Source organism: Etheostoma cragini, chromosome 13 (assembly GCF_013103735.1).
Source record: "Etheostoma cragini isolate CJK2018 chromosome 13, CSU_Ecrag_1.0, whole genome shotgun sequence".
NCBI lineage: Eukaryota > Metazoa > Chordata > Actinopteri > Perciformes > Percidae > Etheostoma > Etheostoma cragini.
Genome location: NC_048419.1, coordinates 19525462 through 19597550, shown reverse-complemented (window position 1 = coordinate 19597550; position 72089 = coordinate 19525462). Strand labels below are relative to the sequence as shown.

Here is a 72089-nt window from a genome sequence, read left to right as displayed (position 1 = left end):
TAATAAAGTGGCCGGTGAGTGTATATAAGAAGTGGCGCACAGAGGTGGAAGCTTACTACCAAGAATAAGGTTTGCATTGAGACCAAGGAGCTGATCAGAGTGAAGGTGAAAAAGAAGACAGGCAGAAAAAAGTGTGGTCCTGTTCTGCCAGCAGTTCCCATTAAGATGTCCTTGAGCAAGGCACTCAACCTGCGCCTTCCACTTGAAACCACTCACTGGCCAAGACCTCTATAAAATAAATGTAATATGTTGTGCCACTTAATGAGGGTTCTTCAAGTTCTGTTTTGCTGAGTGTTTGCTGATTTAAATGTGTCTGTCTCCTCTCAAACAGCAAATTGCCGTCCCTTTACCTCTTCGTTAACTCCTTATCAAACATTTATGAGCTGATATCATAGATCTGCTGAGGGCTTTGGGGGGGAAATCAACAAACATAAACAGAGCATAAAAGAGCTTTGAAAACACATTGCTGGTCTTCAGTAGAGGATCAGTGATGAAGTGATGAGAAAGATGCAAACACTTTATTTGTGACAGTGCAAAATCTAAATTGTATTTCATGTAGATTGTGAGCAATTTAAAGCAACCACATCAGATCACATAACAAAAATAAAAGCCATGGATCAATTTCAAGCACAATTATAATGATGAAATGCCAATGTGCAGTGCTCATCTAAATTAATGGCAGATTTAGCCAAAAATATAAGCACTTATTGAAACAAAGAAATAAAACAGTTATTTTCTTTGGCTACTGAGGACTTGTTTTTAATGGATCTGCTCCAAGGATCGTCTTCTAAAGTGCCATTTTTTTCATTCTGTGCTATCCATCAAGTGTGTAAGAGGAGATACCCCATTTTTATGTTTTGAACCGTCTATATCTCTGTTTGGAACCAAACACTTCAAATGCCTGCACGCAGCCTGCTCTCTTGTCCCTGTGTGCTCAGAGGAAAGAACAAGCGAGCTGTGGTTGGAACAGCTCCACCTTCACTCAGGCCCCCGCTTCGGTTCACAAACTTTTTAAAGACGTACATTAACAAATCATGCCCCAGCTTATGAAAAACAGGGCTGATAGTGACTGGAAATAGCATGAAGAGAGTTTTTTTGCGTCACGCCTTGTCACCATGAACAGACACACAAACACACCACAAGGTTATTTTTCAGTGTGTCGCTGAGCTGATTGAGGTGATTTGCTTGTTGAAGCATCAGGTTTGAAGGCAGCTCTCAGGCTGGGTGGCGGTAGCTCAGTCAGTGAGTGTAAATTGCAATTGTAATTTCCTCACTGGGGATTCATAAAAAGTGTAAATGATAAATTAAAAGGTTGGAAGATTGTTTTTGGAATTTATTCCACATGTTTGTGATCCCTTTCTTTGGTGTTCATATGGCTCAGATCACAAATTCACTGCGGACAAAGTTCATATTCAAAAGCCATTGATTGTACTGATATACTTGCTTTATTTAATACCTACTGTTTACATATACTTATAATAATTATGTATACTTTAATTATATATATAAAATGTATATTTTATTCTCATGTTGTTTATACCTATACTTGTACTGCTTAATATTCCATGTAGAGAATGTGTGACGTGCACCAACAACACCAAGGCAAATCCTTGTATGTGTTGAAAAATGTTCTTGGTAATAAAACCCTTTCTGATTCTGATTCTGAAGATATTTGTGTGACTCAGGAACTATTAAAGAGAAGCTCGGGTTCAGAAATATGTTTTTTTAGTCATTAAGAAAAGGCATGCAGGATGACTTGTAGCCTCTTTCCAACATGTTTCTGAGTAACCCGGAAAACATAACATAACAAATCCTGTTTTTCAAAAATATCTATAAACAGATTGCATTTATTGTTCAGTTACTGAATCGCTCAATTAAAATCCCCATATCCCCTTTTTCCGTCCAACGTCCAAGTCAGGATTCAGCAGGCTTGTTTTAAATAAGGAACATTTGCATCAGATGCTAGACATTTATCACTTACAAATGTATAATCACTGTTTGCTTTCTGCTGTTTTTATTTCATACATCTACTATTATGAAGATACTTTTTTATGTACTAATAGTATAGTATAGTTTACTTTGCATGTGTTACTTAAATGCCAGAGTACCCACCAGAGATTTTTTTTGCATTGCAAGAGTTTTTGTACAATGGCCACCTCACTTTATTTTACTTTACAATCCTTTTTATGTAATGCCACTTTACATTCATTTAGTACTTTTTGTACATTGTCTGTTATTTGTCTATTGTTTGTTTGTTTGCTTGTTTGTTGGTTTGTTTTTATTGTGGAAAACTACTGCTGTAACAAGTGAATTTCCCCATTTTGGGATGAATAACATATTATCTAATCAAATTTTCTGTGATAGGGAAGCAAAAAGACAAGAAATAATTGGCATGAAGAATTTGGGGGGAATTACATAATATAGGGTATTATATATTAAAATATGACAAATAAACAGTAACAATAAAAGTGTGTATTACCATGAATAAATGAATGTATCAACTTGAATGAGAAACTTTAGTTTCTTTGGATCTGCTTTCTTTTTGGTTACATTAGATAAGAAAGATGATGTTGAGGAGGAGGATCAGACCTTGGCCTCTGGTCTGCAGGTCACTGCGCCCTGCAAACACACACACACACACACACACACACACACACACACACACTGCTCACTAGCAGCACTGGGAGAGACGTGCTGTAATCTGGGAGGCAGGGAACAAAGGGCCTCGTTAATGCAGAGACTCGCAGGGGCCTTTGATGTGAAGCCAAGCCATTCACTCCTCGCTCCCCACACACACACACACACACACACACACACACACACACACAGAGACAAGCACATGTGTACAGAGACGTACACAAGGACACACACACATACAGCCTCTTACCACAGAACACCTCAAACACACACTTTTGCAAAGAAGAAAATGCTGAAAAGTGTGTTATCTCCCTGAGTTGAGGCAACGTGCTTGCTATTTAAAGCTTGATACATTAGATTTGATTCAGCAGACACTACGCACTCTCATACACTGATGAACCACAAACCTGCAGCTTGGCTCAATGGAAAGAAACTTTTTTTTGCCATTGCACATTTTCCCACACTGTGTGATGATGGCAATTCCCACCATTTTATTTGAGTGAAGAATGGTTGTTTTTAGCCTGTAAAATGAAGAAAAATTGGGTTTATGGGCTAGAAAACTGTAATGCTGATAAGTAGTAGAAACAGTAACAGTAGGTGTAAAAGTACTAGTAGTACTGGTGCTATGTCAACATCAGATTGTTTATGATGTGCAGCACATGAAATATTTGCCCATGCACTCTTTTCCAGCCTTCTTTTCCAGACTTTTGAGACATCAGCCAACTTAAACATATCACAATTAAACATCCAGTTCAATCTTTTAACATCTGTACACAAGAATATGTCAGAGTTTAGTTTTGTGGAAAACTATCACTCGTGAATTAATATATGTACAATACAAAAGTAAATGGAAAAAAGAAACAATTTGGTTTTGACAACACACATTGTTCCTGTAGATGATATACAGCGTATAAACCTCCAGCGCTATATGATTAACCATGCATAAAAACTTTTTCATTCTATCCTGAGATCCTGAAGTCAAAGTAGAAATACTATAGTTGAAAAACACTGCATTACAAGTCAAAGTTCTGAATTCAGAATGTTATGTAATTAGTACAGACGTTTTATCAGCAAAATGCGCTTAAAATATCAAAAGTATAAATAGTCATTGTGCAGAATGCCCTTTTACTGCATCATATAATATGAGTAATCACTAGCAACTAAGTGTTAAATTATTGTAGTGGAGTAAAAAGTACAATACTTCCCTCGGAAATGTAGTGGAGTAGAAGTATAAAGTAGCATAAAATAAAACACGCGATTAAAGTACAAGTAGGCTACCTCAAAACTGTACTTAAGTACAAAAGAGTGCGTACATGGTTACATTCCACTACTGGTGATTCCACAGTCAGATTGACAGTTGCAGCAGTTTGAAGGCATATTGCTCGTAGTAGTAGATGCATGTAGTATATGACTTAAATGACAAGTAATTTCATGGCTGATTTAATGCTTAATTTCATTAAGCATCTTATGTCCAACATAATCAAGGGAACCCATGAGGCACTACATTAGCCACAGTGGGATCCTTCCACAAAGTTTAAAGCACACAAAAGAAAATCCTCAAGAAAATGCTGTATATATCCTTAAAAATGTTCTACTAACTTCAAGTGGTCTCCTCTAAAGTGGTTTGTTTCATAATTTTAAATTTCATCTGCGTAAACTAACAACCAGATAGGACATCTGTTAACGAGATCACACAAGTTGCATGCAGGCCTGTCCTGGTTCCATTTTCTTTTTGATGTGATGTAATACTATAGGCCACAGTTTCAGTCTTTCTCTATCCACTTCATAGAAACAAAATGATGACGTTTATGTCACTTTGGTGTGTCCCTTGTGGTGAGTGATGTGCAATCATACCATCAAAACCCATGCATGTGCACAAACAGGGCTTTTGAACAGTTGTCCACTGTAGTGACCACTATGAGTGAAATGGTTAAGATGGTAAACATGGTAAACATGATGTGTAAAGCATATTAACAGGGTCAGTAAAGCGTGTGAGCAGTCAGCTCAAAGCACAGCTGGGCCCCAGTAAAATCGTCCTCATGAATTGTTCTGTTTTGTTTATTGTATCTCAGCTTTTTTAATCTCTGTAAAACACCATGAAAACGTTTTAAAAATCGAAACAAAAAAGAAAGAAAATGTATCGTGGTTAACTATAACTCTTATCCCGACTACTCTATACAATATACTGTATATCTCCATGGTAGCAGATGTGGCTGTAGCTGTATAGTGGCCTCAGTGTAATTACGCAAATTATTTGTACTAGTGTCATTGGTATTGTTGTTGTTGTTATTATGCCAACTGAGTGGCTAATCCCTCTTTGAGCATATTGTGATGCAGGAAGCTGCAGCTGTCTGGTAAGTGTGGCAGTGCTGTTGTTCTCCTCTGCAGAACCAACCTGATATTAGTGGTTGGTGTGTTCACCACAGCCAGAGACTCTGACTCTGTCTGAGATGTTTTGCCCAGAGCTTTGTCTAACGGAACACAACACACTGCATAAAACAGGATGTTAATAATCAAATTCTGATTCTTCTCTGCTTTGGTCTCCTTTATTTATGGTTTGATCTCAGAGATCTGCTCAGTTTTTTTATATTTTTGTTTTGTTTGTATCTTGCATTACTTCGGCATAATTTGCCTTGTTGGTTTGGGTCTCTAATGGATTTAGGAAAAAAGAAGCACAGCACACACTCATCTGCTTTCAATGGCGGGACCACATTGAAATTTCCAAAATGGTTGATGGCGCTGGCACAGTTTAAAATATGATGGATCTTTTTTGACACACCCATCCTCTTAAGCTGTGATATAAAGCAACTGTTTGCTTCTGTTGTCTTTAGTAAAATATTTTTCTTCACTACTTTGCAGATTAAAAAAAAGTATTTAAAGGCTATGGTAAAAAAAAATAGCACCGTTTAGCTGAAATAGCCTTCACAAACGATTGATTGTATTTCATACATTTTGTTCTTTTTCTTGTAATTCACCCCCCTTGGAAGAGCTGTAAAGTTACAACAAATGTATAATACTTTGACAATAAACTCACTGGCAGGCTCCACACTCCCTTGCTCCTAGCTTCCCATGAAAACCATGATGTTTAAAAATATTCACTGAACCAAATCTTAACATTTATCTTAGCCGCATCCACCTTTACATATTGGCTGACTCGGCTACCAAGAGGCGGGAAAATAACGAAAAAGAAAAAGAAATTACTTAGTAACTGGCACAAAGAGGAACTTGTGGTGATGGTAATGAGTTAGCCATTCAGAATCCCCAGATGGTTCATTATGTGTGGAGTTTGATATAAATGGTAGATCAGGGCGGAGAGAGTGGGTGGCCACATCCATACTGAAGCAATGCACAGCTGTGGTGGTGGCTGATGATGACCAAACACACACACACACACACACACACACACACACACACACACACACACACACACACACACACAAACACACACACACACACACACACACCCCTCTACATTCACCTTGGTGTCTTGAGCTGTTCCTCATCACTTAAACTGAACATTAATTTGTTTAATTAAATGGGAAAGCAGGTGGCGTGTTTTTTTTCAAATGGTGGCATCTCAATTTGGATCAAAAGTCACTTGTCACTTACTTGTACTTGTTCAGAGGAAAGAGCAGAGATCTACATGTATGCAAGCAAACACAAAGTGAAGCACACACACCACACACAAACAGCGCTGACAGCAGCGACATGCCAGACAATTCACCTACAATGACAAGAAACAAAACTAAAACTAAAATCACAATTACAGCCTCGACAAATCCACCATTGTGTTCGCTCTTCTTGGGGTTTTTCAAAAAGAGGAGCGTCACAAATCCAGAGAGAGATCAGAGCACTCTCAAAGAAAAGCCTCCATTTACTCTGATGGCAAGCCTATTAAATGCGTGCGTCCACAGTGGTCTCTTTCTAGTGGTGAGTGGGCGGCTTAGAGTCCTGCAGTTGACAGTTAGCAGCCGATTCTGGGATCAGTTTTTCCGCAGCAGAAGGACTGATGTGGCCCAGAGGAGGATGTGGATTCATATGATGGATCATTGTTTAGGTTTGGGGGGTGGGTGTGTGAGCCTGTGTGTTTGAATGTGCGCGTATGTGTGTGAGTGTTTCCATGCCAGTTCATGCAGTTGAAGATCAAGGACTCAGGATCGGCCCCACAGTACGTGCATACATGTGTGCAGAAAACATCTGCATGAAAGCAGCAAACACATGTACCATTGTGCACACCACACATATGCATGTGGCTGTGTACACACACACACAAACGCTTCAATAATACTTATTATTATTATGTAATTGGTGTATACTTATGACGCCAGGATGAAGAAGTAATCAGGGGTAAAAGGTTAAGAAAATCTTAATTTCTCATCCTCAACCAGTACCAGTATTCTCACACAAAGCGTTAATTCAATCAGAACTGACAGTCCTATCCAATGAAAACCATGTAGCTCCATATTTATTGTATTGTTTTGTTTTACGTTTTCAGATAAATTGGAAGAAGTACCTTAATTCTGTAATACTGTATATACTTAGTTTCAGTGTTTGAACTTTACCGTGGCATTTGGGGGAAGCCCACTTTTTTTTCACCGGGGGTGTATGCTGTGTACCGGATTTTCCCTATTATACTTTATCAACAGAAATTGATAGGTCAAACAGCAAACAGCCACCCACAAATAGTCCATAAACAAAGCATCAGGCTGTCTTTGAGATTTTACATGAACAACGGTTAAAGTTACTCAGGCTACCGAAGAATACCATAATTCCTCCATTCAATTAGGCCTAAGCGATACATCCCAAACTTCTATCTTTAACAAACAGCCAGTCTCTCCACTTCTGGATCGTGACCGGCCTCTGAGGAGCTGTTACCACCACCATCTTTAGCCAAAGAGGACATTATTTCTTCAGCATCTTCTTGTGATGTCCCCCCCATGGGAGGTGTCCTAACAGGGCTTTCAGCCGGCGTATCAGTCGTGCTATTAATGAACCTCCAACATTTGAAAATAAAACCTGGCTCACCAAAAACTTCCTCAAATTAAACTGTTGTTATCCTACTATTATTTTTTATTTTTTGCTGTTTTTAAAATGTATTATGTCTGTACAGTATACCCTGTATGGTATCCTTGAGTGCCAAGAAAGAAGCCTTCACATAAAATGTATCATTATTATTATTATTATCAATATTATTATTATTATACATTTTCTACGAATCATTGAGTTAACATGTACTACACATGAGGTTATTACATGTTAACTACGCCATGCCTTGATGACACACAAGATGACACATTGTCAATATTTTTATTGGCCCCTCAAAATTACACAAATCAAGTTTTCAGGGGGCCCATGTCTTATTTAGGCAAGCCGAGCTCTCCCTAGCTCCCCCGTGGTTCACACTATGCTTAGCGTATAATGACAAAGCTACTATCTTTATCTGTATATAAACTTTTTTTTAACAATATTTCACACCTAAAGTGTGTGTGAAACAAAGCTTTGTCCTGTTGATGCCAACCAGTTGTGATATTCATCTTAGACACATCCAAAAAGATAACTGTAAAGAACAAAGTGGAGAGGAGTTACAGTACTGAAAGTCATAATACACTACTCATAGAAACAAAACAAATTATCCTCCGTTTTCGGTGATGTTGTTAAATCTCCGTTGCATCACAGTGAGCTAAAACAGTGTCATCAGCCAAGGTCAAATGTAGGGAGCGTCACCTAGGAAAAAGAAAAAAACATCCTGGTATTTCTTTTTCTCTTCAGCAAACTGGCAGCAGGCATGGAAACCGGCGGGAAAGACTGAAAGAGAGGACTTCTGCTTACTGTGTTGCCTTGTGAAAAGCATTGAAAGCTTGCAGAGACCATCTTTTCAGTCTCTTTTTATTCACGGTTCAATTTGGAAATAACTTTTCATATGTTTTTTTCTGCCATTTTGCATCCCTGAGCAACACTTCTTAGAAACAGAACTCTACAAAGTAAAGAGAGAACCTCTCAAATAAGAACTGCAAAGACTTTCCATCAAGGGTGGTGAATCACATTTAATTATTTCATTTCATTTTTTTTACCACATAACCTGGTTTCATGGAGGTGGTGGTATTGCAGAAGGTCACAAACGCTGAGGTCGCTAAATGATAGGAATATTCTGCCCTCAGATCATCTTAAAATCATGGTTTCCTACATTTCCCAGTATGCATGCATAGAATGGGCCTGAAGATAATAATTGGAGCAAAAGAACAGCAGATGTTTAGGCAAAAGCTGTTCATTCTGTCACGTGCCTTTTCACTGCATTTGTCTTGCAGGTCTTTTAAAGATGCTGTGGGTGGAAGCTTGTTTGTCTCTGCATCTTCTTTGATGGATTTCTCCCTGTGTATTCAGTGGACATCAGAGGAAACATTGATGTATTAGATTGTTAAAAAATGTGTTATCAAACTTAAAGGAAGTTGCTTTGTAAATGTATAAAGAAAAATGTCAACATAAAATACATTCACTTTGCGGGTCAAGGGTTTGTGTACCCCAGGAACAGTTTTGGGTTAGGATGTCCAACTGTTGTCAAAGGACAATGATTAAGGCCCCCGTTAGTCCCCTGCTGTAATGACAGTAAAGCAAGGAAAGAGATCTATAAGTATCATCAAATTATACTGTACATTACATTACATGTTAAGCTGACGCTTTTATCCAACCAACTTCCAATTAATTAAGTGCTTTCATCCTTGAAGGTAAAAACTCTGGACAGCAAGAAGTAAGTGCAAGTATGTTAGCTTTAAATAAGCCAAACTACAAAGAACCATATGAAAGTGCAACTGTACGTTTTATTTTATTTAATTTCTTTAAAAATGTTTAGTTATCCAAGGTGCAGTTGGAAGAGATGTGTTTTTAGCCTGCGGCAGAAGATGTGTTGGCTTTTGGCTGTCCTGATGTAAATGGGGAGCTCACTTCACCATTTACGAGCCAAGACAGCATGTATTAGACTTCTTGGGAGACTTAGTGCTATACTGCTACAAACTAATGGCCCTTACCCACAGCTAGTACCAGCCATAGATAGTTAAAGAAGACAAAGCCATGTCATAGACTTGCAACGGATACCAGTGAAGTTTATTAGAAGCACTTTTCCAGTGATGGCTGAGTTGCTGCTCACCCTCCACCTGAGCTTGACGACATAGTTGTGACCTGGGCATCCTGTCTGAAAGTTGTAAGTGTTCTAGAAGCTGTGCCAAGAAAAATTGTAATCCCCCTAAATCATGCTGAGACGGACAGCGTAGGTAAATGTAAAGAGATAACATAGGCACAGACTAATTGCTGCTAACTAAAATGCTAGTTAACATTAGTAATTAAACTAAAACAGCTAATGTAAGTCGAAAATGCCTGCAAGGTTCTCAGGTACTATACGGTAATTTGTTAGCTATGTGACAGCAAATCACTTGGTCATGACACAAACGTTAGCCTATTTTTACAAAAATGTTTTTATTATTACAAATTGTAAATTTATACATTGTTGTGTTTCTTTAGAAATGAACAACTTAAGTTTTTAAACTCTTTAGATGTAAAGTTATTTGCTGTCAAAGTGGCGCCAAAATGAATGGTAATGGCAGGTGATGGCTCATTAGCAACAAATGGCTCCATAGGAAGTACGCTTCCTTACGCTGGCTTATCCCGTTGATACCAGCTCTACGCTGCTCGGCTCCACTCGGCCGCAGTGCCCCATCCTCCATTTTCCATTGCAGATTTACTATAGCCTCATGCGTGAGCCAAGCGTGGCTGGCTGCCATAACCTACTAACGCAGCACACGCACAGAAGGTCTACGGTGTGTTGTTTTTGATTCTGTTGCCACAGCCGGCAGACTAATTTAGTTTCAAAAGAAGTTGGAGGCTGAGAAAAACACAGCTGACTAAACTATTTAAAACTAGCAGGATTGCTCAGGACACCCCCCTCTGTTGATAGCAATGATGACGCAGTGATTAGTGACAATTCTCTCGTATCAATCAGTGGTCTGCTACCCTGGATAGCAGCAGAATTTAGCCCCGCCCACAACATTTGAGGTTTGGCAAGAAGAAGTATGACCACGTAGTCTCCAGGTTTTCACGTCACATTTTGGTATCGCCTCAGCTCGCTTGGAACCATGACAGAGGTGACACTAAAAAAAGTACCTGTTAGGCAGTACCAGGTACTTTTTTTTTCATAATGGAAAAACAAAAAAGGCGAGTAGAGTCAAGGCGAGTCAAGCAGGTACCATGTAATTGAAAAACGCCATAAGACAAGCACTTTGTTTAACAGGCTTGTCTGCTCACTGTCATTGGATCTGCTGCCATAGGTGAAGTTGACTGTACAGCAACTTAATGAAGCAGGTACAGTATTTGGATGAAATGCAGTTTCAAAGATAAGCATGTTTCTGTTTCCTCGCTTTCACACATCACTATCATTGCAGCAAAGTTCTCTTTTGAGAACAGCCTCTGCTGGTCATTAGTGTAGTTGGTCAGCTGCTGCTGGCACAGGGAGTAAGACTGACCTCTTGAGGTATAAAATGGAAGTTAATCTGAATGAAGGCCCTCAGTAGAAGGTTTGAGCTCCACCACAACAGAGACAATACAGAAAGAAGGGTGCAGGTTTATGTTGTTTTGTCTAAGAAAAAGCAGCAGTAGCTCTTATCAAGATTAGATTTCCTCTCGTCTTCGGTGTACAATATGTCACTGAAAAATAAAATACTTTATTTGTCTTCAGTGTTGGCAAAACTCTTAAAAAGTATTTATTTTAATCAAAAGATACTTGTTTAGATACATAATGATTTCTAAAAAGATCTATCTAAAATCTAAAAAGATTTCTAGAAAGCACTGAATAAATCTACTGTCTGAGTTCTACCATTGGAATTGTTGTTGAAATGGTCGGACTATAACTCTCTCAGCCTGAAGAAAAACCTCACATTACTCTAACTTATGCAAAATCAGAAAGCACATTATTCATCTATACCAGACTCCGGCTCAGAAAAATGATTTAGTCCCATCTGGGTTTGATCGCCAAATCTTCACAAAACATTTTTTGCTTCGTATGCTCATGAAGGCACATGTATCGTATGAAACAGAAAACCCTTAGGATTTAAGGGACATTTTACTATGGCTGGAACACTAATGTATTACATACTCACACATCGTTTTTACTGATTTTTGTCACATGAAAAAATATCGACGCCAGAAGAGTTATGCTCTCGGCTGCTTGAAGAACGTGATGAGTTGGTGTGTGAAAACCTGGTTTATACTTGAATTGAAGTTTTATGCAGACTATTATTGACTATGTTTTATGATCCGAGTCAAGGGCCTTTAAAACCCACTCAAAAACCACTGCGTGATTTCAGAACTTGCATTTTATGGTTGATGACAAAAAGGTAAAAAAGAAAAAAAGAAAGATGTAATACTTTCTTGGGACTCAGCACTGCATGATGATCTGGTTCGTGGGGAAACATTGGACTGGAAATGTTATTTTTCTATGCGAGGAACAACGTTAAATGTACATTTCACATACGAGGCTAGAGGGACTAAAAAGCAGATCATGTGCAGAATATTCTTTATTCCTCTGCTGCAATTGATTCTTTCACTGCATGGAATGCAAAGCGTTTGCCGATGTGCTTGTGAGAACTGTCAGAGGGCGATTTACACATCAAGCTAAAGCAAAATATAATCCACTGATATGAAATCTCCGGGCCACTGTGCCGGGGTTGGCTGGGCTGGATGGATGAGAAGCGCAGGCCTTGTAATCTATTCCCTGTGACTAGCTTCTTGTGTGCGACACTGGGAATGTGGTGGGGGTGGGGGGGGGGGGGGGCAAACGTTTATTTGCCAAAACAAATAAACGTTTGGCAGCCCTTGAAAGGCTGTGGGAAATGGTTGGAGATTGAACTGACTCTTGAGTCCCCAAACCTCAAGCTTTGATGGTTTTTTACTTGACTCAGAGACTGAGAACACAGATTGGATATCCAACTGGATCTGAGCTGCTCCTCTCTGGCCCTCTCTCCTTCTCTGTCTTCCTCTCAGTATTTTCCCTTCCTCTCTTCCTCGACCTTTTTCTCTTTTTGCAATTCACTACTTCCTTTTGTCTTTTTCTCTTTCACTTTTATTCTCCCTCTCTCTGGTCTTACTCCTTTCTCTTTTAAAGTTCACAATTTTACTTTACAAAATGTAACAACAAATGACTCAAGCATCAGCTGAATTTAATGTAATTGTTTTGTTGCTTTCAACTCCATAATAAAATAAATTAAATTGGACCTGGCACTAATGTTTCTGGTCTAAAATGATCCACTCTCCTAAACCTTGCCTCATAGCAGTGGTACATATTAATACAGCTTTGTTCTAAATTACCTAGAAAATGTTTTTCTACCTCATTGGTTTCCACATTCTTTTTGTGTTTTTAAAACAACTTTAAACCAACTGTTGATAACATTACTTCACAATGACAATGAAAGTTGCTCAATAAGAACAGATCTGCATCATTTTTAGCCATGTTACTTGCATCAACAGAATCTGGTTTTATGAATGGCAATGTGTGTCGGTCCACCAGTTTGGCTCGGACTGAAATATCTCAGCAATTATTGGATGGATTGCCCTGAACAGACATTAGTTGGTGTTTGTTCATTTGATGAATCCTTCCTACTTTGGTGATACGGTTTCGTCATCAGCAGGTGTGCATTTTTGGTTTATAGAAGTGTCACAACAAACACATATTGGGTGGATCACTGTGATAATTTGCACAGATATCCAGTTTGTATTCCCCAGAGGCTGAATACTAATCAACTGGGTGATCCTGTAACATTTCCCACAGCACCACCCTGAGGTTGACATTTATGGGAATTGTAAATTGTCTCGACCACTATCGGATAGAATGCCATGAAACTTGGTTCACACATACACAAGGATGATTTGTTAATAACTTTGGTGATGCTACAACTTTACCTCTAGTGCTACCATCAGTTCATCATTTCAATTCATCCATTACTGTAGTTTGACAAAATACCTGTAAAACTAATAAGGTTTCCTGCCCCAGCTTAACTTGTAAGCACTTAACAGAGCACCGGCGCCTCTGCAAAATAGCCTCGAGAAGGAACTTGTTTTGGTGAAACATGTGGCACATTCAAAAGTTGTTTTAGTCGTGGAACAGAAACCTCAGATTGGGCAGATAGTCTCAATGGGGTTTTAAGCCCACAACATTGACTTCCAGGCAGCGCTGCAACCGTGGATTTCTAGGCACCTAACCCTAACCTTAACCGCAACCCTAAGGGCCGTGACACACCAACCTAATAATTGGCCGACGGACAGTCCGGCGAGGTTGCTGACTCGAGTCTGTTTGGTGTGTTTTGGTAGACTTGACGTGCTTGGTCGTAAGGGGGGCACTGCTGACAGTCAGACTCAAATGACCAATCTGATTGGTGGAGTACAAACCTGGAAACGAGGAGCGGCGTGAGCGTGACTAGAGTCTCTCAAAACCTGACCAAAATCTTTTAAACTGACCTTTGTCGATCTTAAATGAAGACAGATTAAGCAATTGCATAGCCTAGTTCTTGCTTAATTTTTTTTTTAGAAACACGTTTTGGCCGACAATACAGACTAGTGCCGCTTGCTGTTATGGAGACGTATTACGTCTTGTTGCTTTGGAGTCTTCCGAGGCACTTTTTTTTACCAACTCGGGGAGACTGATCAGTCCAACTGCCTTGTGTACTGTAGATCGGCCATCTGGTTGGTGTATCAGGGGCTTAGCCCTAACCATTGCCTAATCCAGGCAGCCTTAGAAGGCGATGCGTTGGGCTTAAAACACCAAACACCTGGATTTACCCTGCAGAGATCTGAGGAGCAGTTAACCGTAATCCTCATTAATCAACTGGAGTTTAAAATTTCAACACAATGAAAGCGGAAGGTACAGGATATCCAGCCCGAAATCCTGGGAGTATAACGTTGTGCATATAGACTGCTGAAGTACTAATTATTAAATGTTAGCAGGCTTACACACTAGACTAAAACGGGGAACATGGTTAACTTACTTGTGCTAAAAATAAGCATGTTAGCATTGTCATTGGGAGTATGTTGCCATGTAGGCATTACTACTACTACTAAGTACAGGCTCACAATCCCCAAGCATGGCTGTAGACTCTTAGTCTTGTTTCGCCTCTGAGAAAGTTTCAAAGTTAATATCATTTTGCGTCTATACGTTATTCTTTCATTGTCAGGCCTGTGTTTTAGTGTTTTTTTTTTTTTCGCAGCTCCATGCTCTCACTGTGACAATAAACAATCACACTGACTTGCCTACTGCTTGTTCACAGCTATCAAACCCTGTAATGAAAAAGGACGAGAGCCAAACCCAAACCGGGAAGATCCTGTAACCTATGTTTGTGACATACTTTCCCTCCACCATACAATAAACGTGTGAGAAATAGATGTGAATGGGGCTCTTCTCACAGTATATCATCCAATCCTTGTGGGCCAATCTTGGGAACAAACATTATTCTCCCATGCCCTGTTGTTATAGACTGTACTTGTACATGTTCGGGGCTCATGATGATGATTTATAGTGATGGCACACTGGAAGCGCTGCACAACCTAATTTGTTTGGGTTTTCCTGATTGGAAAGATTACAGGGCCCTTGTTGCGATGGCGACAAATGTGTCACCACACATATCTCCACATCGGCTCTGTCTCCTGGTCGGTGTAAACACACAGAGAAAACAATTGAAAACATTGAGATTTGGGCGGATATTGCACTAATTCAAATGTCGTGGTGACGTATGGCTAGCTGTTGAGGTTTTTTAACATTTCTGCGTTAAACCTTTACTTGGGGGTTTTGGTCTGTAGCTTTCCTGTTTGGTGATTAGCAAAATGTATTTTTTCTGGGAAGAGTTACTGAGGTTTGAGGCTGCATTATTTGACATAAAGTCAGTGGGATGAAGGAAAAGAAGTTGGCTCTTTTCTCATTGACTGAGCTGAAAGATAATAATGTCCTTCATCGCAGCTAACTAAGACTGACTGAATGGGGATGTGACTTTGACTGTACAAATTACATCTGCCGTAACATGCAATTAAAGTTTTGCTGTGATAGATAAAACCATATTGATTAAAAAAGAAGCAGATAAATAACTGGTTTGTACCAGGGCAATTTTGTCTCTGTTTCTCTTTGTTCATAAACTGTACATTCTGTCTCTGCCCGATGTGAGTCGAGTGCAGATTTGAGTTGAGAAACGGTTTACAGCATAACGTGTCAGACTGACATTTTTGAAATCCATAAAATAATAAACTTTTCTCAATACAAACAGTAACAGAAGATGGAAATCATTTCAAAACGTTTTGGCTATCTATGATTGTTTTATTGCTAACATTTGCTCAAAATGCCATTCAACTGACAACCTTTGTTGTGTTTGATTGCTAACTTGTAGCCAGCAGTGAACAAACTTTGTTAAGTATTTCTATTTATACTGTATTGACATTAAAGAAGTCTCTTGTTAGCATCTTGTAGGCTACTTGTTGCGAGGTGACGCATGCGCAACTCAAATCTGCACTCGACTTACATTAGGGAGGGACACATTCTATAAAGCTACTCTGAGATGGCTCATTCATTTTTGTATTGAATTTCTGCGGCAAAACAAACAAAATGCATGCATTTACTGAAGCCGACAAATAAAAAATGTAGAGAGGCTTCAAGAGAAACTGCAGTGTAAAACACAATCTATGGTCAATACAATATACTATTATCTATTGTATAAAGGCAGACCTGACACAGATAAATATTGCAGTTTCTGTAATTCCACCTGATATTAGTGGTTTTATGACGTTGGGCTAATGTTCCTGTTGGGAGAGAACATGGGATTTTGAGACATGTTAGCAGTGTTTTGGTAGACATAGTGTATTGTGTTAGAGAACTATTGTATTTTGAAAATTGGTGTTGGAGTTAGTTTACAATGTGTGATTTTGAGCATAAAGTTAACCGTTTTGCCAGTGTGTTGTAGATGTTTTTGGTGCGTTGAGTTTATGTTGTTTAAGTTTATGTTTATGTTAAGTATTTAAAAAATTGTCAAAGCAATCATAACAAACTTTAATGTTAAAAAACCTCATAAAGGGAAATTTTCATGCCATTGGAAATTTAAATATAGTAAACCTTCAAGCAACACTAGAGAACTTTTTTAGACTTAAAATAATGCTTCCAACATTGTTTCAGTGGTTCATCAACTCGTAACAGGGTGAACGGAACTTCTGCATTTGCTTTGCAGCTCCCTACTGGCTATAACCTCACTATGCAAGTTTACCAGATTGGGTAGCGGATCTTTAGTTTCTTTCATTTAAAGATTTTAATTGTAGTCTTGTTTTCAAATAGATTTATGTTTTTTTTTTTTGCATCCAGCTTTCTCTGTAATCACTCACTTTGAATGGCATTGTAGTTACTAATCATCAAGGTTTCCAAGCCTTGAATGAAGTAATATGATTGACTTGTTGAACAGAATGTTTGATGAAATGATATCAAGAAATGGACGTGACCACACATGAATGGTTTTTGATTTCATGTCGATATAACGAGATATTTGAAGAAAAAAAGTTAGTGTATTGTTTTATGGAGAACCTTCTAGTATCGAAAGATATAGACATAGAGAGGTCAATATGTTGTATCTGTCTTTTTTTGTGCAAGTGTTTGTAAGCATGTGTGTATGTTTATATTGTATGTGTGTGAGGGGTTTGTTCTTTCTTGTGTGTTTGTGTGAATGTGTGTGTGTTTGTGTGTGTGTGTTTGTTTAAGTGTGTATGTGTGGTTATAAGAACGTTAGTTTGAGGTGAGCCTGGCATTTAGATTTAACCGTCAGTATCTCAACAAACACCATTGTTTACGCCCAGACAACAGTTCTGTCTGATCTCTTTCAATTGAAAGCGCTCTTAACATCTAGATGCCTTGTGAAGACACTGAGACATCTTTTCTTAAGGACACACAGAATTACACAATCAGAGAAAGATCCAACCCCCCCTCCTCCTCCTATGGAAAATGTTTTTTACCACTTGAGTATCGCAAACTGTAACCTACTCTCGGCTGTGGCCTGTCAATGGAACTAATTTTTAGGTTTGAGGTAAAAAATTGCACAAATGATTTAACAAAACTAGTTTAAATAGGCCTAGTAAAAAATCATACTAGTTAATCCAACTTATTTGTTTAAAAGTTGTATTCTTTCTTTTTTTTAACATGTCTACTGTCGGATCAACTCAGACTTAGAAGTCTTTTGACTTGCAATGATGAGTTGAAAATATTAACAGCTGAGAGTTCACTAAACTCAACATTTTTGTTTTAACCAGTTTTAATGACTATAAGGTTTGACCCAGTTATCAATACATTCAGTTTAATCCAATTGTTTCATTTAATATAGATTTCTTTTGTACAGAGGCAAAAACAAAAACAACAAAATCTTAATCCGTTCAATTATTTCACGTTTGCTACCAAATCTAGACTAACATACTAACATACTATACTTGTTGACTGGCAAAATTCTACAGTTCTGACTGTCAAAAAAAGCTTTCAACATGGTTTCAACACAATCAGGCCAAATCAAGCATGCATCTTTGTGCTGGATTGCGCAAGAAAATTATTTTTATAAATTACTAAAAGATCAATGGAGACATAACAAAATAAAGAGATAATAGTAGAACAAATTAGATTAAGGGCATTGACTAGAATGCTTAAAATAGAAATCCGATAAAACTGTGGCAAAAATTGATTGATTGAAAACCAATCACAGATTCTTGAAATCTAAATGTACAAGCTACCAAGGAAACATCTGCGCCTGCACTTCCAGTTGATCTAGAGTTTTTCAGAAGAGAAGAATTACAGTAGTCAGATGGTGATACAAGCATTCATCTGCCTTTCAGTATCTGGCTGTACTTCGGAGAAGATAAAAGGCAGTTTTGGTGAATTTTCTGATGTGAAATTCAAGTCAGGATCAAAAGGCACACCAAGGTTACTGGCTTGGGGCTCAACGTTCAGTGCCAGGGATTTTCATTTGGGTGCACAGCTTCTCTCACTGGGCCTTTGCTCCAGTGATCTATCCCATAACATCAATGTTTGATTAAAGTTTCAAAGAGCAACAGCAACCATTCAGTAATCCACACTGTTGAAAAACAATATAAATGACTGAAAAACTAATTTTACATTTGTATTCAGTTATTTCATGTTAAAGAGTGCGTTTCAAGTCATTAAACCTATACTCCGATCTACTTACAGTCAACTGCTGAGAGATTTCAAACACAGTTTTTTTGGAAGGAGTTAATGAAAATAAGGATATGAAAATAATAATGTGAAAACACATGCAACACTCCTATTTAGCAGAAGTAAAATGTAGTTATACACTAAAAAATGAAACGTTTTTGTGCACTTGAACAGCCGACGGAAGTATTTTTTGTTTTCATTACATTTCCCTTAAGTATTTTGACCTAAGTAAAAGAATTCTAGATTTTGAATGGCATCAATTCCAATGTAGAGTACATCTTTTCATAAGAACTGAAATGTTAAGGTTGTGGCGTCAATTTCAGTGAACTGTCAGACATCTGAGATGTGAAAAACTAATATCCATTAACAATTCACTATATCTTGTAAATTGTTTGGATTAGGCTTTGTGTTGTTGTGATGTATATGCATGTTTCGTTTCATGGGTAATCTTTACATTTTACTACTAGTAAATTTAATTTGAGGTAAACAAGTTTTAAACGGTTAATGCCCCGTTATTTCATTGAAGTAGCACTCTAAGTCATTTTGGTACTTTTTCCACTCCGCTGTGAACAGATTTTCATATCTGATCCTGGCGTTTGGTGTGATCAGCTCTTAACCAGTTGCAGGCAAAACCTACAAAATTAAAAACAAAATGAACCACAGCCCTACCTGCCAGGTAACAACGTGGTAGTCATGAAATTAAATTTCCTCGCCTGCTCCCCGCCTGTGTCTCGGGGCTGTTTTATACAGTAGAAGGCACAGGCACACAGAGATACCACACCATCCTTTACCTCCTTTGATGTTGGCGAGGCACCTGAGGGGGAGAATATGGAGAATTTGTTGATTACAGGGTCCTGTATTCAGTACACACATAGACGCTAAGAGCAGTGAGGTAGTGTATAGCAAGAGGTTTGGTGTGGCAGTTTTGATAGTTTGTGGTAAAAGTGCTGGCAGGGCCACAGCTCCCCTCACTCTGCCAAGCCAGTGGTTGCTTATTGTGATTATTGACGACACATGTGAATCAGAATAAATGCTTTTCCTGATCAATGTGGCCAAAAATATAGGTTCATTTGGAGTTTTATGTGTCTGTTGGTGAAAGCTTTTATCCAAAGTGCCTTCAGCAACCATGGGTGGTACCCAGCGACCCACTTAGCAGAGCTCTATCATTACTTACAGCAGGTTTGTCTTTAAAGGTGGCATCTCTAAAGGTGACTACAAAGCAAAACGTGTTCTATTAGCTCTAACAGTGTCACAGTGTCTCTAAGAAGAAAACCCAATGTGAGAGCATTAACTGTTAAGTCAACATTGGTTGCAATTTGAATGAGGAAGATTAAATATTTTTTGACGTTAGCACATGTATAGTGATTTATTTTACTATGGTGTCAAGTTGTGTTCCTGCAAAATGCCCACATTTGTAAGTCAAATGCGTGCTTAACTATAAATTGAGTTACAAGTGAATACAAGTTATTTCACTAAACTAAAAGCTGCTGTAGGTTTAGCCTACATTGCATCCCTATTGGGTAATTTTACTTTCACAAAGCAACTGTTTAAAAGGCAATCAATGCACTGAGTAGTATTGGGCAATGCTTCAGTATCACCTCAGTTTCCACAAAACAAGGCGGCAGGTGTTTGCATGAGCGACATGGCAGTGATTATCAGCATATCTCTGTCAGGCAGATACTGAGAAAATGACTGTTAACCAGTTTACGCTACATTTCCTTGGACGCCATGAATGAGAGATAAAGATCACTGCATCTGCTACATACAATGCGTCACACACACAACACTACATCTCTCTCTCTCTGCTCTCTGTCACACACACATGCATGTTGACACACACACACACACACAAAGAGTGAGTCACTGCTCCATAGCAGAGCTCTGACCACAGTCGAGCCTTGACATTTTCTTATGCCTCCAATCTATTTACCAAAGTTTAGACAGGAAGGACGCATCTCTCACTTTTCCTATCATGACAACCACTTATAAACAGCCAGGCTGATCAAATCAAAACAAGGCAAACAAATACATGAATTTTCAGGTTGCGTTAATTCAAACCCACAACAACCAACTGCTGGTTTCCAACTTGTTTTTCACATTGAAGTGAACTTCAGTGAGCTTTTCCCATGAACTCCCACACCATTAAGTTTTTTTTTTAAATAATTCAATACAAGAGAGAAACTTGAAGTCTCATATTGTTTTGTATTCATTTTCACTCACTGATACCACTCTCAACAATGGGAAGATCTTTATTGTTTGGTAAAACACATTCATTATGTTGCTGTCTCTAAAACCAAATAACTTTACATCACTAGTTTTCATTTTTATACTTTTGGACTGTGTCCCATGACTGAATGAGTAATTTTATTTATCCACTTGGACCTGTCATCCCTTTCACTAGACTAGATTTAATTTTTCTTTTGTCTATTTTATTTGAATGGGAAATAGTTTATGTACAATGGGGGGCTTGTGGGAAGAGCTAGTTCTCTTCTCAGTAAAAAAAGGTCTGTTGTGAAGCATCTGATTTGCACTCTGTTTTGAGAAAAAAATTAATGATTGCAGAATTATATTTGATTGCAGAAATCCCCCCAAATTTTAGAAAATTGAAACTTTGAACCATTAAACATTTTACAAAAACCCTTTAAGCCGCTGAATGTTGCATTTTAACCCACAGAGACAAAGGTAAAAAGGTTACTGGTTTTGGACAGTTTGAATACAGTAACACGAGTGAAGTGATTTATTCCCCCATATTAACCAGACGCTGGGTTATAGACTTCCACTCCGGGCTGGAAAAATCAACAGCATGCAGTAAAGTCACTGACTCATAAGAGAAGGTTTGGCATAGATGGATGGATGGATGGAAGTGGGAGAGGTAGAGGAGTTTGGACCCTGTGTGAACCACTGAATTAAAAATGAAAGATACAGAAAGATGACATACTGCCTTATTTGTCCATATGTTTCAAATTATGGCATCTGTTTACAATTTATTTTATTTACTTTGGTGATGCTCGGTCTGGGTTGATTAACATTTTGTGTAGTGTTTGTTGTCTTCTGGAGCGGGATTTGATTGGCACTCGGTGACGGCTGTTTGAAGTGAGCGTATAGCGTTGGCTTTGAAGCTTGGGGGATGAAAGCAGAGCATCCAGATATGACTCGAGGATAATCTAGAAATGAATTTTGGCTTGCCTCTGAAGGCAACCGACAGGCGACAAACATGTTACTAGTTGTTGATTAAATGTTACTTGAGATTCAGTGATGCAGGGACATGAAACAGAGATGGAAACTTCTAAATACACATCAGGAAATAAGTTAAATATGTTTGTTTAATGACAACAAGCTGAGCCTGTTGGTGAATGAGTAAAGAATGAGCCATCTCTTCTCATCCGTCATGAGACAGTTCCTTTATTTATGAGCCATGCTCTTTACAATTAATGTTATTAACCACTGTTTCCAATCATAACTTGTAAAACATAAAATTCTCCAAAACACTATTGCATCAAAATGCGACAAAAACTGCAGTCATTAAAAACCAAAACTAAAAAGGTTGCAGTAAGGCCAGTCGGCACTGTTTAGAGAAGCAGATCTGCTGCAGCTTGTCACAGGTAAAAGTAAGTCAATGGTTTAGTGACCAAATATACTTTTTTTGGCTTTGACGTTTCTCTACTAGTTAATCCTTTAAATTGAATAGTTAGCATTTTAATCTTTTTCCATAAAGAATCAAGAAAACAGGCTCTTTGACAAGCTCGAGCTAGATAAATAGGAAACACTTTACACTAAGTAAAGAAAACTAATACAATATTGTACTTCACAAAAACAAAGTATGTTCAGTATGTGTTCATATACGTTGAAAAAAAGACCATTACAGAACATTTTAGTTAATTATGACAATTATATATGTAGCCTATATAATGGGAGGGAGAACAATGTGTCTTGTATAGCTTGAGTTAAACATTAAAGTGAGTGTTTTTTTCATCAATACATTTTAAATATATTTAGTCACTGTCCAGTGTAAACCATGTATTTTCAAATATGGTTATTTTGAGCTTTTCAGATTTGATAACTTTCTTCTTCTTTTTTTAAATTTCCTCAGTTATTAAAATAAATATGAATAAACATTGGATCATCCAGATATAACTGAAAACAGGGCTGTTTGTCTTTACTCATAAACATTTGGTGTATTGGAGATAAACGGTTTTCATTGGCAAAATGCTGTTTTGATTTTTGAAAACATTCATTTTAAAGGTTTGCAAATTAGTCTTAACCAATAAATTGATGAAAAGGAAAGTTAAAGAATTACATTTAAAATGTTGCTGAAACAGTTCATAACTAACCCTGCAGACAATGCACCAAATGTAAATGTGATTCAGTCCGCTAAGCCACAGTGCATTCATTTCTCTGAAACATCCATTTCAATAACACTCACATTGTTACAAACACTGACATCTATTGGCTCAAACCAATCACGAACTCTCTCATAATAAACATAATAAACTCACTCAGATGTGTGTGTGCTTTTTAAATGTTTAAATACAGATACTGTTGCTTCAGGACTTCCTGATCCACGGATGAAAGTCCTTAACCTACTTTTATGTCAGGGCATTTTAATGGCTTATATCGAGCAGGGGAAGTTTTTTTTATCAGTGCTTTGACTTTTCATCAAATGTAGCCATTTTTTGTCAAATTAAAAACAATGAAAGAAATTTAAAATGATTTATGGGTGAAAGAGGTGCAGTTGGAGGTGTTTCAGTTTTAGCTTTTTGCTGCCAGCTGTACCCGTTGCAAAGGAAGTGCCTTTAGGTTTTGGCAACGTTCCCAAAACTCAACCACACTGCCGTGTTTCTGTGAAATCCTGCATACAAAATTAAACAAAACTGCAAAAACATACCGTCCCCCAGCTCTGCATTTAGAACAGAGGGGTAAAGCAAGTCACTATTTCACTTGTGAATATACAACTCATACCTTAAAATATGTTTGTAATGTTGTCACTGTTAGAATCTGACTGGTGTAAATTATTACAACAGGATGTCCTTGATTAGATAAAACATGGAAAAGTAAAAATGGTGTGTTCTAGTTTAGTTCGTTGCAACTTACTGCAGTTATTTTAACAAATCATTGTACACGTCCATCATTGTGTATATTAAATGTTTTTACTCAAGTAAAAGTACTAACATTTAAAATCAATGTTGTCAATGTAAAAGTAGTGCACGCTCAAAATCTTACTTAAGTGAAAGTAGGCTGCATCAGTATAAACAAAATGTACTTAAAGCATCATAAGAAAAGTACTCTCTCTCTCTCTCTCTAGAACATCCAATTTACGTAAAATATTAACCTAAAAAGTAACCAATAGTTAGGTGTGTTGTGCAGTAAAAAGTACGTAGACTGGGGTGGGGGTTGGGGGGGGTTAGTGTACGGAAGCACGGAAAGGAGGGAGAGAGTTCGGGAAGAGGAGGGAGGGGAAAGCTAGTCTTGTTTTGTTTGAAAATACTTTGAACGTCAACAAGAAGTGTCGTTACCCAACATCGCTTAGAGCACCTTTAAAGGGTTGATAAAATGCAAAACCAATTTTACCTCGTCATATGTGAATAACGACGGTTAGTGGGTAAACAGGACATTCATAGAAGCTCAAAATCCCATTGGCACAAATTTCCTCTGCAAATCTCACATTTTGAAGCTGAAAACAGGCGAATCCCAACAAAGATGACGTCAACATCTCAGGACGTGTAGCTTTGTCACACCCATGGATGCATTAAGAGAACGGTCACGCCCCAAAATTTACATACAGGCCACTGACCTGAGAACAGTTCAGAATGTAGCTGGGTCAAGTGGATGTCCAACTGAGCACGCTTGTTGTTGTTGCTCAACCGTTGCCTCCATTGGGTAGTTAGTTTATGTTATTGTGTGACTTTGGCTCTGAACTAACCCCCTTAAACACCAACGTCAACAACCAGCTGCCTTCTTTGTATGTGACAGATGTCAACAGTAACGTAACTCCTCATGTTATAATACATGATAAATGATCCTCCCAGCACCCATTTATTAACTGTTTATACACATGTACAAACATGTACATGCAACTTTAAAGTTGAAGGTTAGTTCGTTTAAGGTTGCCAAAGAAAATCTTGATTTATCAGATTTCCTCTGGCGCTTTCATCCAAACTAAGTGTTATAGATATGTATGTCATTTAGGGGGGTTAAAAGTGTCCATCCACAGTGACGGCCATTACAGATACAACACATTTTATAAACAATAACTCATTTACACTTAACCTTAAGCAAAACATAACATCCTCACTTTTAGCTTTTAGGAAGTCCGTATTCCACTTGCTCTAGTGAATGGCTTTCACTCGAGGTCGCTTATACTCCGACTGAACTTGGCAAGACTGCTTTTACGTTTGCCGCTCCACATTCCTGACATGCGTCACAAAGCCCCCCCATCTACCAATCTGTTAAGGGCCTTGATTAGTGACTTGTGTATGTTCTTATTTGTTTAATTTGATTCTTTTAAGCATTGTTTCTGTGTTTTAAAATGTTACTGTTTATTTGATGAAACCCTACACTGAAAATGAGGTTCTCCCTCTACCCACAGCAGTTTGCATTTCTTCCACGGACATTGGACAATATGTGTTTATGGGTAAATGGCTCCATCTGGTGTCCATGATCAGACTGGAAGTGTGCAGTCAATTTAAAACAGTAATTCCCAATTTTTTTCCCCTCTGAAATACTCTTGGTCTAGACAGGCCGAAACTTTAGTTTCTACAATAAATGGAGATACTGTAGCAAAAGCAGAGTGTGAGATCTTCCTTTTTCAAGTCTAAGCTGAAAATGACACAAAATAGAACATTAGTTATAGTTGTATTTATTGACAGTTTGTGCACGAATGGCATCAGCAGTAAGTGTACACAAAGATACTGAGAAAAAAAAAAACTGCTGCTGAACACTGAGAAACGTTAAGTTCCTACACTGTATTACAGGTAATCATGTACACACACATTTAAGTCCCATAGTTAAGTTAGTAAGCCTTATTTGTGAAAAAAGGGATATTTCACTGCTGTTTTCCACTTTTGAACGCTATGGCTAGACTTTTTTGTTAAAATGATTGAAATGTTGCTCCAAATGAAAAATTACTTTTTGTGCTACTGCTTTTTGTATTTCTGTAAATCTTTTAAAATAGTTATTCATATGCTGTCTGGGAGCGACATTGATTTACAAAAAAGATTTGTGTTTTTATTTAAAAGTTCTATATTCCTTTCTCCCTTTATGACAGGCATAGCGGCCATTGTAACATGTGACATCACTTCCTGTTGGAACTGTTTTCCCTTTATCTAAGAAACAGTTTTGGTCCAGCTGCACCATTCCACTCACCACTGAGTCAGACTTAATGTCCCACCGACAAAACACCATCTGATTGGCTAGATGTTATATGAGTAACAGCCAATCATCTTACAGTAATATTCAGTTGAACAGTCGGATCTAAACAATAAAACCTTTAAAGGTAGAGCGGTACAACATTAGTTAAACCAAGCTTCAAGGCAAAGAATTATTACTTATTTTGCAATAAGGATTTCTAGTAAAGTAATTATTTGACTTACTCAAGGAATTGTTTCAGCCCTAATTTGCAAGGAGTTTTTCATATACTTTCAAAACAAAAGAACATGGATGTTGCGTGCGCCATTGATACATTGGAAGAAGAAAAAGCAAAACAACCAGAGCTTAAAGGAGGCAAACAGGCCTATGAGAATGCTTTTTCTACACAGGCAGGAGAAATCCCCCTAAAAAAGAAGTGTGACTCAGATGATCAGTTGGAGACTAGAAGTGGTGTTAAACCCCAGCCAGGTTGTTCTGACATGGACGTAACCGTGAAGGAACACCAAGAAAAATACCTGCTGCCAAAGAATAGCAACTCGCTCCAAGAGAATGACCCAGGTTTAAAATTCAGAGAAAAGGGAAAAGACCTTTCCACGCAGCCAGCGGTATGCTCTGGACAAACCCTCAAAAAGAAACGCTTGTTTTTAAAGAGAATTAAGGTTTCCTTCACCATACAATCCAAAAAGAAATCCAGAGTTAGACAAATTGATACATACCCTTCTCAAAATGTCATAACATCTTGTCTAACTCTAGGGTACTGGTGAATAAACTAAAGTCCCAATAAGTCAGTGTGTTCCTTCAACGGCCGTTAACGGAGACGCTTGGCAACACCCACACTGACGGCAAAAAACACTTCTTAAAAAACAAAACGTAGCAATGTAAATGTAGCCTGAATCTCTTCGGTTTGTGTGGGTTTACCCCGGTTGCTCCGGTTTCCTCCCACCATAAAGATAATGAAAAATGTGTTTTTCAAATAAAAGATTAAAAAAAAATCATATGCCTCTGTCTTCTATTTTGATGAAAGGGAAACCATGTTCGAAATGTATTAGTTAATTTAACGGCATACATTTATAACAATTGGCAAATAAGTAGAGTTAGATGTATTAAAAAAAAAAGTAATCTAAAACAAGTTTATGGGAGAGACAGAAACTACTTGCTATAGTTTTAAAACACAATCTAAATTCTGCCCAGCAACATATTCGCGCCACAATAGACAAAGGAAAAACGTTGCCAGTCTAAGAATATTTAGCTAGGAGGGAAGACTGCTTCGTTGCTATTAAACTCCACGGTAATCACTACTATATTTAAACGTAACTAACGTTAATACAATATTTTGATGTTTTCTCATGTGGAAGTAGGTGTTCATCTGACAAATTACAAGATGTTTTAGTTACTAGCTAAGTTAGCTACGCCATGTCATGGTTTAAAGTAACTGTAAAGCTTTAAGATGAGGCTAACGGTGCACTAGCAGCCTTTTTTTAAAATTCATTTAAAATTAAAGTGCCTGTGCTCTAGCTAGCTAAATGTAGCTACTAATCTGACTAGCTAGCTAGGTAGTTATATTGCGTTAGCCAACCATAACGTTGACGTTACACAGGCCATTTACGTTAGCTAATGTTAGACATTATTGAACATTACCCGATAACCGTTGACGTTAATGCTAGCGTTAGCTAGCTAGCTAACAGTATCCGAGTATCGCACCTCAGTAGAAATTTTCTTATATCGTTTAGTTTTCTTTTCTTTTCTTGGCTTAAATGGAACTGAGAACTCAACTGGGAACATAAAGCTGAAGACTTGTAAGCAAATCAAATGTTAAGTTAAATTTGGTATATAGCGTTAGCTAATCTGTCAACTACCTAGCTAACGTTAAATCATATTTCTAAAAGGTTAAGAAGTTCAGGGGGCGTCTAAGTGCAAGCTAACGGTTGTACTTAATACTTTGTGATTATAAGGTTAAATCTGGTAACTAACATAGTCACATAACACTGTTTTACTTTTTCTTGAGGCTAAATTGACCATAAACCTAATCAGCTAATGCTAGCTACATAAAACTGACATTAGTGGTTTATAATCAGCTTTAACAAGGACTAAACGCGTTCAATGGACATATTGAAACACATTTGACTTTGAGATCAATACAATCATCAATATCACAATTAATTTGATTGGTAATTTTCCGTTTCATATTTAAAGCAAGCATAACTTAACTGTTGGCTGTGGTGTGTTTGTTTCACTACCCAGCTAACAATTTTTGGTTCCCAGAAAGTTTGTTTCTGATTGCTGGAACGTTCCCTGAAGGTTAGGTTTGGTTGTGTTTTGGTTAATCAGAAAGTTTTCTTAACGTTCTGGGAACGATAGTGCTAATTTGGTGTGCATGATGCATATTGGAATGAAAAAGTACCGTATTTAAACATATATGTAACACTGGACTGTAGTCGCATTCATACGGTACCCAGTAAGAACACGTCTCCACGCCTTATTGGCAGTGTAATCAAAATACGGCAGGTATATGTGGTAACTTGGTTGTTTGCCCACTAGCACGACGTCCCCGAGACGTCACTGATAGAGGTTTCAGGAACATCTTCCTGACATATGTTATGCGTAGTCCAGATGTCAGGAAGATGTGCCGATCAATTGATCCTGCGTTAACCCATTTAACAAAACTTGTCAGTATAGGTCACACAAAATTACTTTAAATATTTTTACTAAATTACATGAATTGCTAAAGTAAGATAGATAAATCATAAACAATTACTTACAACACATTTTATTTATGAAGCACTTTTCAGGGTGCTCAGACAATTGACATAGTTTAAATGATAGAAAATAGCACACTATATAACACATTAAAAGTTATTCTGAAAAAACAAAAAACTGATCATGTTGCTATATTTTGAGATAATCATCCTAATTTTGCCTATACTAAGGGCTAATGTACAAAAACACTATTACAAGCTTAAAACGTTTTTTTTGTTTTTTTTCTAAGTTTGCCATCGTAAGCCTACCCTCTGGCAAAGAGCTGGGGCACACACGTTTCCGTGGAACGGTGTGCAACGGTTTAAGTTGTTTTCTCTCGTTTGGTTGGTTTGTCTCAATTGTTGGCTGTGTTCCAGATGATACACAATCAGAATCAGTTAAGAAACACCGTCAATCTATCAATTTCTGGATGCCAATGGATCAAGTTGTTATTTGAACCCAACGACACGTGAGCTGTGTATCCCTGCTTCACAACAGCAGTGTGTACATGTTGGAGAACAAAAACAAATTTTCACACTATATTGTCCACGGTCTATCATAATGTCAATTATTTCAGTAGCTAAAAAAGGGTGTCTCTGCTCCAGCCTCTTCTCCAGTCTGTTGCCAGTCGGGGAAGTCCTTGATGGCCTACTCGGCTTCAGACTCAGGAAAGTAGGATTCCTCTGTGCAGCCGCTTTGGCAAAAACAAAAGATTTGGGTGTGTTATTCATATGATAACATACCTGACTCTTCACTTGTTGATCAAGTTTATATACACACACACACACACATTATTGTGGTATGACGTCCTTCATCTGTGCATTGCCTTTTCTCCTGCCCACGTCTTCTGATCTTCCACTAGCTTATACTGTACATCATGCCAACATAAAAACTGACACACTATACAAAAGCCATCAACAAATAATGCTCTTTTTTGATGATGCAGTATTTTTAGTATCGCAAACTATTGTTTTGCAATGAACACGGTGTATTACTGACATTTTTTAGAAGATGGGGGATATTCTTAGCAAGAACCACCTTTCTAATTAGGGATAACTAGTGAAACAAACAAGCAAACACACAACTACCAACAGTTTACCAAAGTTAACCTTGCTTTAAACATGAAACGGAAAAGTACCAATAAAATCAATTGTGATATTGATGATTGTATTGATCTCAAAGTCAAATGGGTTTAAATATGCACATCGAACGTGTTTAGTCCTTGTTAAAGCTGATTATTAACCGCTAATGTCAGTTTTATGCAGCTAACGTTAGCTAGCTAGGTTTATTTTACAAAAAAGGTAAAACAGTGTTATGTAGCTGTCAGTAGTTAGCCAACAAAAACGGTCACCATCTATTAACTGATGTTTTATGAACGTTGGCACTCCGAACCTCGTTTTTAAAAATCAATTTTTAACCCGATTTAACATTCATGTCGAGTGTACAAAAACTAACCAATCTTAAACTATTTTACATAGCTAGATAGTGCCATTTGGCGATAAGCAGGATAAAAATAAAACATTATAATCACAATGTACGATCGTTAGCATGCAATTAGACGCCCCCTGAACAACTGTGAGGAATCTTGGAGTTATCTTTGATCAGGACATGTCCTTTAATTCCCACATAAAGCAAATTTCAAGGGTCGCCTTTTTTCACCTATTGCAAAAATGAGGAATATCCTGCCTAAAAATGATGCAGATAAACTAGTCCATGCATTTGTTACTTCTAGGCTGGATTACTGCAATTAATGTCCAAAACGACTCTTCAGCTGTTTCAGAATGCTGCAGCACGTGTTCTGACAGGAACCAGGAAAAGAGATCTCATCTCTCCTGTTTTAGCTTCTCTGCATTGGCTTCCTGTAAAATCCAGAATAGAATTTAAAATCCTTCTTCTCACCTACTAAGCTCTTCATGGTCAGGCACCATCTTATCTTAAAGAGCTCATAGTACAACCCTGCAAGAGCACTATGCTCCCAAAATGCAGGGTTACTGGTGGTTCCTAGAGTCTTTAAAAGTAGAACAGGAGCCAGAGCGTTCAGCTATCAGGCTCCTCTCCTGTGGAACCAGGTTCCAGTTTGGGTTCAGGAGGCAGACACCGTCCCCACATTTAAGAGTAGGCTTAAGACTTTACTTTTTGAGAACATTTTATAGTTAGGGCATAGAACTGAATATTGTTAGGGAGTGAGGAGTTGCAGCGTCCGCGTAACCCGGCCCACCTGCTTCTCGTCATAGTTGTCAGATCTATCTATCATATAATCAATAATATAATAAAACTAGAGGGAGGCAGGGCATACAGCCCGATCCGCTTGGGGAGAGTTCTAGCCTGACCACGCTCCTCTCTTTAACCTGTCTCTCCTAGTTATGCTGTAATAGTTTTAGACAGCTGGGGACTTCCTTAGACACACTCTATCTTTCTATCTTTCCATTTATGTGCATCCATGTCCCAGAAATGCTTGTTAGTAACCTAGCTCTGGGGAGTCCTTCCCCGGAGTCCTTATGTTCTTTTTCGCCCAGCTTGTTTCCTGGGATCAGGGAGGCTCCAAAATCTGGGTAGCAGCTTTCGCCATGGTCCTGCTACACGTTCCGCAATGCTGTGTTCATCCTGCTACGCTCTGCTGTGCCCTGCCACGTCCCTGGTTGCTCCGGTTTCCTCCCACCATAAATGTATTTGTGGATCCCTTAAATTATGATTGGATACAGATACTGACTTATTTTTACTTTGAAATGGCATATCATAATTTTGTTTGGGTTTTCAACTGATTATAACAAAAAAATATGTTGATATTAAATAACAAATCTGCTGCTGTGAATTTAGGTGGTGGGGCTGTTTACATTCATATATGTATCTAGTTCAGTTTTTAAATTTCAAATGTGTCAAATCCTTAGAATTAGTAATATTTCCAGAAACTTAAATAATAAATAAAAGAAAGCTAATAAATACATAAATAATTTAATATATGTAAATATTTATGCAAAAATGAATCAGTTAAATAAATATATTAAAACGTTTTGTTTTCAAATATTTCATGCCACCTTTTTTTTAAAGTCCATGTTTATTTATTTCAAGAGACTTGTATTTCGAAATTCCACATTAATTTATTTCCCTCTCTATACTGAATATTTCCAAGTATTATATTCAAATCAGTGGGCGTGGCTATCTCTCACGTTCATAACAAAGCTGTGGGCAAGAAAAGGCTGGCGAAGTGAGAGTGCACCATGACCCGCAGCTCGTGGGATTCTACCCAGCACACAGTCTATTTACCTATTCTGGTGTAACTGAACCACCAACTAGCGCTGACCTGATGGGGCAAAACGGCCGACAGTTTGCTGTCTCAAACCCACAGTCACCTATTCCGGGGTAACGGGGGTAATTTCTTGGGTTCAGTTTAATGTGAATTAAAGCAGTCGTTTGCCGGCCACCTAACAATGCCTCAGCTACTGTTGTACCAACGGTGCCATGTCATTTCTCCAACACTCCATTGCCACGACCTCTCAATAATCCCAAGAAATTCCCTACCGGTTGCCCTTGCCTGAGAGATAGCGACGGCTCCTGATTTGCATATAAGAACTGGACATATAGAGAGGGAAATCAATAAAAGTCCATGCAAATCAATAAATGTGGATTTATGAAATAATAGTCTTTTAAAATAAATAAACGTGAACTTATTAAATAGAAGTACCATGAAATAATGAAAAGTAAAACCTTTTATTACATTTATTTAACTAATTGTTGTTGTTGTTAATATTTACATTTATTTAATTATGTATGTATTGATTGCCTCATTTATTTATTTCATGATGTATTTCAAAGGCATATTTATTTATTTCTTCATGTATTTATTTATCTATTTATTTATTCCATTATTTAATATTGAATAAAACGGCATTACATACAACTCTTGATGTCTGATGTAACATTGTATCCGGTTGTATGGATTGTATCCAGGTTGTATCTAAGAGGCTTGCGTGACTTGTGACGTATCTGTGTATGACGCTGCATCACGGCACGACCTCCTTCTTCTCTCCTCCCTTTGTGCAGTTGACAAGCCTTTTCTCAGCCAGGACAGGAACACGCAGAGGTACGATATGTATCTAATATCGAAATGCAACACATCGGACATTTATTTAGTGCACGGCTCTGCCGAAGCTATTAACCGGCGGATTCTGACCTCCGGAGCTTTCCTTCTCATTCATAGACTTTGAACCGGAGTGGGATGCAGCTCGAAGTGCAGCAGCGATGCTAGGCCTGCTGCTTTCTACAAGCAAACGGGTTAGCTTGGTGGCTAATGCCTTGCGATGCGGTCATTTGACAGTACAGGAGCAAGTTGTTCGCAGTTATTCAGGCTGCTAATAATAATAAAGAAGCTGAGCTAGCTATAGTAACAGTTTTACCTTTTTAACACTTTACGGGCACTCTGTCCGTCAACCGGTCATAATGTTAGCTACTCACTGGAGACACTTGCCCGCTGTCCACCTTGATAGCTGGCTACAGAAATGCTAAAATGTTAGCAGGTGAGGGCAGGGAGATGCTGCCTCCATAACTTCTTTGTCTGAGTGAAGTGGCCACTGCTGTATTCAGTCTAGAGAAAGGGATCATACTTGCGACCCTTTTGTCCCCATACTTGAATTTCACAGAATTAAACTAACGTTACATCTAACGTGGTGCTGGAGGGCAGGGATATATCCTTGAGATGCTAGGTCAAGTGTAACATCTCAGAAATGGTCCTCGTTATACAATTGGATAGATGCCCTTTTTATTTTGTAAAGTTATTTGGAGTCACTCTTCAACTTAAAGTTATTCAGGATCACCCCAGTATACCTCAGCAACAAAATTTTGCAGGCATGTACTACTGTTTACAGGGTTGTTCTATACGCCCTCTGACATTTCTGCCTGTAGCCCAGCTACAGTAGTCGGAAACTGAATTGGCAGGCAATGTATTGGTAAAGCTTTTAAATGTGCCCTGCCGCATGTATTTGATGCAGTAATGTCTGACGTTCTACCATGTCATTTCATGTAACATTTCTTTGTGGAAAAAATGCCTTAAATACCTTCTTTCAAGCCCTTCTAGCGTGGTATAGAAAGCCTACAGGAAGACTCAGCTCGATTTGTGCCAGTTCTCATTCAAACGAATAGCTAGCCAATGAGAGCCTGGCTAACACTAACCTTTACCCAGTACAACTGGGCAAGATTTCTCCGCTTATTTCTTTTTAGTAGCTAGAGCTGACAGAGGAGGTAGCAGTTCATTTTCACATTCACAACATAACACAAACACATATGGACCTTAAACATATGAAAACACATGCATTTAAAATACCCTAACTGGCTAATGAAAAAATGTGTCACCAGCATACAAGCTCTGGCCTCTGTACTGATAGAAAAAACAAGTTTGAACAATTGTGTGTGAGAATTGTTCTGCTTCTGTTTGTGTAGCTCATAACTTCATTACATCAGATTTTCACTTTTCCTATCCACTAGTGACCTCCAGTTGCTCCCGCCTTCCTCTTTCAGCATCTTATCTGTCAGCCTGCTCTTCTGATTCAGTGTGGTTACTGGCTTGTTTTTAGTTGTAGCCTTGATCATCCACTTTCTTTCTGCAGATAATGGCTGTACCTCCCACTTACATTGACCTTGGCAAGTCTGCCAGGGATGTTTTTACCAAAGGATACGGTAAGCACCAAGCAGCCAACCATACTCGCTTACTTCATCAACATTTACAGCAGTATGATATAGACGCACAGTAAAATTTTCTCAATTGAAAGTAAATGTTTCATACCAGTTTCTGTAATATTTAGAGCTTGCCACTATCTGAACAGATGTTGACAAGTAGTACAGACCCTGCAGTTAGAGTGGATGCCCCAAGGGTTACTGAATAATGCCCAGTGTCAACTTAATACCTAGGGAACTGCCGGATGTTGCAGCGGACTGATTAATTTGTACCCCGACATTGTTAGGACTAATACTATTGCCATTAAAGTATCACTTGTTAAATGGCTATCCGTTGCTTGCATTTTAAGAAGCTTGATCCACTTCAATAATGTGGCTATTATTGGATGTTATAGCTGTATTTTCATTCCAACATAATTTTAATCTTTTATTCACTATTGTTTGTTTCAGGCTTTGGGGTCATCAAGCTGGACTTGAAAACAAAGTCTGAGAATGGACTTGTAAGTTGTTGCCAGTTGTTGTCAGATTGTAACTGCATAGCTTAAGGACGTTTTCACACCAACAGCCTTTAGTTCGGCTGAATTGAACTAGAGTTTGTTTGCCCTGCTGGTGCGGTTTGTTTAGGCAGGTGAGAACACGGCAGTCAAACTCTGGTGCGCACCAAAAGTGGACCAAACAAGCTTACCAACTCCTGCTTGAAGAGATTATGTCGGTACACTTTCAATTAATCTCTGGAGAGGTTCTTTTGTTGTGAGAATGTGATCCATACCCGAACTGCACCAACTATACAAACTCCGCCAATCTGAGCTAATGTCTCCTGTGGTCAGGTATGTAGCAGTGTGCAGGGTTTCTATCCCATAAATAGACTGCGGTCAAGCTCACCGTTCGTCACTCGTATCTCCGTGGTCAAACAAGCTGCCGCTAAAATTGGAGACAGACGCCGGCAGAGCGAAGTCTCAGTGACCAGAGCAGATGTAATAACGTCTCTTTCGAAACAATGTCTGATAATTTAATGAAATGAGCTGGTTTGACCACTAGACCAGAACACACAACCTCCTTCGTATTTACTTTCTTGCTCCCGGGCCCAGACATATCCAGCCAATAAAAGGGCTGGATGTTCTTGCCTGATTTGTAATGACGCAATTTGGTACACATTTGGTTTCAAGCCAAACCCAACCAAACCGACCAATGGCAAATCATTCCAAGTTTACTAACTCACCAACTGATTCAGACCAAAGCAAACAAACTACAGGTGTGACAACGCCCTCAGAGGCTCCTGGCTGTTAATGGAGTTTCTGGTTATCTGATCTATTGTCAGGACGCCTTGGCATGTGTGTGCATGTGTCTCTGTGTGTGTGCATGTGTCTGTGTATGTATATTTACATGTATTTGTTTTTTTTGTCAAAACAGTCAAGGTTTGCAGGACTATTTCACTGTCTAAAACCCTATGTACATTTATTTAAAATTATATATTTGGTGCAAGACATTAATAATAACACTAGTTAACATGTCTGTAAATACGTCCTTTTCTTATTCTGATTGCCTCTGACACCAATACTCATCTGCAGGAGTTCACCAGCACAGGCTCTGCCAACACTGAGACCAGCAAGGTCGCTGGATCCCTGGAGACCAAGTACAAGTGGGCGGAGCACGGACTGACCTTCACAGAAAAGTGGAACACCGACAACACGCTGGGGACTGAGATCACCATTGAAGACCAGGTTGGTGATGGGGTGTGGGGACGAAGAAAATCTAAAATGTTTCTCAAAAATTGGATTTTGGTTGCTATTGGCAGTAACGTATATTCTTGCCTGTTCTCTGCCACTACTTGTTACTCAAGTAGTGGGTGCCATTTGCCAACTTTGGTTTAATCTGATGAACAATTATGCTAAACTTGATCAGTTTAAATAAACTCACACTTATTTTTGTTTGCTATATCTTTCTTACCTGTTCCACAGTTGGCTAAGGGCCTGAAGCTGACGTTTGATTCCTCCTTCTCGCCAAACACCGGGTAAGAACAGCTTAATGAGAACTATGTAAATTGAGGTAATTCAAGTCAAGAGTTTAGTGGAGTGAAGTCATGTATTTCATTACGCGTTTTTATAGCTATAATAGGTATATACAATCCATTGCAAAATAAAACTTACAAAAAGGACATTTTTATGTCTTACAGCTAGTTGAGACATCAGATTATCTAAAAAGTTTCAGGTGGTAACTGTTTTTTTGGAGTAATTTTCCCCCTTTACCGATTTGAGCAGGTTGATGTCTGTTGGCTTCAGAAAGGGAAAGACACGGGCAAAGGCTGACATAAAAAACGTGTGTTTAGTATTTATCTAGACACTGGATGCATACATTTTAACAAGCAAGCATGTAAGCTACCTGGCCATTAACAAGAAAAAGGTTGATTTTCAACTGCTAAATTAGTACACTATATCTACAAGGTAAAGATAGAATACATAGAAACAATATTTGGCTAACATGCAACTGCCAACTAGCTAACTTTAACCAGCTGGCTAAGTTAGCTTACTTTTCACGCTAAGGTCACTGCTACATCGTCAGTGCTGGTTAAAGTAATGAAGGAACCCTGCTCTTAAAATTGGGTAAATAGATAAAGAGCACTTTGCAAAGAGAAATATTAGACATTTTACCCCACTGCCTCTAAAAGGCTGTATATGTGAATAAATGGTTGCAGTCTTTAGCCCTGATAAATGGCACTTCTTTATTATTTTAATTGCCATAGTAATTGTTATGTTTCTAACTCTGGGACAAATTGGTTTCTGACATTAACAACCTGTTCTTTCTGCCAGCAAAAAGAGCGGCAAGGTCAAGACGGGCTACAAGTGCGAACACATCAACCTTGGCTGTGACGTCAACTACGACATCAATGGTACAGCCATCCACGGCGCAGCAGTAGTGGGCTTCGAGGGCTGGCTGGCCGGCTACCAGATGACCTTTGAGGCTGGCCGGAACAGGATCACCCAGAGCAACTTTGCTGTTGGATTCAAGACAGACGAGTTCCAGCTACATACGAATGTGTAAGACTACATGAAGCAGTTTTTATATAGTCAGTATGTGCAAGCATGCATCCTTCCATTGTACCACACACAATAATGAACTATTAAACTTATGTGGCTTCTCTTCCTAGCATTAGTTACGTTAGGAATTGTAATGGCCTACAATGACCATGGCTGATTGCATGACCATGGTGCATTTCATGCTTATTTAAATGTAATGTTTCAAAGAGAGTGAATGTATATTGCCGTGATGCTGCTCTGATGCTTGAACCTAAACTAATTTAACAATGAATAAAGCTATACATTCTGATATTAGGTTAGTGTTTCTGTCCTGCAGTAGTTGAAGGAACCTAAGACACAGACTAGACGTTCTTGTTTTAAGTGAAGAACTTGAGTCCAGATGACTGAACAGAAGCCTGATTTCTTGTCCTTGTCTGGATGACTAGTCACTAATTTGGCTGTTTGCCGGGCACGCAGGTGCTTGCCAGTTATTTTTACACACAGGGTGATGGGATTTACTATATTGCAAGTGAGGTGCAGTGTGTGGTTGGCAGGCATAAAGGGCCTCAGTGGAAAGGCAGAGTGAGGTAGTGTCTGACAGCGAGATAGAGGGAGGGACAGAGCATAGTGTTGGTCTTGTTTCCCGCTGTGCCCCCTAGCCAAGCCTGTCTGTTTCTGTCTACAGCTGAAGTGGTTATGTGAGGTCAGACAAGGTACCATGTTGACTTTACATTAGTGACATTGCACCCCCTTGTGGAACTCTTTAATATACATGCAAGAAACCAAGTAAGGCATTCTCTTTATTTCCAAAACCAAACCATAATGTATCCCTTCAAGGGGAAAATATCACCTGTAGGGAAACACTATTTGCGTTGCAGTCCCATTTTAAAAGTATACCAATCTGTAATTTGTCTTCAGAAACGATGGCACGGAGTTTGGTGGTTCCATCTACCAGAAGGTAAATGACCAGCTGGAGACAGCCGTCAACCTGGCCTGGACTGCCGGAAACAGCAACACCCGCTTTGGCATCGCTGCCAAGTATCAGATTGACCCTGATGCATCCTTCTCTGTGAGTAGTGTTTAACCTGAAGTAGTAGTTGTAGTATCGGTATAGTCACATGGTGTATGATGACAATGTCCCTTTATGGGTCCCTAATTAGGAATACCTGTTTTTAACCTACTTCACCCTTCACATATAATTCATAGTGCAGGATTAGATTCTTAAACTCTCTTTGAGGACAAGGACATTCTGGGTCTCCACGATATGAATGCGATGGGTCATGATGTTGTTCCATTCAAATCAAGGTCATAATCTTTGCTGCATGTTCTGCCTAGCTGACTAATCTGAAAGGTTTGAACCACAATTCAATGTGAATACATCATAGTTAGTTGGGCCTGAGAGAAGCTTCATCCAAGCCAAAATGGTGTATGGGAGGAGTCTGAATGCTACAAAAAAAGGCCAATACTAATGTCCTTCACATACATCCTTAAATCCCACTCAGCAGAGCCAATTATTGTGAATGGTTGTTTGTTAGTGTAATTATGTTTTTTCAAACGATTACATGTTATAACGTGACCAACATGCCATTCTGATGTGAGGCTGTTTTATTGGTAGCACCTATGAATTACAATTTAGATTTTATTTATTTTTGTCAGAGCAGGCAATACATTGCACATCATTGGCATTAAACCTTTTGTCTGTTAATAATACGTGTTCTGTGTATGTTTTGTGGTTCCCGCACAGGCCAAGGTGAACAACTCCAGCCTTGTGGGCCTGGGCTACACTCAGACTTTGAAGCCAGGTGAGTGCAGTCTTGAATAGGCAAAAACACTGACCATGTTTGCAAAGACCACAATATGTCAACATGTATTCAATTAAGACAAAGTACAATTTAACCAGGATTTTTTTTAAAGTAGAATTAAGTCTGAATCAGAGCAGTGGAATTTGGATGTTTATGTGGATTATTGCAAATTAACTGCTACGTCTTATTGTACAAAACATGTACAGAGTACACATTGATCATAATATTGCTCCATAGCAGAGTTTTTGTGACTTTTTTATTTATTTAGATATATACACCAATCTGCTTCTACATTGATGCTCAGGTGAAAATACAACAGTTATCAGAATCATTTTGCACAGTGTTTTTTAAGGGTTATGTATAGCCAACAACTACAACCTCTCAACGATAAACAATGGTAGCAAAAATACAGAAAGATGAGCTTAAGGTTAAATGCTGAAAGGGAAACTGACATGTAGTTTATAGGTGAGTTCTTTGATAAATCAAGGATGGAATAGTTCAGTTCACCTAATCTAAATACAGTTTTAGACTGTTTCAAGGATTATTTGCTAAATTATACATTGTGTTTGTTTCTGCAGGAATCAAGCTGACACTCTCAGCTCTCCTTGATGGCAAGAACATCAATGCTGGTGGCCACAAGCTTGGTCTCGGCCTCGAGTTCCAGGCGTAGAAGGATGAGGCAGTCGCCTGTCCGGTCCTCCCAGCACATATGCACCCCCCACCTAAAAAAATCCAAATCTTTATTGATTAGCCTACCCTCACAAAACCCCTGTGTCCCCTTAGAAATGCTATAGCTGGAGGCAAGACAGCATAAAGGTCAAATTGTTCTTGCAATGATCTACCAATTTTAAAGGACCACTTTAAGGGAAAATTTTGAAAATAAGAAGCCGGGTTCAGAACAAAACTATTACCGTTTAACAGAGAGTTTTATCTTGAATTGTGGAGCCTACAAAGAAAATGTAACATTGAGTATAGTCATGTTTGTCATTTCACTACATTCATACACAATGCTTTAATTTGTCTCTTTGCTTTCCAGTGCAAAGGGCAGTCAAGAGTACACTTGAGTAGTTACACCTCTAGATGGTGCTGTTGCATAGCGCCATTAATGTCACTCTTTTCTTAGAAGTTGTAGTGGGGAAACAACAGTTTTTCCACGCTTCCGCACAGGAGAGCTCTTATGTCTGTCTTGATACATTATACAATGGGAAGGGTTAGTTGTCCTTGGTATGAAGCTGTCATTAGCTCTAAGAGGCACTACACTCCAATGTGGACATTGTGTTTTCGTCTCATTTGTTTTTTGTGTCTGTGCATTTGGTGTGAAAAATGTCTTTTGTTACATATAGGAAAATAATATTTTATTGACAGTGTTGCATAGTTTAATCCACCTGTGAAGTCTTACAAAGGCAAGGAACTCTCAATTCTTCCTGGTTGAGCAAAGGAAAGGAAACCTGTCGTGCACACAGTTAAACTTCTCTGGATAAGAGTTACAGTACTTCTTTGAGGGGGGATGAAAATAATTACAGTGGACAGGAAATGGTAGTCTTCCACAACTGGTTATGGAAAAACATGCTTAGGTGTATTTGACAGTATTGTCATGCCCTGAATTAAATAAAGAACACCTTGAACCAGTTTGTGATTGCATTTGTTCTTCTGCCTTTGCCTCATAATGACCAGCAGTTAGTGATGACTAATTTCAGGCCATGTTTATTTGAAATTCTGTAAAAATGCTTTCAAACGTATAAGATGGCCATATGTGACAGCTGAGGAGAATTTAAAAAGTATGTAGATAACAGTTATCTATGTTGTTGATTCAACTATTGTGTATTTTCTGTGAATCCTTGTCTATTAAATATCAGAAAATAATGAAGTCATACCACAATTAACCATAGCCCATGGTGACAACTTCACATTAAACTTAAAACCCAAAGATTTAAAATGGTATGAAATAAAACTAGCATTTTTGATTATATATAATACAATTAGTTGATTGAATTGTAGGAAAACTTGGATGAATTGGATGACTGACCTTGGTTGGTTTAGGAGGACTACAGCATCACTTTCCCACAAATCGTAAAGAAAAACAAATGATGGATTGGATATTTCTTGGCATGTTTGGCATTGGTGGGTATGATTATTCCACGATTGTTTAATTCTTTCATCAATTATTGACATGATCAAAAGATGAAAACTGAGGCAAGGACGGCTGACTGAACAATTGTTTTGTACAACTTTTGTTGTGCTGTTTGGTTTCTCCAAACAAAGTGTAGAAAGTGTCTAAGTAGCTCTTGAACTTGGTGTTTGGGTGAAAACACTGAACACCAACCAGCCATCTGCATCGTGTAGGTTCACTCTGGATTCTATGGATAGATGACTTTGTTTGCTATACTATGACTTAATAAACTGAAGTTTATAAAAAAATGCTTATAAACATGATTTTGCACTGATGACATGTAATAGAAACCGGAAAAGGAAATAATGCATTTCTGTTTGGGGTCTTAGAGACCCGAGATGTAAAACATGATTATATTCATTGAAGTTTCATATGCTCTATCTCTGATTGATGTTGAAAGTTTTTTTTATGAAAGATAATGTATAAATATATATAGATGTCATAAATAAATTGATATGATAAATCGCAAATGACGAGGGGGATATCTAAAGGCTTCATAATCAATTCTATGTAGCTTTACCATGGTAAAGTTGGTTTTACATTGGACTGTGGCTATTCAACACATTCCAAAAATCTATTGTGCAGCTTGCCCTTTTGAACTTTCTTCCACATTGCACAAAGCTTCTTTATTTAAAAAAACAATCTTTGATTTTTTAAAATGATTTTGTTATGTAAAAAAATGCTATGCGGCTTGACCTTTTGACCTATTCATGTCAAAACACCTTTGTTGAATTCAGCTAACTCTTAAATAGAAAGCCCTTGAGGTGGGGGATGGTTGGGGGAAAATAAATAAATAAAATTACAAAAAAACATGTACTGGGGACAGACACTTTTATAAGTTCTCAAGTTCTATTTGTGAGATCTTGACTTTGACATGGAGAAAAAAAACCATAGTTGAACAATCTATTTAGCAAGATCTTGGTTTTGTTTTTTGAGATATCGAGTTTTATTTGCAAGTTCTTGCAAATCCAACAAACAATAAGGCTACCCTAGCTAGCTAGTGCGCTATTCACTAGCTAGCTAGCTAGTAGCACAACATGATTACATCTCCTTGGCTGTCTAAATGCATTCATTGTTTATTTTGATACGCATGTAAACGATCAGGAACATGTTGCCGTTAGTGAATATTTTATACAATGAAACGTCAAGTTCATAGCTATACTACTATGGCTGTATTAAGAGAGCAAACTAGCTATACTTGTATTTTTTTATGGTTGTTTGCTATACCTGTAAGAGACACATGAAAGAAGCTCATAAACAAGCATGTTGCTACCACAACAAAAACTAAGAAAAATAAGGTGTGTGCAATGTGTAAGAGAGTTTGCTGAGTGTACCAAAAGTGTTTTGACATAAATAGGTCAAAAGGTCAAGCTTCATAATAGATTTATAGCATTTATTTACATAAAAAATACTTATAAAATCATAGTATAGAGTTTTTGGAAAATTAAGTTCTGAGCAATGTGTAAGAGAATTAGCTGAGTTCAACAAAAGTGATTTGACATGGACTGGTTGAAAGGCCAAGCTGCATAATAGATTTTTCGAATGTGTCGAATATCCAACGTCTAATATAAAACCGTATTAGGTATTAGGTTGTATTTTCAGGCTTTGACAAGCTCCATAGCACAATTATAATATACTTGAGAGTGACAAAGTAAGCATTGATTAAATCAGACCTTATGCATCCACTTTTGACTGCATGACCCCCCCTGAACACATGTTCACTCTCTCACATATGTGGCCATGCGAAACCACGCCTCTTCAGTTACTCAAGTATCAACATGGCGACGTGCAGAAAGATGGGACGAAGCGGAAGAAATATGTGTGCTCTTTCCCTGGTTATTTCCCTCCAACTGTTAGCCAGCGGCTGCCTGTCAGCTCCAGTAAATAACGATACTGAAGGTATGTAATACTTTTATGAAGTACCTGAGTCAATGACTGTTTTTTTAACCAACTAACAGAAGTGCTATCGTTAGCTAGCCAGTGTCAGGTAGCTAGCAAACGTTGCTGCTATGTTACTGTAGCTAGTCGGCTAGTACGTCATGCTAGAAACCATGGTTTTAGGTGAGAAGGGACGATGTGATTTTAAAATAGATATTTTTATTTGAGTTGTTATGAACGTTTTACAGTAGAGTTCAACAAAGTAAGTTCTCAAATGTGAAGCGTAATAACGTTATAAGGCTTTAAATGTGACGTTAACCGTTTTGAAATGTATCCGTCACGAGATTGTAAGTTGAAAGTAACAACGTTAAAATGTTCTTACGTTAACGTCAGGTCGTTGAGACTTTATTTCTCTTAATTCAATGTACAATTTGCATAAAGTTTCCTGGCTTGGCCTTAGCTAAATAGCAATAGTAACTTTTGAAAGACAACCCTCGAAACCAGGAAAAGGGAAGTCTTATTTTTCGACCAAACTTCAAGATCGGCAGCCGTACAAGTTACAGCCAGCCTATTTGGATAGCGTTTAGTTCGACCAGTTAACTTAAATGTTTGTTTTTCCTAATGAAAATGGCATCGTCTATTTTGTGATGCCCCGCGGGGACTCCTTAGCAATAATGATTTGTGGCAGTCAGATAAGTTGACTCAGTCCAGATGTCCTTATTGTATATCTGAGCTGTTATAACCTCTGTCATTTAAGTAAGTTACTGCTACAGCTTATAAAGAATACTTTTTAAAAGTTTACTATCAAGGAACTGGGACCACAGTAAAGGCTCATTCGAAGGCTCTATCTTGTACAAATTCACTTTTACTGCGTGCTGTTTTTATTTGCTTAAATCTGTTGAGACAAGGTCATTGGTATTGATTTATTCTTTCAAATGAAGACTGTATGTCATGTTTACTACATGCTTGGGCAACTGTCAGGTTGCAGCATTGTGTTTGCTTGGAAAAAATCACGTCTTAGGCCTATTTCCATTTAAAAAATTTGACTATTTCAGGTACGCCATCATTCTCACCATACTCACTCAAACAGACTATCTCTGTACTGTATTACTGTGGTAAAGAGGCACTGAAACAAAATTACATAGACATAGTCTGTTGGTTAGGAACAAAAAATATCACATCGGTAACATTCATGGACTTCACATTTCATCCTCTTTTGCAGCATTTGGAGTTACATAAACTCTAATGTTTAGTATTCGTTCATGAAATCAGATTCATAACAAATCATTCATTTGCTGTCCTTAAACTGTGGATGACCCTTTGGCTTTGCACTAAACCAGTGTCTTCATACATTTTTTTTCTTCATTAATTTAATTAATTTTCAATCATCTTTGCATATGGGTTTAATCTGAATCTCATACTGATCCAAGAACCAACAAAGGAAAACTTTTGCAAAAAAGTGGAGGAAGTTCCCTCATCACCTGTTACTGAGATGTATGATTTAAGGAAATACTATAGGCATAATTAAATATTAATTAACCCAGTTGCTCAGTCTTTATGGCTGACTTTCCTCCATGCTGTTTTATGGAGCAAAGCCTATAACGATTGCTGCCTCAAAGATCTCCTGTTCAGTGGTTATTAATGCTGGCCACGGCCCATGTTTATGAATAGTCCCTTTCTTCTCTTGGAGACGTCTTACCTCGTGCTTCAAGTCCCTAGTGTTCTCCTCCCTAAGCAGCGCCTCCTAGTCCCACAGGATGAAATAATGTTGACACTTGTTGGTTAAATCAAGTGGTGTCATTGATTCAGGAAGACTGGCTGGATGCATGAGACTGAGTTAAGCTCTAATTTAAAGACACACTCAGTATCTGTTACTGTTCTTAAAATGAAAATACCAAATTTTTATTATCAAACTAAAATGTTATGTATGTTTCTTAAACTATTATAAAGTTAAACACAGTTAAAAATTGGAAAACCTGACGTACACAATCTCTCTTTAGCTTGTTTCACACAGATTCTTTAATGGTGTAGCAATATAGGTTAGCAGTTATGCTGGCTTTGTTGATTCACACAGAACCATGCATAATGCCGCCCCTGCTTGTGGGTTGACTCGTGTATCGTATTGCATGTATTCCCACCTTGCCCCTTGTCCCTTTCAAACAGACGTTTTGGCTGTGTTATGGCTCTGTGAATTCCTCCGCTGCCGGCGTAAAGGCGCAACAACCCTGTCCCTCATTCCGTCTTTTGCCATTAATGGTACCTGCTCGACTTGTCTCAACTCGGCCGCGGTGCCATGTCCTCCTTTTTCCATTGCAGAGCAATACTGCCTCCATGCGTGAGAAGAGCTGTGGCTGCTTGTCATAGCAGGACATTGCCTGGACCTAAATGCAACACACACACACACACACACACACACACACACACACACACACACACACACACACAGTGGCTGTTGCCACAGCCAGAAGACAAATTTAAAAGGAGCAGAGGCAGCAAAAAACTCGCTGGCTAAACTATTTCAACACGGCAGGTTTGTTCAGGACCCCCCCGTCTGTCGCTAGCAATGATGATGCAGTGAATAGTGACGAGTCCCTCCGACCAATCAGTAGTCTGCAGCTTTTCACGTCACCTTTTGGTATCGCTTCAGCTCACTTGGAACCTCAACTGTGATAGTACTAAAAGTACCTGTTGGCAGGTACCAGGGACTTTTTTTGCAATGGAAAACCAAAAAAGGCAAGTAGAGGCGAGTCGAGAAGGTACCATACAGTGGAAAAACGCCATTTGTAACTTTCACACAAACGGCGAGGCAACTTAAAGACACAACATTCCCGCCTTGAACAGGCTGTATGAAAGGGACTATGTCAGCAGTAGTCACGGGATTAGGGCAAGTTTGCACAAACACAACAACAAAAAACACACCAACAACCAGTTAAGTACAAACATCTTAAATTGTTAACTGCCTTGCTACTGTTAGATGACAGCCTCTGAGTAGGAGGGCAATTTTATTTCCACATCCATAGCAGTCGGTTGATCACACAGTTCTGTAGCAACAAACTCCTGTTAGTTGTAAATGAAAGAATTAGAATTTTCTTTTATTTCCTGAATTCACTGTGTGATTAAGGTGTCATTATTCAAAATGTAGATGAAAGTGTAGATAATTAAATGAGTTGAAACTAAAAGCTCAAAATTAGGCCTGCACGATTAATCGTTATAAAATCGCAATTTCATTCACCCTGTTCACATTTTTAATTTTTAAATAATTTCAATTTACAATTTGCATCAGTTTTAAAAATAGACTCTATGAAATATGTTTAATGCTCTACCTTCTCTTCATTGAGGCCTCTATGCTATGCAGGCTCGTGATGATGAGCAATGTGCTAAAGTTGTCAAATAAATATGCTTGGTACTGACATTTTCATTTGTTTTGTCATGGTCAAACAAAATCATGGCAGAGAATCGTGATATCAAATCTAAGCAAAAAAAAAACGTGATTCATATTTTTTTTTTCGAATTGTGGAGGTCTAACTTAGATTGAATTTGCATTATTAGCGATTAGGTTTAGAAAGTGGTCAGTAAATAAAGAACCCCTCCTTGATTGAAAATGCATATTCTGTTTAGCCTACTAGGCCGACCTTTTCAAGTGGCTGTATCAAAGTGTTTTAAAGAGTTATTCATAACCTTATTTTTGTAACCTAATATATATTGGTTTGCATTGTTATTTCCTCTAACCTTACAGCCAGAAGCCAAAAGAAACTGAGTGAAAACGCATCTCAGAATCTTAATTTGACAATTGTGAACGAGAAGCCAGGTGGTGCAGATCCTCCGCCTTCTCAACAGGTTTTAACGACTTTAACCGATTCCAAGGATCCTGCAACACCTGCTGGGAATATCTCTGCATTAGCAGAGGGAGATGCTCCTGAAGAGAACCACACAATAGCCATTACACCAAAAATGTCTAACATGCATAAGAAAACAAATCCAGTCACCATCATTGGTAGCTCTGATAATACACAGCTGGAAAGAAATGTTAGCAATGAGAACAGAACATATGTGGCTGGAGAGAAACCAGACAAAACGGATACAACAGGTGGACCCGCTAATTCTGAAACCACCCCAGCTTCTAGTCCAGAAGTTCCCAGCACCTCTGCCCTAGACCCTGAACCTGTCACGGAAGAGGTAGAAACACCAGCCGTCAACTCCAAACCCGCCAACACCCTGAACCCGTTCACACTGCAGGCCACTGATGCAGACCTGCTGCAGCGCACTGACAAATCACCAGCACCTCAGAAGGATAAGGAGGATTACCTAGATGAAGGCAACGAAGACGACGATGACACTCTCTACAGGGACAGCGAAGAAAATGAAAATGATGTCAAAGACCAGAGTGTGACCAGGCTGCAGCCAGACGGGATGGAGGTGACCCGGTACAAGGGAGCAGACAGCTACAACACAGAGGATGAGGACTCCCACTTCTTCTTTCATCTGGTCATTCTGGCTTTCCTGGTGGCAATCGTTTACATCACCTATCACAACAAGAGGAAGGTTAGTGTTGGCATGACAGCTGGTTAACTGCTCAGGATGTAGATGCCAGAGATGATGATGCAACATAAGTCTTGTTTGCACAGGGCTGGTATTACCTCAGCATTTAGCTTCTGTAAACTGCAAAGTTTACATTGTCAGCGTGTTGTTGAAACTATTAATTATTGATAGACAAAATTAATCACCAACAATTTAGATAAGAGCATCTAAAATCTGAGGTTTCTTTGTTATGTATTGTTCAATTGTTTAGACAAATTAAGCATTTTGTTATCCATAGCCTGATATATTACCTTTCGCTTGTGACCTTACACTGGCAATTTTTCACATTGATTGAACAGTTGATTATTTGAAATAAATAATCAGTAGATATATAGATGAAAGAAAATAACAATCACACAGTCCTATAAAGTCCTGCTGTACTTTGATCTGGGTTAAAATTCACCAAATGTGTAGCTTGATCAGATACAGTAGTTCCTTCTTGTTTCTTGAATCAGTGCCTAAAAGTATTTGCCTTATTTTTCCATTTATTTTAACATTTTTTAATTAAACTTGGGTTTCCTGACTTTCCTGAGCCATTAAGAGCGTTTTCCCCACCTGCACAACCTGCCAAAAAAAAAGCAGTGCTTTACAAAGTAACAAAAACTATAGGTATCCTCCGCTAAACAAACCAAGCACTGTATTTCAAACAAAACACCACATTGTAGAATATGAGATCAGATGTCGCACAAGAGCCCTTCTAGAGGAACAAGTCCTCCCTTTCAAATCAGCAGAGGAAGGTATTATGCTGGCTCCATGTTTGGGTTTCACAGCTGAAGTAAGGATCCCAATTATGTAGGCTTTAATATTTTCTTCTAAGCTGTCAACCAAGAGATCATTTTGCCTGATAAGCACTTGTACATCTATCAGATTAATTTGATTTCTATCTGCATTCAGCTAATTTTATTAAAAACAAATTCTCTTCTTTCCAGATCTTCCTCCTGGCCCAGAGTCGGCGCTGGAAGGACGGTCTGTGTTCCCGCAACACCGGGGAGTATCACCGCCTGGACCAAAACGTCAACGAGGCCATGCCCTCCCTCAAGATGACCCGCGACTACATTTTCTGATCCACGTTCAGAAGAACAATATGTCCAGTCCTGCACAGAGCCAGTTGGCCTTCCTGGCTGGTCAGTCACATTGTTTAGATGCTGTGCTTTGTCATGGAGCCTGATTAATGCTTTCTCTTGCTTTACAGGCCAACTGGAGAACTGTCTTTGGGATTGAATTTTGTTTATTCAGGACTTTTCTGTTGTCTGCATAGAGAGATTTGTTATGTTATTCTTATTTGTTGTATTAGTTTAATGTTATTTGTCTTGTTTTCCCACAATTAATGACTTAATAGGATTTAATATTTTGATTTATTAGAATTTTACATTTGTCTTTTTCGGGAGTGTTTTAGCCTTATGGTCCCTCCACACCAGTTTCCCCTCTTGCATACTGTCTTAATGTTAAATACTCACTTTAAGGATAGGAAGAATTTAGGTAATTGTATAATGATTAATTATAACAGTTGATTATTTACCCCAAGATTATTAATAGATTTCTCTCAACAGTTAGCCAATATGTAAATTGACACACAAAGCATTTGCTGTGCTTGTTGTGTCACGCATACTTTTGCATTGTAAAGGTGTATGTATGCAAACAAAGCCTCAATCTAGGAGAAGCTGTTATTTAAATGCAGTCATTCAAAAAAGAAACTGGCCACCGCTCATGTTGAAATGCTGTACACTATTTAAAAAAAAAAAAGACACATTAAGAAAATTGATCACAATTTACAAAGTCATAATATTCCTTAGTATTTGATAAAAATGAATTTGATGTAATTTTTGTTATCTAACAAAGATATCACATTTCATTGAAATTTAAAACCAAAAATGTGTAACCATCACCTATGTTTTCTGTCACACCTTTGCAAAAAAATATCTACTTTTTGTTTAGATTTTACATTATATAAGAGATGTAAAATCCCTATAACATGTTGAGAAATGAAGCTGCACATTAAGTCAAGGAGGGGACTACTCTTCAGGTGAGGGGTCTGTCCACGTGTTTAAGCCATTTAAATGAAGACAGGTACTGAATATTGTTCAGGTTAGAATGTACTTATGTAATGTATGGGAGAAGAGTTTTTCCTTGTTCGTCATTTTACTTGTCTACGGTACCGGTTCTACTGCCCAGATTTTGCTATGCAGAAAATCCCGGGGCTGGCCCTCTTTGTTTTTATGACTTTGGTGAAGTCTCTAGCAATCATTTATGGTCTTCATTTTGGCAAAATACGACTTGCACATGACTTTTCATTTGTAGTTGCCTCCTGTCAGAGTACAGTTTTGTGGACTGGTATCTCTGTTCATCAGAAATTTTGTCTGCACTGTGTGGACTGATCGTAACTTTTACACCATTCATTACCAGAAGACTGTGTGCAGATACTGTCCAAGCTGTGGACCGTGTGAGCAAAAACCACAAAAAGAAAAACAATAACAGATCACATTGCCACCGGCAGACCACATTGTCATTTCCAAATTGTCACTCATGACTCTATTTCTTGTTCTTCACAGGTCATAGTTGCATGTTTTTCTGTCCGTTGCCTTCTCATGCCTTCAATTAACATGCCATAACTTCCACATGAATCCACGTATCGTTTATCAATCTGCTGATGCCTTCTGCCAGTTATTTTCAGCTATCCTGCCCGTATGTAAAGCTACACAGTGGTTAGATTGATAATGCAATTTTCACTGTGCCGTTCAGTCATATTAGCTGGAATATGAGGGGAGGAGGTGTCCTGCGGAAAGATGATGGATCAACACGGCTCTTGCAATCAACAGTAGAAACTGTACAAGCTCTGTCAATAAAGCACAAATTGTGTACAAAGTTCTACCTGTGTCTTTAATTTTTGTGATTGATGCTTTCATGTTTGACCTGCTCAAGTGATTAATCTAAGATTCTCTTCTGACAGATTTCATTTTGAGTCTGATATAGAGAATATTTACATCAGAGCCTTCTTTTATCTAGCTCTTTTTGGAGTAAATGCTCAGCTTACCTTGGCATTACTAACTAGACCAGTAGCTCCTTGGATCGTAATAGGCTCACTATGTTTGTCACAGCACAAGCTGAAATTTTGGTTAAAAGCTATAATATATATTTATAGGCTAACAATGTAAAGGATGTAGTTTTTAGAACATACAAATCTCCATTTAGCAACAGTTGAGGTGGACTTCATCTGCAAAAGAGCGTTTTATCTACATTAGATCCAATGTTTAATGATAAAATAAAAAGAAACTGCTGCAGTGTGACAAGTCGTGGTTTTCTATCTGATGCTTGCGTTAGCTGTATGTAGTTGAGGTGAACTGACATCCAAAATACCTTTCACAGCAGGCAAAAACAGGTATTACTAATAACACACGGTGGCTCCGTTATATTCAAGTGTGAGAGTGACGGTGAGTCTGCATGCACAGCACCAGGGTCCTGAATTTAGAAAACAGCTAAAAGGGATTCAGCCCTCGTTAACTTCATTATTTACACCTGTGCTTTTCCTACTGTGGCTTGTCTTAATATCTTCTGTGAAAAAAGCCTACAGCCATCTCCAGTATCAGGACTGCTAAAAAGAATAATAAGTAACTACCACAAGGAGGCAGTATGCACACACAAATACCTAATCAGACCAACCTGTGTGTTTCAATTGTCAGATCTGCTGCTGTGTCCTTTAACAAATTGAATGAGAGCAGAGTGGTGCCACATACTGTGTAAGAGACAAGAAAGCAAGCGCATGTTACTGACTCCACATCAAAATGTAGCCCGAGAAAATGGAATTGGTTTTCGACTGCTTTACTCTTTGTGTGAAACACGTGTCAGCATAATAAAGGGTAATTTAAGCTGGAAAATGTTCAACACGTTTATACTGTTTTTTTTAATAATGTGTGCTCGGAACCCTTATGTGAAGCAATTCCCCAGAATCTTGGAGTAACACCAAAGGAAGAAAAGCTGTGCGTGAATAAAAAAAGTTTATTGGGGCGTGTCTGTCTTTTAAAGCTTGGAAACAGTTGAGAGAAAGGACAACAGACCAAGGTGGACATGTATCTTTGACTAGTCTTGTTTGCATTAATGGCTGCCACAGACCATGGGACGACAAACTGACCCTTTTGCACATTACCTGTTCAGAAACCAGACAAATCCCTTTTACATGTACTTTGAACTGCAGCATGACATAAAGTAATTAACTCAACAAGTTCATGTGTACAGTTCTACTCATGAGTATAAGTTTACTAAAAAGATGAACAAAAAAATCATCTTTTGGAAATTGATCTTATTGCCTTTATTAAAAAATGAGGGAAAATACAACCTTTAAGGACACAGATTTTCTTTATGAATGAATAATGTCTTGTAAATTAATAAATGTTCTTCCTTAAAATACAGGGGTCCTGAGTATAGACACCCCTGTGTTAAATTCCCATAGAGGCAGGCAGATTTTTTTAATTAAAGGCCATTTATTTCATGGATCCAGGATACTATGCATCCTGATAAAGTTCCCTTTGCCTTTGGAATTAAAATAGCCCGACATCATCACATACCCTTCACCATACCTAGAGACCGGCATGGGGAACTTTCCATAAAATCTTTCAATGCAAATCAAACCAGCTAATAGGCTAACTGAAATAAAACCATGCCAATCTCCAGGTATATAATATGATACCTCCTGAGCGGGATTCTGCAGTATTATTGAACTAAAAAAAGAACTTCAATCTTCATTATTTAACAAAATGATAAGGAAACTGCATTGAAGTGTAATTAGACTAAAAATACATAGTTTGAGGGTTGAATCACAGAAATATTCAGACAATCACTAAAACTAACTTAATTTGGTATAATGATATAAACACAATTAGTATATATGAACTTAGTTACAATGGCCCCTCTGTTTCTGTAGGTTGGGGAGAAAGGTGTGGGACAGGTTCAACCTCTTTGTGTCATATAAAAACCTCCTTTCCAAACCACTGAACTCTTATACCTGCTTATCCATCGCAGGCTGCGCTGCATAAAAGCATCTGCTAGGTGCCTAAAATGTAAAAACCCTGTAGATGAAAAAGCAGGAAGTGTTGGCTGCTGTGTGCGTGTCATCAGCAGATAAGATAACCAGGCTTTGTGGATATTTGTTCAAAGTCATGCCAGGCGAATCTATCTGACAGACAGCAGCAAATGAAATCTACCAGCCGGAAAACTCACAACTACTTTTGATCACTGGAGGGTGAAAGTCTTGACAATGGTTATGAAGTAGCATTTGAAAAGGGTTTTCTAACTTTGATAAGAAATTTCTCAAGAGATCAACATCCTTTTGTTGAGGTTCCTGAAAAATACCCTCTTTAGAGGCTGATAATTTAAATTATAATTAATAAAGTATTTCGCACATTATCTTTTTCTTTCAGTGATCAAATAAAAATACAAAGAAATGAGGCTTATATACTCTCATTCTCTGGCTTGGGATAAGATAAATATAATTAAATATTATGAATAATGAAAGGTGTCTTCTCTGGTCGACTGCAAAGACAATTTTTGATCGGGGCTTCGTGAAATTATTTGATTGTTTTTTGTCTCATGTTGAAGAGACATTTAAATATCTGATACTACAGCATTGAGTTTCTTCACTGAGAGTAACGCAGGTAGCTACAAGAGGCAGGCAAGTACGGGCATCACCAAACGACTCATAATAGCTTTAACTGCCACAGATCTGCTGCCTAAAAGTTTTATTTTTTCAGTAGAAAGCCTTATCAGTAACGTCTTTCCATGGAAACCATGCAGGAACAAAATGGAAAAGCAACCTAAAGCACCAGCAACTTCATTCACACAGCTGGAACCCAATCAGATAGCTTCTGTGAAGTTATCCATCAAAGGAAATTTTCACAGTTACTGACCAAATTGGCTTCAATGTAATAAATTAAATTTTTTCTGCATCTGCCGGATTAGGTCGCACGGCTTTTTTTTAGCCCCATTCCATCAGGTATCTGCTTTTCACAGAGACGTCAATATATTGAGCGTCAGGAGACCTGAAGGTTTAGCAGAAACAACAGTTGGACTGAGGCCAGAGCTTATCTCCTCAATTGGAGAGCGCAACGGACGTGAAGACTAACACTTATGAGTCCTACTCCTGAAAGTTTTGGGAGTGTAGAACTTCAACATCAACCCTTAACCAGATACTGAATGAGTGTCGGTTGGTATGAGGTATAGCAGTCAAAGTATGGAACAGTACAACTAAGTGAATACAGCAACTGTGTGTCAGTAGATTTTAAAACACACAATCATCTCTTCTAAATTTTCGGATTAAAACAAAAACATTTCCCCCCAAAAAACAGGATTACACAATAAGAGAAATAATCTGACATCATATGAAACTTTTTCAACATTTTACAATTAACAATTATTTTTTATTTTTAACAATATACCAGTACCTAGTCTGTCTAGATATATTCATTCAGTTGTGTACCTCCAGTCAAATCATTGCTTAATCATGAGTAATTCATAGTTCTTGAATGAGGTGCCACCGCAACATTTACATGTACAGTATATTACTTAAGCTTTCTGGCTATTTGAAACCAACTTCAGTAAAACATCAAGGCTGCTAATGGCAAATATATTTAAAATATTGAATGTAGTATTCTGTGTGGAGTATAGTATCCTGGCTCAACTTCAACTAGGATAAAAACTCCAACACTTATAGAAATGAAAGACTGACGTGTTTCAGGCAAACTGATGTGAGACCTGTCTCATAATAAAGCTTGCCTCATGCTACAAGTGTTGTTGTAGTTTTTCAATATCCTGTGTCATAGCACCCAGTGCAAGGTGTTACCTGAGTCCAAGGTCTAACAAGACCCATGAGTCATGTTGCGCTGGGCTGTGCGTACATGTTGTGGCGAGTCAGAAGAGCGCAGCGAGTGAAAGCATCAATAGAAGACTCTATTAGTGTCTCAGAGGGGAGCAAAAGCAAAGCATCAGACTATCTTCACTCACATCTGAAGGGGCCTCACCGAACCCGCACGCCTCAACACTCATCTAATTACCCAGTGGCATAAGGTAGTTACAATGGGCCCCAGCGCACGCTATTATGACAGGCCATAGGGCCCTCATCACTTAATCAAACAGAGACTTGACATTGGACAACATCAACCTATAAATTACACAGCAATCATCATTGTATATATCGGTTATATGAGGAAAAATACCAAAGAAAACAATACTGTATTATTCATTTATTTGAATTATTTTTTTTGATAGTTTATGTAGAAGTAAAATATCATTTTGTTTTAGATTGTTATTGACTATTTTATCTTATCCTTTAAATCAATCAATGAGGGAAATGGGTTTCTGTTTCCAAAGTTGTTCAGCCAATCCTGCGGCACCCAGGATTTTGTGTTTTTTATTATTTATTTTTTTATTTTAAATTTTTTCCTTTTTTTTGTTTCCCCTCCTTCCATGTGTGATTTTTTTTTGACAGGGCTTTCCTACGGATCTCCTGGTGAAGCTGTGCACTTGGGGTCATCCGTCCATCAGACTCCTGTTGAAAGTCCCGTGCTTCCCACTGTCAGCGGCAGATTATTCACTGCCTTCGCGGGGTAGAGTACCAGTCGGCCAGTTACTCTCAAGCATATTAGAATGTGTGTTTTTTTCTTTGTGGTTTCCCAACCTTACATTGTTTAGTGTGTTTCATTCTTTTTAAAATCCCTGAGCTGCATGTTTTTGTGCTGCCTGGAGTTTTTGATTTCTGGGATGGAGTTCTCCTCAGGCCTGCCTGCCCCTCCTCTCAAGTCTAGCTGCACCCTGCTGTGTCGTCCTTCTTTACCTTTGTGAACCTGCAGAGTGCCTGGGTTACTTTTCCAGCTTTCTTAGTATTTCATTTCCTGTGTGTTTCATTCATGGCTCCTAGGAACTGCACATAATATCCACATTCAAGGCTTTATGTTTTCTCCATTTTATTTGATCTCTTAGAGTTTTGTGTCTCTGTGTTGACAAAGCTTAATCACCCTTGTTCTTTATCTTCCGCTTGGCTGGCATTAAGAGTGGAGCCTCTTGTTTTTCTCTCTTTACTCAGAAGAAAATACAGGGCCCATCATCTTTATGGTTCGGAGAGGGGGGAAGGGGGAAGGCTCAGCAACATGGAGGGGGGGGGGGACGACGACGCACACACACACACACACACCGAAAAGAGCGGTATGGATCAAGCAGAATACATTGAGCTGCACATACAGGACAGTATTATGAGGGGAAAGAGAAGGAATACAGCTTGAAAATGTATTTGGCAATGGTTTGCATAATATGTGTGTGTCTTTCATCCAGTCTCCCTTTCTCTTCATCCGTCCTATTTATGACTTGTTGATGCCAAACATGGGATTGTTGCACTATGGACAAAACTGTTATTTCAATAAACTGTGCCCTTGTGGCATCTAGAAATGGATGTTTCTAACTATACAATACTGACATTTAATTCAAAGTTGTGGCCTCAGTTAGAAGAGATCTCTTTTACAACTATTTGGTGTTACTGTATGTTTTTTACAAGACAAAACTGTTGTTCACTGTTTGTCCCTTGTTTTTTAGTAGTAGCTAAAATGCATATTTGTTTGGAGAAATACACCACTTTGTATTTAAGTAAACTTTGTTAAACAACAGTAACAAAAACCATAAAGTATAAAGTTTTAAGTTGTAAAAATGGTAAAACATACTTTTTAATGCATTATTATATTTTTAATGTAAACAGTCCATTAAATAAGAGACACTTAATGTGTTTTTGGCAAATACTATGGAGCTTCTTCTTTTGGTGTTATGGCTTGCAAATTCTTCAATTTAATTAATAGTTTCAACTATTCATCTGTGAAAAATCTCTGATGAACACGCTGTACTGTCCCTGTGCCAGCGTACTCCGCATACAGACAACTTTAGTGACTATAGCTGTTGAGGACATTTTTAACATCTAGCAGCTAAAGAGACATGTGGCCAAAAACCAATTCAGTTAATTGTTTGTTCCATAATCTCAAAGCCTTGTATTGTGAAGCCCCTAGAGCTCATTTTGCCCCAGGGACCGCCAGTGTTTAAAACACAGCCATGATTTTCACACTTTAGGCTAACTGACAGTTAGCAGACTAGTGGCTAGAAAAAGGCTGGACTTTTCTGACTGAGCCAACACAACAAAATCAGTTGATGAGTTGTAAGACAAATCATTTTAAGTATCTTCTAAACAGAAGTTTGTAGTGCACCTGTCCCCTCCAGCAATAGACTCAAATCTGCAGTTTAAGGAGTTGATGTCTACGTTTTTTCTCTATATCAGATCCTTTATTATGCCGCCTGTTTTAAAGTCCTCTTCAAAGTTCTCGTCACATCCACCTCACGCTGTTTTTTTCTCCTTTCTACTTCTCTGAACAGTCCATGCCATTTGTATTTTTATCTGTATCTTTTCTCTCCTGGAGGGAGTTATTCTATCCATCAAACTAAGATCCGAAGAGTTGCTTTTAAATCTGTGACTATGACTGCCTTCCTCTTAGATGGTTCGGAGCTGAGCTTTTCATATCTGTCTCGTTTCTGCCTCTCTGTCTCGTTCTTTTCTTCTCTTTTCTCCATCAATCTTCCTCTGATTCTTTTGCCTCTCCTCCATTTTTTATCATCCATTCTCTCTCTTCTTTTACATCATGCATCATACCTCTCAGCTCCGTCTCAACTCACACCCTTCCCCCCCTTTCCACACTTTTGCTACTTTGATCTTCCTCTCCCAGCCTCTGATAAGCAGCCTGTTCGGTGAGTTTGAGTGTATGTGTGTGTATTTTTAGGTATGTCTCCCTTGCATTCATTTGCCCTGCTGTATTTGTCTAGCTCTCCACAGTATTTCTCAGTCATGAAGGAAACATTCTCATCCTGTTATCCTCTGGCTACAAGAGATCTTTGTCCGAGGGCCTGTATAACAATGTTCCCAGTTTTAAACAGAGCGAGATGAGTATTTGCTGAGGGTGATTTTTTGTTGTTGTTGGAGATTTGACATGTGGCTAATTAGCTAGTTAGCTGTAATAGCTCTACAGTTTTCTGTAATTCATGCACACACGTGCACATAAGTATGGATTTATGTAAAGAACCTGGGTAGCCGTAATTGTTTTGACTCATTTATTTGTATTATTATTTTTAATACTAAAAACTTCATTTTTTGTCTTTCTTTTACAATGTGATTGCTTGGAATTAAAGAACAAAAATGAAACATCGTTGTGGCATCTAATCAATGTCAACTAAACTACGTCTGGGTTTCCTGGCTTTACACAGCCACTTTCCCTAAATAGACACAGTTTTGGTTTTATTTTGCACACTAAAATCCACAAAGGCCTTAAATAAATTACAAGAAAACAGATCAAATGAGGCGTGGACTAGTGTGTGTACATGTGAGAGACAGGAAGGCACAACAAAAAAAAAGGATGTGAATCGTAATCATCCAGTTCAGGTTTGTTCGTCTTCTGCATGTTTTGGAGCCTTGGTGTCTGAATGTAGTGGAGCAGGGTTTGTAGCCTGTGTAGGACAAACTGGTTTTAAGGAGTTCTGTAATAACTGTATTCTTTGGAGTTTGTGACCACCAGTAGGGTCATGCTGCAATGATTTATTGTAGGACCCCAATTTTTTTTTACTTTTTTGCACATCCACAAGGACACCCACATGTGCCAAACAAATTTCCCCCGCCAGGTTTAAAGCTATTCTAATGGTTGGCAGTTGGTGTCAGTAACATACAGAGAAACATGCACACAGGTTAACAGTTCACACCCAAGAGGATGCACCCTTTTTATTTGAATTGCCCTTGCTCTGATTCAGCTCCATTATTCAATACCAAGCCTGACTTTAGACTTTCAGTCTTGTTTTCAGTTTTTCCCTTTGACAAGTTAATTGACCCAAATTAGACATCTGACCTGCAGCCCTGGGAAGACCCTCAACAAATAGGCCATGGTGGACTGTGAGGAAAATAAAATAAAAATGCACATACTGAGGGTTATGTTCCTTTAACTATCAGCATGTGTGATTCTGGATAATTAAGTAAACCTACAAAGACTTTAAAGACTTGGATGCTTAAAATCACAACGGCACATAATGGCATAATGGCTGCCTCCCTTTTTCTCTACTCCTAATTGTTTTTCTTATGTGGGGAACAGTGACCTTGCATTCAATGTTGGCAATTACATACAGCTTGGTTGGATAAGATTGGTGTCTTTTTTTTTTTCAAAGTCACTGCAGGTTTAAAGAGAGTTCATGTTTTTGGGGGGTATTTGAGGCCTTGTCACTCAGCTATGAGGTTTGCAGACATTTCAGTGTGTACTTGGTGTTTATTCCAACACATTCTCACTCCCATCACATCTTCCATTACATGTGAAAGGCAAGTTTAAGGGGAATGAATAAGTAAACAAACAAGATTACACACACAGAGTTAAGGCCTGTTCAAATAAAGAAAACTGTATCTAAGGTGAAACCTCAAGCTGCCTCACCCCTGACATAAAACCAATTGACCCCACTTTCAGTAACAGTAACAGTAACAACAAATGTCTTCCATAACTCAAGAAAGTCATTGCTCCCACTGACACACTGCCCATGATCCTTGCATCCAATCCATCTCGCATGTTATTAGATGCTCTGATGTTATGGTTTAGGGTTTTTGCTTTCGGTTCTTTTCCTCCTTTTTTTTTTTTATCCTGTCTTGTGTTTGTGTCCTGTTTCCTCCCAGGTCTTGTATTGGTGGTCCTGTCTTGTGTTCCCTGAGTGTCTTAATGTTCTGTTTCCTGTTTTATTTTGAAGTCTGTTTTTTTGTCTCGTCCTGTCTTTAGTTTTACTTCTTGTGTCTTCTCGAGCTTGTGATTACCTGATGTTTTCCACCTGCTTCCCAGCCCTCTTTTCACCTGCCTCTCGTTACCTCATTACCTAGTGTATTTAGTGTCTGTGCATCCCTGTCCCCTGTCAGATCGTTTTGGTTCGTCTGCCTGTGCCGGCCTGTATGTTCCTCATCCTGCTGTGTGGTCCTGGTCCCGTTCCTGTGGCCTGTGTTCCCTGTGAATTTTTCTATGTCTTTGCTTCCTGTCTTTTTCTTGCCTTTTCCCCCCTGGACCTTTTTGGATTGTTTTTGCTTTTTGGTTTGGTGTTTTGTGAGCTCTTTTTTTACAATAAATTCTGAACATTTACCTCATTCTCCCTGCCTACCTGCCTCTCTCTGGATTTGGATCCTCATTCCCCTGCACTGTGTAACATCTGAGGTATTTTAATATCTAACTTTATCATTGCTACATCAATGTTGAGCATAATCACAAGCAAAAACAAATAAACAAATATCACATGGTGTCTATCCTTTTCCAACTGTTACCTGTGTAGCATACTTTATTCTTTGTTTGCTATTTGTTATTGCTATGGTGTTGTCTCATGGTAGTAAAGGTATGTTAACCAGTTCTGTTCACATGAATCTTATAAAAAATGAGGCTGAGGGCATGTGAGGAAAACAAAGGAAGTCTCAATCAGAAACTGAAATGCACACACTGCGAAATGTTGCAGTGTCTTTCCTTTGTACAGCATGCGGAAACCTCTCCTCGCCCTTTTGCTTCACTTTGAGGGCACCATCGGTGTTCAATCGAACAGAAGGTACAGAGACTAAAGCATTTCTGGAGCAGGAGAAAAAAAAGACGGTGAGGCTGAGAGTGAAAAGACAGACCCACAGAATCAATATATTTTAGAGTACTCAGAAGCACAACAACAAATGCATGTAGCGCAGACTTGGGCGCACACACTGATAACTAACATTTTTTTTACCATCTGAAATCCAGCCCACAAGACCCACTACTCTCCAAAACCCTCCAACTCAAGAGCTGAGCCCAGATTAGAGTCCCCTGTCAGTTGGTTAATGTGACAGTCAATGGTTGGTACTGAGGCTAACTGCCCCCTCTCAGACAGTCTGAGCAGCCTCACAACAACACTGCTCACCAAACACCAGAATGAAGCAAATTATAAGAAACTAAAAGCCAAAGTAGATTAGAGTGTTACAAAACCCTATAAAGAGATTATGAATTAGTATATCTCAACTGTCAGAAATAGAAAGCAATAACAGATCCCATCCAAGTAAAGGCTCAGTAACAACAAACTGGAAATTGAAAAAATACACAAAGCATGGCAACCAAAACAAAACAGAATATGGGTTCACTGCTTGACAGGTTGCTTCTTCAATGATACAAAGGAACACACAAACACACAGCATATTTAATTATACATCACAATATATTTATAATATGTTGAATTTTGATTTAATTCGCATAAATTTAAATTTCACTGTGCTAGCTTGAAAAAAACCCAGTTGTAACCTTTAAAAATTGGAAACAAAACTCAGAGCCATACAGCCATTGTTAGGCAATCCTAATCAATGTAAAGAAACCAATTTGTAAGAAGGATCAAAAGTTAAACTTTGACCAGTGGGAGTAAAGTAGGAGTAAAAATAAGGTGCTTTAAAAGTAAAGGTTTTCTATGAAATGGTATCCTATATAAAAATGGTTTATGTTGTGAGCATGCAAGTGTTAAAAGAGAAATCAGTGCAAGTAGAACGGTCAATATGTTGATCCATCTGTGACATGTCATGTCATGTTTAGCATTGGATGAAACAGGACGTAAAAAAGTAGCTGGAGAAACGTAAGAAATTAAGTCTTTGTTTCTGAGCATATTCTAATAAACAATTTTAGAGTTGTGCTATCATGTACATTTTATGTATTTCTGTCGCAGTTTATTGGAATTGGGTAAAGTAGCCAAAACAGTATTTTTTGGCACAATCTTCTAGTGTCAAACGTTGCACTAAAATCCTTCTGCGCCAGGTCAAACATTAAAGTAACAATGTGTGCATCCACACATTAATACCAACTTGCACACACGCCATGTCTGATATTGCCTTTTTCGCCCCTGAAGAGCCCTTAATTGAAATGCAGCAAGCGAGTTGGCACGAGAGCGACAGGACTATTAGATATCGCTCTCTGTCAAACGGGGTTGGCCAGCTATGCTTTATCGCTCTGCTAAAACTCAAACACTAAAACAACTGCCAGGCCCCCGCTCTGGTCAAGGAAACCATTTCATCACCTGACAGCAGCCATATAGCAGGAGAAATTATGAGAGGTGGCGTGGCAGCCAGCAGCATAGGGAGAAAAGTGGGGGAGAAAGGGGTAAGTAGGGGCGGAGGAGGTGGGGTAATTTTCATAATGGAGGCGACAGCGGTGCGGGAGCAGGAGGAGGGTCGAGTCTTTCTGCTGCAGGATGTAATTCAAAGACAGAAAATGAAGGGTGTGAATTCTAAAATAAGGTTTTTATTATTTCACTAGGGTTTTGGAATTAAAGTAAAAGTTATTACCCTTATCTTTGGTTGCAAAATAGTTACATAAGAGATGATTGTACTTCTAAAACATTAAACAGTCAGCAGTGACTAGCTTTGTTTTGTTTTTTAACCAAATCCGTGTCTCAATTTGACTTTTTTTCTATAAACTGTTTGTATAAATCCTGATATTTGGATATTATTTTTTTGGTCTAATTTCAAAATATCATTCTTAAAGATGTACAAAATTCCAGTACTGATTGGTCCTGCAGAGGGGACACATTTCAAATGACAAACAGTAATTTGTTAATAAAATAATAAGTAATCCAACTTTAAGCTTTCATGTTGTGACTTCTATCCTTGCAGTGGCCTTATACGTGCTGTTTAGTTGCAGTTTTGTTCGTTACTCATGTTTTTGGCAGCAGCTTTTATGTTTGTGAATGCTCTAATTTGCCATGTCCCAGTTGAAAATCAAATATTTTATCTAGTTTAGAAGATGCTACATCAAAAATATTAACATGATTAAAATGATATTGACATAAACATATTGGAAAAAGCATTGGAAATGCTCCAGTGACTCTCAGTGGCCTGTTCACAGGGATCAGGTGAAAGCCTGGCACACATGAGCACAATTTATCAAGCTCTTGCAATACATCCCCAAAGGGAAACATTTAGCAAGAGTCTGTGATGTGTGAAGAGGTGAAAAGGAAGCGGAGATGGATAAATCTATAATCACCTAAAGCAGTGGTTAGCAGACTCTATTGGAAAAACGATAGTGTGGCCAATTGGTTCCCTGTGCTGTAATGAACCTCTGTCGCCTGCTTCATTTTTACTTCTAGCCTTTTCTTTAACGAAAGGAAGAAACAACGCTGAAAGGCAAACTCCTCCAAATGACACTTACAGTGTTTTTAACCTTTTTTAAATCCTCTCTCAATGTCTGTGCTTGTTTAAGTTGTTTTCTGTTGAGCAGTAAGTAAAGTCTCAAATAATGTCATGAATTGAAATCAATAAAATGTTTCTATGAGGAAGCAAAGCATTCAAATAAGGCCTTAACTTGTCTCTCGTCTTTCATTAAATAAATCAACAGTTCCAGTTAGATGTTACCGGTGCAAGTGCCAGCAGGCGACGTCCTTGAGTGGAAACAAGAGCTGAGATGGGGCAACACTGTGTTTAAACATTATAAACAAGTCACAAACATTTCTGACATAACGTTTCTTTTATTAAGTGTCATTCGGTTTTGTCATGGCAAGTTATGGTTAGGGGTATGGTTATGGTTCATGTGTCACGACAATGACTGATATAACTCTTATGTAGATACCTTTAAGTAAAGTGTTACTATTTATTCTTAATCATTTTAGCTTAGCGTGTTAGCATGCTAACATACTTTGTTTGTAGACCCCTGTGGAAGAAAGTATCATTTTTCTTCAGCCATGGCAGTCCTTATAGCTGTATGTTATATGGTATAACAAATGGCACCTTTGGTAAATCTGACCATTTGCAAGGCAGCAGACAGACAATAAGTTAAAAAACAAAAAGCAGATGTCTTATCAGCAAGAATAACTGAAACCTCTGTAACTGTGCTATACTAAAATATAAATAGATTTTTCCCATAGTGGGCATTTAGACTTGTCAAACACAGGTGCAACTAACCATTTTGAAAGATATTCCATTGAAATGCAGCCCAATCATCCAAAAATTCTGTCTATATACTAATGTATTTTCGCAGTCATTTTTTTTGCTGCCTGGATAATGTGCTGTCAGTGACATTTTGCAGTTTTATTACCATTTCTGCTTTATTTTTCAAAACAAATTTAATTCATGTGGCATTCAAATGTTGCTGTTACAAAGTAGCAGTAGACAGGGTTACGATATGTAGACAAACCACTGTGCATGCTGTTAACAAACTAGTCAATTATTTGAAGTCCTTTGTAACATGATCTGTAATAAATGTGACTGGTGGAAACTGCAGTAAACCCTTGTCATCAATCCTTTTTTTTATCTGATTTTTGATTCTCTGTGGATTCACAGGGTGACACCAGGCCAGTGTGGTATTTCGACAACAGAACAGCGTCCCTGAGGTTTGGCAGTGCTGCGTGGGCTCAGTGTTTCTCTGAAGGGAAGCCTGGACGCTCAGGGTCAAAGCAAATCCGACCTGAGGAGTCACTGTCTGACCTGCTGCGACTTATAAAACACCACACACAAACACCAAACACACCAGAGTGTTACAACACACAGCACTACGCTGGTATGTTGCAAAAAAAAGACATTTTCTGTTAACGCTGTGGTACAAATTTAGTCCTTTGCCAAACATCCCATCTATCTTTGAGTCCTTAATTACCACATATCAGAATATATCAGAAGTGAGACGAAACAACTCACTTCTGCACTGTCCCCGATTGCATTTGTGACTGCAGCCTTAATCACAATGTATTCTTAACTTATGCTGTAAGATAAATTGCCTCTAGAAAGATGTTTCTGTAATCTGCTCCCAGTCTCAGGCAGCTGCTCCAGGCATTAAATAGACCATAATTTTGCATCACCATTGCCATTATATCACTCTTCCTAATCTTACATTCTTTTTTCCCTCATAACCTCTTGCAGTATTTAACAAGTAATTTACAATTTTTTAAGACCTGACTGAGGTTTTACAATTACTAAGATTTTTTAATAATGAGATTATTCCCTCTCCAAGTAATTACTTACTCTCTGACCCTTGGTGTAGCACAGCTCTAACATCCCTATTATTATTCTGTCCGGCTTTCTCATTTCATCCACAGCCCATGGAGGAAGTGCCTGCTAATAGTATTCCCTCACTCACCATTAGTTCACATCTTAGTAGTGGTGGATTCCTAAATAATCATTATTTCAATGATACTTTGAAATGAACCAATCAACTCATTTGCCAGCAGAAGTAAGTGTTTATATGTCATGCGTTTGGACTCCGCTTGTGTTTAAATTAAGCCGCTGGTCTTGTAAGCACCGAAGTACAATTTCTGGTTCTCTACAGAAACCCAGTTTTATTATGTGAAGATAGCTGATGTGTCCCTGCTGATTTATTAATGGTCATCATCAATTACATTTATCTATTGAAAAAACTTGGATTCAAATTTGTTCTGTTGTCCTATCAACTTTGGGGTAGCTTCCTCTGTCAGAGTATTAACAACTGTATACTCCTCAACAGAAGAATAGTTTGCAGGAGTCAGTGCTACAATTATACTTTTTTGTTAATCAACTGTGTATTATCACTTTAGCGCGGAGACTCTTTGTTAAATAAAATATGTACAATCCTGAGAACGAAATGCCAGGAGAAATAAACGTCACAGAAGCTTGGGGAGCTACTAACGCTAGCCTGTGCTGGCTTGCTGATGTAGCTACAGTAGTTTGCTGACTTGCACTGTGAGACTGTCCTCCCCTGAAAAACGACCCCATAGGTTGTTTATAAAAGCAACAATTACGACCCATTTTTACGTTTATTGTTAGACGGCACCCTTTAAAGGTCATATGAATTATAACGATAGCGTGGCATTTAAAAACCAAAAGGTCAGTTAAGCGTGGTGGTCAGTTTGTGGTAAAACAAACACAGGACTTTCACCCAGGAGACCTTTGTTTGTGTTCCTTTTGAAATTAGTGTAAAAATAAAATAAAAGGAAAGTTATTTTAACTTTTCTTAACAAACAGAACCATGCAATGTGCCTACAGAAGTGAAGTAACGTAAGAAATGTACAGATTTTAACCACAATCTTTTTTCTAAAATGTACCGAGTAGTTTTTGTGCCTGAACCTATTCAAATTCATGTGGTTTTGATGTGATGTGATGTGATTGATGTGGTCAAAACTGTGACAGTTACGTTCTGTTCTAAGGAAGGAAAACGCTCCTGTGCATTGTATATGTCCTGCCACTGCTAGGGGCACAAATGTAATAAATGCACCTATGTGTCATATTAAAGGGGAACAAACAACTTATGGTGTAGGGTTTGGAGGACTTGTTGGAACAGTCTCTACATGTTACCATGCACACAATCAAATACTTCACACACACACTGGTGACATCATGTCACTCATCTTTAACCTGAGCAGAGAGGTCTTATCAGGATTCAATCAAAAATATTGTGTATATGTGTGATGTCTGTTGACTAGAAGTAGATAGTACTTCCCATCTTTTTTTTCACTTTTCTGGATGGAGGTAGACACATTTCCAAAAAAGAAAGAAAAACATGGATATACATGTTTGATGTGACGCTATATTTTTGTCAAGATAAGATTGAAAATAACATGATGTATATTGTACAACTATTTATCTTTATTGGAAATTCCTTTCCTGAACTTTATTAATGAGCTTCAGCAATATAGCACCCTTTTATTAAATAGGAAAAACAAAAACATTGAGACCTTTAAGTTATTAAATATGAATTTATACACATGCTCTGGCATTTTGAAATGTAGATGTATTTTTTATTGTCTTTTCTTTTGCTCCTGTTTCCAGTGTCTATTCCATTTATCTGTGTGTACCTTTGTATATGAAACTTTGTACAATAAAGAATTGAAAAAAAGGAAAAAAAGAGGTCTAATCAGGCAGAGTAAGTGAATACACCTGTGTGGGTTGGCAGAGACTAGAAGGCCATTTTAACTAGTACCTATCTGTCACGGGATTCTACCTTGTCGCTCTTTAAAAGGAAACAAAGGTTTAGTCAGTAATATAGTAATACGTGGAATTTATTGTGTTGGCCTTCCAATGCAGATTTTTGCAAAGACTATATAAAGTAACAGTTCTGCAATTACTTTAACGTGGCTTTACCTCAGACATGTCTGTACAAACAGCGGGACAGAGAGGACTGAACGCCAAAGATTTAAGACAGAAAAGATTTTAACTAGAAAGAAAAAATGACTTTGAAAGTGAGCGTTGGTGAGGAATATGGATACGGATGAAACAGATTTACAATGACGTAAGTACCCAGGCTACCACTCATCACAAAGTAACCGTTAACTTTTGTTTATTTCAAAAAGGTTCCAGTTTGTAAAAGCAAGTGCAGTTGTAGATACCAATTTGAATATGGAAAGCAAACCCAGGAATGCACTTTATTTCCTTAGAAAGATTCATGAAAGAAATGCTGAATAAGAGATTGCTTTGAAGCTAGTGGAACAGAGGCAGAGCCTGGCCTTCAGTTCTCTGTAGACGTCAAAGTGTTCCCTTTTGGTAGTAAAAAAATCAAGAACACATGTTTGTGATTTGTTTCTTCAGTTCTTTCAGCAGTCTCAATTCCTAACACTTGAGCAAAATTACACTACATGATTTTAGCCCTGATTATCCACTCACCAAAAGCTTTTTGGAAATCGATGACAAAAGCCCCAGATCTGAGGCAAATAAGTGAGCGACGATCGCCGTGTATGAATTTTCTAAGACGCAATCTGAGAGATGTGCTGCTGCATTGCAGACTCCCGAGAGATATCTAGCAAGATGAATATCTAGACTTGTGAGTCCATATCCTATATTGTGAAAATGGTCCTGACCAGCAATGACAACAACAACGACCTACAGCAGATGAGAGATGAAGAGCAAGATATGGTGTGAAGGAAATATCGAGGGGGGGGGGAGTTGGAACCCCTGCAACAATACATCAGCCAGCAGAACAGACAATCCTTGCTGCTAGTGCCTCCCCAGCTATTCATGTCTATTTATATTTATATGTATTTTTGTTTTTGCTGCATGTCAACACACACACACCTTGGATCGCTAGCTTCTTGCGGACGTCACACGTGGTAATGCATGTGTCACTCCTCACATGTTTTTTTGTTGACTAAATTTGGAGACTAGACTTTTCGGGGATTCATCCTGGGGAAATGTATTTTTAATGTGTGAGCCTCTGTCGCATGTCACTCCTTATGTACAAACCACAGTAACTTAAGAACAGCAATCTGACCGCTTTAAAAGTTATGTGTAGGTGCCATTACCGAATGGTTCTCATCGAGCCACAAGTCCTCATGTGTCTATAGGCTTTTCTACTCTCTCTACTGATGTGGGTGCAGTTGAACGTTGCTTTGCAGTCCTGTTGAGAGGCAACTTAAAGGCCAGCTGCATGGCTCACAGATGCTATGTTATACGTATATGTACTTGTGAGAAGGATTTAAAGAAGAGTGGATGCTGAGTAGAAGAAGATGAAAGAGCGGAATGGTTAAGGAGGTGTAAATATTCTGCGGAATGACGCAAAATAGCATTAGATAACGAGGATAATGCAGATCATCCACGTAGAGAAAGAAAACAAGAAAAATAGGAGATGAAGTGTATTTTCATGTGACTTGATATCAGCTGATAGTAGGCTATTCACAATTCTTAACACATTGAAAGTTATTAAACTCTAAATCAGCCTGGGTGTTTAATTAAATAGAATAAACTCTTTTGTGAAGCACTCATTAAACTGAAGAAACAAAATTAAGAAATAAACCAAATTTTAATCTCCATGAGAAGAAAGAATTGTATCCAAAATTACTTCTCAGTGAGGTGTTATTATGGATCCCACTTAACTTCAAGGCAAGTCCCGCTCTATGAAGCAGTACAGTTAGTCAGGGTTAGGCATTGCCCTTGAGTGGTTAAGGTTAGGACAGCCAACTGGTCAGGGGACAGGATCTGAACAAATCTGGTTGGGTTACCTTGCGTAAGCATGGACGCCTGGCCAATAGTAGTGTGTGTGAATGCCATTAAAGGGAGGGTCTTGCCTAAGTTTTGCGGGTTCCATAACGCATCAGTGAGACTGCTGCAGATAACACACATCAAGTTACATTACACCAAGTTTATTTTTAAGTTATTTTTTACTGTCAACGGTTTAAATGCCGGCAAATAAAAGACAACAGTATTTCTAGGAACTATGTCCGTATTGGACAATTTTGCACCTCACGGAACTAGTATGACCTACATGTTTATATGTCCAGAAGAGTTAGTATTCTGCACAGATGTGCAATTGACATTAACATTTTTATTGACCATAACCACTCTTTCCTGAACCTTAACCATACCTAAGTTGTCATGTTCAGACAAGCAAGAACTTTTAAAAACATCAGTTGACATTTGCTGTTGTTTGGGGTTTTGTATTGCTCTAAAACGTTGTCTGACTATGAGGTTGATTAAAAATGAATGACATCCAAAATCTTCTTCTGAATCTTAGAAAACAAGTAACTCATCCACAAAAAAGAAATTAAACTTTTTCATATGTCTAATTGCGCTGCACGGGTGAAAAACAAGACCTTTTTTGTTTAATAAATAAATCTAAAAGTAACTCCACCTGTACCCTCATGCCTTGAAGTGCTTTGGAGACATCTCTGTGTTTAGCCATTAGGTAACTCCAGTTCTCCACATGACCTCCATTATGATGCCAGCTGTGGTTGCTGGGAGATCTGTAAAAAGCCACTCCAGAGAAGTTGGTGTCAGATAGAGGGCACGCCACTCCCCCTGAGATTTCGACTATTTCTGGTTTCCACTTTAACACGGCAGCTGTTGTGGTGGCGTCACGTGCAGCGCCAGCATCACTTTCAACTATTGACCAACAGATGTTAATAAGAAAAATACACAGTGGGAGGAGGTGGACATTTTCGGAGCTGTGCAAAGGCAGTCACCTGAGGCAGGTCGGAGGCAGAAATGAAACCAAGCATTAGCTTCATGAGGACAGGTATATTAAAGGCAGCCAGCTAAATGGCAGCCTGTAAATCTGTTCAGACAGTGGCTTAAAATCGAGGCATTAATGTGTTATTGCCTATTAGAGCCACCATGTGTTCCAGCTTCAGGGACTGGGTGCTCACTCGCAGTGTGGGGTGTTACACAATTTTTTTGTAAATGTAAGAAAATTTTCAATGCCAAATCATTTTTTTGACCTTCTTCAGTGGTTGAGACCCGATGAGAATGTTGAGGCATAGAAATATCCAAAATTATAAAACATGTGTGAGTTTAACACTGCATCTCAAATGGCAAAACTCCTTGTTCCTCTAATTTCAAGCAAACAACAAATACCCTCTTTACTTAATATGTACATTGAGATCCAATCCAATAACATTAGTGTGGTGAATCTTAATCCTTTTTTAGACTGGGGTGTGAAAGGTAATTTTTGACCTACCAAAAAAACCCTGTTATCGGTCATTTTTTTCAGATTATTTTCACATGTATTTTGAAATTTAGACTCAAATGCAGGGAAAAAGACAACCCCCCCCCCCCATTTCAAATTCAGTCATCTGTTTTAGGCATGAATTAGATGCTACCCACTGCTTAGGTTATGTGAGGGAAGAGGCATTGTGGACTGCACTTAGCTAGGGAAGATACGAGTTGCACAATGACAAAGTCCTCAAAGCACTTGCAGACATCTTGGAACAGTAGAGGCAGAAAAAGCGAAAGAATCACGTGAAACCTGTCCAATTTTAAGAAGTCCAAGCACAAACTACTGTACATTTTCCCCAGGTTTGATCTGAAGAGTCAAAAAGGATCAACCTGATCAAATTAATGGTCCTGTGGGAGGTGCTAGACAGGTGCGAAGAGGCCTCGGAGAGGAAAGTCACCATGTAACAGGAACTGTTCCAGCAATGCAGGAACAAAGAAGGGTAGCAGGGCTAGCTGTTTCCCTGTTGAGGTTAGCTGCAGGGGTTTTCCCGATGATGTGAAGAATGCTTACAGCTTTGGCAATAGCAGGAAGGGAAGAGGAAGGCAGCTGTTTGAAGGGTAGGTGAGGCAGCGCAAAGAGCCTCTTGTTTGCTATTGAACAGGAGGGGGGAGTTGAGCTGGAAGTAGATGTGCAGTGACTGAGACATAAGGACATTGTGGTTCAGGGTCGAAACGTCCCATGATATTTGGAAACCACCTAATATCTTCTCCTGGCCGAAGGTTACAGCCAGAAGAAAGGCACTGTAGGTGTTAGCATCTAGATGTATGTGTCAACAAATCTAAGAGACTGGGACTGGTCATGTGTAATTTACCATCCTCAGAGTCAAAGATGAGTTTTTAAACCACCATACCAGTGGCAAACAGTTGGATCCATGTGGTGTACTACTTTTTATATTGTCTCTCCCATCACGTGGTTTTGATCTTTTTTGGAATGGGTGATGCGAAGGACTCAGGTGGCTTTGCTTCTTTCTTGGGTGAACTTTGCGCTGAACAAAGCCATCTGCAGATAAAGGGTGTTTTAAACATGATCTAAAGTTGTTTGTTGTAACGTCCCCTGCTTATTCTACTTGTGTGTACTGTACTTGCTTCAACACTTAACAGCTTTGCCTTGATTGCTGTTGAGGTAGTCCAATAAAGCCTGATTGCAGTCCTTTAGCTAGATCTGAAGCACCGGTGCCACTTGGGCCCAATGTTTCCCAGGCTATAAAGGCCCAGATTCCAGTCGCTCCCTCGCTATCTTCCTCTTGCTTTTAGGTTTAATAGTTGCTTTTCAACTTTACAACATCTTACACTATATTATCTACACACACTCATATGAATATTACTGACACACCTCACAATTGAATGTGTTTCTTAAAGAGCTCAAATTATGCTTTTTGGCTTCTCCCTTTCTTTATTGTGTACATCTTTATTGTGCACGTTTTAGGTTTACAACGTGCCAAAGCCTAAAGTCCACCCCAAAGGGTCTTACCATATTCCAGAGAAAACACTGTTCACAAACAACTCCAACCTGCTCTATTTGATTTTTTTTACTAAACTTTCTGCATTTCCTTCAACCTTTTAATGTCCAGCCCCT

General features: G+C 38.5%; 2 protein-coding genes and 1 long non-coding RNA gene across 5 annotated transcripts; 2 read left to right on the top strand and 1 right to left on the bottom strand.

Moving 5' to 3' along the window:
• Positions 1–13974: 13974 nt before the first annotated feature.
• On the bottom strand, positions 13975–16598 carry LOC117955657. The gene is made up of 3 exons (XR_004659107.1): positions 16471–16598; positions 16194–16196; positions 13975–13987 (listed from the first exon to the last, which is right to left on the bottom strand). It is a non-coding gene; the product is annotated as an uncharacterized LOC117955657 (long non-coding RNA).
• A 16286-nt stretch (positions 16599–32884) lies between these two features.
• Positions 32885–41063, top strand: vdac1 (voltage-dependent anion channel 1). 2 transcript variants are annotated; one of them, XM_034889832.1, is made up of 9 exons: positions 32885–33032; positions 34552–34621; positions 35069–35118; positions 36187–36339; positions 36577–36629; positions 37426–37653; positions 38551–38701; positions 39377–39434; positions 40013–41063. In XM_034889832.1, exons 2-9 carry the CDS (start codon positions 34555–34557, stop codon positions 40102–40104), a joined length of 852 nt encoding a protein of 283 aa, XP_034745723.1. In that variant the 5' UTR covers positions 32885–33032; positions 34552–34554; the 3' UTR covers positions 40105–41063. The 2 variants fall into 2 exon arrangements, with proteins under 2 accessions (XP_034745723.1, XP_034745724.1); XM_034889833.1 differs by lacking the exon at positions 32885–33032 and adding an exon at positions 33276–33296.
• Positions 41064–43265: 2202 nt separating this feature from the next.
• On the top strand, positions 43266–49929 carry c13h5orf15 (chromosome 13 C5orf15 homolog). Of its 2 annotated transcripts, XM_034889830.1 has the most exons (4): positions 43266–43503; positions 43842–43848; positions 47226–48024; positions 48990–49781. In XM_034889830.1, exons 1-4 carry the CDS (start codon positions 43383–43385, stop codon positions 49122–49124), a joined length of 1062 nt encoding a protein of 353 aa, XP_034745721.1. In that variant the 5' UTR covers positions 43266–43382; the 3' UTR covers positions 49125–49781. The 2 variants fall into 2 exon arrangements, with proteins under 2 accessions (XP_034745721.1, XP_034745722.1); XM_034889831.1 differs by lacking the exon at positions 43842–43848 and having other exon boundaries at positions 43293–43503; positions 47219–48024; positions 48990–49929.
• The last annotated feature ends 22160 nt before the right edge of the window (positions 49930–72089 follow it).

Excerpts from the sequence above, each read along its gene's own strand:
- vdac1 (XM_034889832.1), top strand. The coding sequence starts at position 34,555 with ATGGCTGTACCTCCCACTTACATTGACCTTGGCAAGTCTGCCAGGGAT. Across the intron at positions 38,702-39,376 it reads ACCCTGATGCATCCTTCTCT|GCCAAGGTGAACAACTCCAG; the intron begins GTGAGTAGTGTT and ends GTTCCCGCACAG. Across the intron at positions 39,435-40,012 it reads CACTCAGACTTTGAAGCCAG|GAATCAAGCTGACACTCTCA; the intron begins GTGAGTGCAGTC and ends TTGTTTCTGCAG.
- c13h5orf15 (XM_034889831.1), top strand. The coding sequence starts at position 43,383 with ATGGCGACGTGCAGAAAGATGGGACGAAGCGGAAGAAATATGTGTGCT. Across the intron at positions 43,504-47,218 it reads AGTAAATAACGATACTGAAG|CCAGAAGCCAAAAGAAACTG; the intron begins GTATGTAATACT and ends CTAACCTTACAG. Across the intron at positions 48,025-48,989 it reads CCTATCACAACAAGAGGAAG|ATCTTCCTCCTGGCCCAGAG; the intron begins GTTAGTGTTGGC and ends TCTTCTTTCCAG.